The 71,471-nt window shown below is 46.5% G+C and overlaps 2 protein-coding genes, 1 long non-coding RNA gene, 1 other non-coding gene and 1 pseudogene across 4 annotated transcripts; 2 read left to right on the top strand and 3 right to left on the bottom strand.

The window, feature by feature from the left end:
• Positions 1-1,413: 1,413 nt before the first annotated feature.
• LOC132243878 (olfactory receptor 2T27-like) lies at positions 1,414-2,346 on the bottom strand. The gene has a single exon (XM_059714392.1). It carries the CDS (start codon positions 2,266-2,268, stop codon positions 1,414-1,416), a length of 855 nt encoding a protein of 284 aa, XP_059570375.1. The 5' UTR covers positions 2,269-2,346.
• Positions 2,347-14,397: 12,051 nt separating this feature from the next.
• LOC132244059 (olfactory receptor 2Z1-like) lies at positions 14,398-15,414 on the bottom strand. Its single transcript, XM_059714987.1, has one exon. It carries the CDS (start codon positions 15,412-15,414, stop codon positions 14,398-14,400), a length of 1,017 nt encoding a protein of 338 aa, XP_059570970.1.
• A 27,315-nt stretch (positions 15,415-42,729) lies between these two features.
• Positions 42,730-51,454, bottom strand: LOC132244058 (protein SLFN14-like; annotated as a pseudogene).
• An 881-nt stretch (positions 51,455-52,335) lies between these two features.
• LOC132244273 (Z30 small nucleolar RNA) lies at positions 52,336-52,433 on the top strand. The gene has a single exon (XR_009455856.1). It is a non-coding gene; the product is annotated as a Z30 small nucleolar RNA (small nucleolar RNA).
• A 5,168-nt stretch (positions 52,434-57,601) lies between these two features.
• Positions 57,602-66,307, top strand: LOC132244076 (uncharacterized). Its single transcript, XR_009455661.1, has 4 exons — positions 57,602-59,018; positions 59,765-59,822; positions 63,382-63,487; positions 64,848-66,307. It is a non-coding gene; the product is annotated as an uncharacterized LOC132244076 (long non-coding RNA).
• The last annotated feature ends 5,164 nt before the right edge of the window (positions 66,308-71,471 follow it).

The following is a 71,471-nucleotide window of genomic DNA, read 5'->3' as shown; positions in this document are numbered from 1 at the left end:
TGTCCTGGCCCTACCCTGGCTGCTGACAGCCGGAGGGATGACTAGGATCAATTCTTGCCCCATTACCTTCAAGCAGCCTCAAGCAGCAGGTCATTCATCTCTGTGCTCTGAGGCCAGGACTTTTCTCATACAGTTGCTGATCTCGGAGTAGCAGCCATATGCTCACCAGGGAATAGATTCAGACCCCATCTTCCCTCCCCAGGTCATTCCGCGTTCACTTCCAGGCGTGCCCCGTGTGGAAGATGTTGAACTGCTTGCCTTCACCAAACTAAGCTGGAGTCTAAGTGATATGCCCAGATCACTTCCCCAGAGCCCACCAGGCAGCTGGCCCCCAGGGAAAGAACTTCTCTGCAATGTAATACAAGCTGAACATTTCTCTCATTACATGCATAGCTCCAGAGTTTAGATGAAAAAGCCGACATCAGGGGGAACTTACCCAAAGGTTTATGGGCTATGTTGAGTTAAGCTATTGCGTGCTGGTTTAGGTTGCTGATGGCTCCTGAGAGGCAAGTGTGTCTAGGAAATAAAGAGCTACATGAAGCTTAAAGGTTTTTGAGATAAGAAAACCCCCAAATCTGCTACAGGGTCAATTCTAAAAGTGAGAGGGGAATGGAGGATTATAGCCATTCGTGAATTATTTTATTTGAATCAGTACTTGCATTCAGTAAATGTTGTATCCCAGTCTGTTCCAGTTCTTCCAGGTACAGAGAAAGAAACCCTTTCCTTTTCACTGCCTCCATGTTCAAAGTCTCATTATGGATGTAAAGTTAGGAAGCTTCCTATTCTTCTCTCTTTCCTTTTTAGTGATGCAGTGCATTAACCAAGTTCATCTACTTCAGACAAAATATATAAACCTACTTGTCAATAGTGAGTTCCCATTTCTCATGATTAAAGCTACCAAAGAAAGAAAGATGACAATTCAAATGAAGCTCTTCCTCTCACTCTCCCTTCTCCTCCCCCTCCCCCCCTCTCCCCTCCCGTCTCTGGTAAAACCCAAGGATTCGATTGTTGAGCTCTGTGAAGTTTAACAGGTTTAAAACAGATGTGGGTAGGAGAAGCCCAATTCCACCTGGAAAAGTGGCTGCTGGGCATGTGTGTGTTTGAACACTTGACCTATGTCCTGCAAGAGAATTTCATCCTTTTGCAGGACGCGGGCTATGCAGGTTTCCAATCCCACATAGTCTTGCAATAATCTGGTTAAATCTGCTGCAACAGGGGCTGGAAGGCTTTTCTGAAAGGATCAAGTGATAGAGGAGTCTGAATGCCCTTGTTTTGCAGAAGGACACAGACAGTTAAGGCAGAGGCCTCAGAAATTTAAGGTTTCTTTGTTCTGAATCTTCCAGAATATTCTCTTGGCTTTGATCAGACCAGTCACATAACAGGAAACTACAATTATCAATTTTACTAGAGGACTCAGTATTTTCCAACCATCTTCCTAAGGGCTCCTAAAACATCCCTGTTTCTCAGGCTGTATATGACAGGATTCAGAACGGGGGTGACAATGGAGTAAAACACAGGCACAATCTTGTCTTGCCGTGTTGAGTGGTCAGCATTGGGTTTCATGTACGTGAACATCGCTGCCCCGTAGAACAGCCCCACCGCAGTCAGGTGTGAGGAGCAAGTGGCCAGAGCCTTCTGCTGTCCTGTGGTTGACTTCATCTTTAGGACTGTAGAGAGGATGTATGTGTAAGAGGCTACTATGATGGAAAAAGGGATGAAGAGGACAACAATGCTATTTACAAATACCACAGTCTCATAGGTGGAGGTGTCGGAGCAGGACAATTTGAGAAGGGGAGGAACCTCACAGAAGAAGTGGTCAATGGATTTTGAGCCACAGTAGGGCAGACGCATGGCATACATGGTATGAATCAAAGCATTTATGGGTACACAAATCCATATTGCAGCTGTCAGGCCGAGGCAGATTCGTCTGCTCAGGAGGACGGGGTATTGCAAGGGATTGCAAATGGCTACATACCTGTCATAAGACATGACTGCTAGAAGGAGGCATTCTCCCCCTCCAATGGTCAACATGAGGAAAACCTGAGTCCCGCAGCCAGCCACAGAAATGGTGTTGCCTGGGGTCAGAAAGTCCACTGACATTTTGGGGATTATAAACAGGCTGGGGCAGATGTCCATGAAGGCCAGTTGGCTAAGGAAAAAGTACATGGGGGTGTGAAGGGAGGGAGTCACCTGGATTAGAAATATGAGGAGAACATTCCCAGACACAGCGGTAATGAAGGCAAGCAAAATCAGAGCGAGGAAGAACATGTGGACTTTGCTGTGATTCAGCAGTCCCAGCAGAATAAATTCTGTTGCATTTTGTCTCTCCACTTGCACTTCTTTTGGTTGGTCCTGAAGGAAATAAGGAGAGAAAACAGAGAGGATTTGCATGTTTTGTACTGGACAAACCTAGTGATGCCAGATTTGTGGCCCATTTGCAAAAGGGCTGTCTGCTCCAAGCAGGGGAAACAGCAGTGGCAGCAGAAATCAGCCTAGCTTCCCTTTGGGACGGTGCCTTCAGCACCTCGCTGCCTGCTGGTCCCCCTTAGAACAGCTTCAGCAGGAAGGCTTTAGGGCTCCTGCCCAAATGATTCAATGTGCCTGTGTTAGATGGGGGTTGGGAGACTAATTCTGCAAGATTTTTTTTTTTTTTTAAATTAAAAAAACCCTTTTTGCTTCCTTTCTGTTCTTTTCCCTACTGTTGAATTCCTTATACAAATAAGATTTTTTTTTTCTTTAGAATAATATAAGCAATTGTTTGGCTGTGGTCTTCAGTACCTTTTTGGCTGAAGGACTATGCAATTCAGTCCCACTTTCAGCACCGTGACTGAAACAGGCACATCCAGCCCTATTGTGTGTGTTGTAATCCGCCTCTCCTCCAGTGCTGTCCTATCTTTTTTGTTGTCCCCCTAATACATCCCTCTGGTCCTCTCCAGTAGGTCTGGGGAACCAGAGCTCTGTCATCACCTTGCATGTTCTGGCCAAGCAGCTGGGGCTGGGGTGGTGTGGGTGCGGGTGCTAAGGTGCAGGCTTGATAACCCAAGAGGGTCATGAGTTTGTGACCGTAGCAGAAATGCACACAGTCATCTTGTGAGATGCCCACAAAGTCTGCTAAATACCTTGCTACAACAGCTGCAGTTCCTGGAGAGCTGCTCTAATTAAACTGACTGTCACATGTATTACGCCCCTCCACATTTAAAAATGGCAGTGGGATGGTTTATTTAAACCTCATTCAGTGAGGTTTAGATAAAGTGCATCATGGCCATTTTACAACATGTGGGAGCTTAGTCCATGTGATGCTGTGGCAATGCTGGAGCCTCCCAATTAGAATACAGAGCAGACTTAATTAATCAAGCCCACTCCTATGCATTCTAGTTAGAACACCAATGAGCGCATGTGGAGGCAGCCAAAGATTTAACAAAGGAAACAAAGGATCCAGGCAACTCAAAGTGTCTGAAACATGTCCTTTACCAACCCCAGCAGGGTCCATGGGGTAGCTTGTGAAATAAGGGAGACAGTTTAGAGAAGCCATTTGTATTGATCCTGCAAAGCTTGGCGCATGCTCAGCTTCATGGGTGATAGAGGAGCCTCTAGCTCCACTCAATACAATAACAGGGTGCAAAGTCTCACACAGGAAGGAGGCTTCCAGGAACAGAGCCCAAAGGTTAATCTTTGAAATCCAAATCTCTATGTGATTCATTCTTGTGAGGCACATAAAAAAACCAAAGCAAACCTTGCATGCTTTCACTAGGTGATGGATTCAAAAGAACTAGACATGAATATTTGAATGAGATCAGAATAAAAAATCTGTATCTGAGACTTTCAATGAAATGATGGCTCAGTTAATGGTAAGGGCTTCTCTCCATAATGTCCGTACAACCAGGATTTCACCCCTTTCAGCATTCTGTAAACTGCTGCTTCTACTGCCATGGACACGGGTCTGGTTTATGGAGCTTCCCTAACGGGAACATTCTGCTTTAGTTAAAGAGGGACTGTCCAACTAATTCATGAAGTTATCTGTATCCTTTACATATAATGCTCATCACATTTTAAATTTTTCTGCTAAAATTAATACATGTTATTATGGATGCTACTAATTAGGACATGAAGAAGCATTTACTCTGACCTTGATTTAAAAATCATGACTGAAATTAGGTAAAGAAGAGCAAATAGAAGAGCTGTGGTGTTGGTAGAAGGTCATACCTATTTTTGAAAATCTAAACCTCTGTAACTGGCAAACCTTAGGAAACAGAGACTTACCTTCATCAGTCTTATGTAGTTGAGAGAGCAGTTCCAAAAGGAGAGAGTATTGACCTCTTGAGCCAGCAGATTTAGTCTACTGGGTTTTTCTATTCCTAGGACACATTCATTTCCTCATCAATCTAGTAAAGAAACACCTATAACAGAACCATAATTTTGTGATCAATATTTATTGCAATATGGAAAGAAACAAGCAACTCCTGTGAATCTTATCTTTTTGTAAATCAACAAGTGTCAAAGAACATTGCATCATTACAGACACAGATAGTGAGGATTTGAGTTAATATGCCCTGTCCATCCTGTAATATTGCTGAATATTATTTTCTTGCAAAAAGCAATCAGTTCAAAATTGTTTGTGCCTAAGTACCATTTCCTTTCCCAAAATGAAATATTCCATTCCATTTAAAAATATTACATTAAAGGTCCATGCTTGAAGTATGAAAAGATCTTTGTGGTTCTTTCTATAGACTAAAAACTGGATCACTGACAAAGTCATAAAAAGAATCTCGAATTAAGACAGAGTAGTAACACTGAATCTCCAACTCACTTCTACAGCTATCCACATCAAGTGCTTATGGGATTGAAAGCATAAGTAATTCTCCAAGGAATCCAGCCTGTTATATGCTGAATCAACATTGAGAGAATTACATCATCCAAGCAGTGAGCATTTTAAAGCACTAAAGAAAACCATTACATTAATTTTCCCAGGCCCTGGGGACTCTTTTCCCAAGTCTTTAATTAAAGTTCAAAAACAGGTAAGGCCCTGCACTAACTTTCTCTACAGAGATCTAAGAACAACTGTGGCCTTCTGCTTGAGGAGGAGTCTTTTCCTCTGTTTGGCTCAAGATGGGAGAGGCTGCAAAACACAACATTTTGTGAAAGGGGAAAACAATGTTTAATTTCTTCCTAAATTAAGTTCTGTGGTTACATGCAGTGGGAACTGTCCAATATTAATGTTTTTATTTTAGTTCACGAGGGAAAGCATCTCAACATTTAGGAACTTTTGGTGCAAAAGGAATCCAGGCCCTAACTGCTCCTAGATGACATTTATCAATGAGGATCAGCCATTCTTCCAACATGCGTGTGGAACAAATCCCAGATCAAGGGGTCACTTTTGAACATAGCAAGGGGGAAAAAATTAGTGGGTCTACAATGGGTCTCAGTGCTCTACATTAACTGAATAATACTAATTCTGGTAGGGGACCAGGCCCACACACCTCAGCTTTGCGGAGTTTCTATACAGAGAAGCAGGAGGTTTTCTTGAGTAAGAACCATAAATGCAGTTCATTATCTGAGACTGGCTTGCCTGTAGATACACAAGTCTGAAAATGGACTTGCATCTAAGAAACAAGATGGTGATTATTGGGAAAGTTAGGAAAGGCAGGATTGACAGCTAGGTAGATTTAAGTGCTAGATCATTTTTCATTTTATGTCTTTATGGCTGGTGTGGAACCACAGAACTGCAATTATTGCCACTTTTGCACCATTTGGGATTCAATTTCCTTGTAATTGTAGTGACAGAAGCTGTGATTTAGAGACACTCCTTTACTTGGAAGACTACAAATGTTGGGAATTGGGAGCTGGTTGATGAGTTAGAGAGAGAAACTGAGGGACTGCAGAGGGGGTCTACTGCTCCACAATAAAGTCCATTATTTAGTTCATCTGATTCACACATACCTGTGTTAACTAGGCCTGGTAATTACTGCAGTGGTGACATACAACTGCCCAGCAGGCCCATCTGCCCAAAATAAGTCAGCTGTGGAAGGCAGCTTTCACACCTTTCTGCCATATGATCAGGACAATCTTCCAGGTGAAGGAGACCCAGATTCTAGGCACCTTTTGCACAGAAGACTTTGGAACCAGCATTTCCTGTTGCCTAGCACAGGGCAGTAACCACCAAATCACAGCTCAGCCCTTAATCATTTCTCTGTCTAACTCTTCTCTTGGAGCTGGTGTGTTGTACCCTACATTCCCTGGATTCACACCACTGGAAAAGTTTCTATTCAGTAGGATCAGGGGTCCAAGCTAGAAGGCAGGATCTCCTCCCCCCTGAGGCAGCAGCTTGAGCTGCACGCCTCTGTCTTGTTCTCTTCCTCCTGGCTCCACATATCTCCCTTTCTCAGCTTCTCAGTGGGCCAGCTTCAAGAGGAGGATATGTTACTTCCATGCCTTTAAGGCTTTATAAAGTGAAATAGAATTTATAACATTATATTGTAGGCTTTGAGGTTTGGCTGTCTCCAGATCTGGGTTGTGAAAGTCCCCAAAAGCCACTAATGCACAAGTTGGCATTCTGTTCCCGTGCACATATCCCTATGAACCAGGACATATATGCAAGACTACACGGATCAGGGATGTCAAACTTAGGGACTGAAGAACTAGCATGTGGTCCTCAGGGGTAGTGGATGGGTCTGCCATTTGAGATGGGGCCTACCACTGACATCCAGGGCAGAGAGTCCTGTTTAGCAACAGAGGGTGAAGGATGACCACAATAACTCTTGCAACTAGTGCCACTGTTGCTGTGTTCAGATCCAGCCTAGATATTAGATATCCAGGAATGGAGTTAGCTGAAACTCATTACTATGGGACTTAGCTAGAGGATAGGAAAATGTTCTACATGTGAATGTGCCATCTCTCTCTCTCTCTCTCTCTCTCTCTCTCTCTCTCTTTTCTTCCTCTATAGCTGACTGGCTAAGACACTGACCTGAGACAGTGGATGTCCTGAGCTCTATACTAATTTACCTAGGCTGGGCATGAAACTAGAGTAACTTTGATTTTGGTGCACAACACTCGAAGCACCACACTGCTGTTTGGCCATGAGCCAATGAACCAAGTTATCCTCTACCACTTCCTTGGAACCTGTGCTGCTACCATAGTCTTTGAAGAAAGGTTGGCTCATAGTGCAGGAGTGGAAGCTTTTGTTGTACTGGGATCAGAGGGATAGGCTGGGAGCCAGGACCTTTCACTGCCAAGCCAGAAGCTACCTTGCTGAGCAACATGCCACAGATATGTGGGAGCAACAACAGAGCTTTGGAATGGGGGGGGGCAGGAGCTGCTGCAGTCTCAAACTCCTAACAAATCTCTCAAGTAATCAATCCACCAAAAAAGGCAGTGTCCCAACATTTCTCCTAGAGAAAACAATGTAAAAACTCACAACGAAAGCAACACACCAAGATCTGGCCTATATTTCATTGGAAAACCCACAGGATTCCCAGAGTACAGATTAAGGGTCAGAGCCTCCTTCACCCCCTGTTGGCCCTAAATTGGACTCTGAACAGAACTGAACTTGAGGCTGTTTTAGATTTGGGACAGGAAGGAGAGAGCTCTGGTTAACATATATGTACCAGCAGAAACTAAGGGACAGCCTCATGTCCTGTACAGCTACAAGATACATTACCTTGGCCCAAAATTCTCCAGCTCTGTGCCAAGGCCCATAAATGGGTCTCTGTTCAATGAGGACAGTCTAGCTCTGTCATTTTTTGAACTCCCCTTCAGGTAGTTGAAGGCCCATATTAAATCCTCACTCAGTCTCCTCTTTAGACTAAATAAGCCCAGTTCTCTCAATCTTTCCTCATGCATCATGTCCCCCTGCCCCCTCACCATTTTTGTTTCCCTCTGCTGGACCCTATCCAATTTGTCTACATCCTTTCTGTCGGGGGAAGGCGTGTGCAAAACTGAACAAAGTACTCCAGATGTGGCCTCATCAGGGGAATAATCAAACACTTCCCGTGACCTGCTGGTACCAATGCAGCCCAGTATGTCATTAGCCTTTTTTGCAACAAGCACGCACTGTTGGTTCATATTCAGTTTATTGTCCATTGTAACCCCAGGGCATTTTCTGCAGAGCTGCTGCCCAGCCAGTCAGATCCTAGCCTGTACCAGTGAATGGGATTATTCTGTCCTAAGTGCAGGACTTTTCACTTGTCCTTGTTGGGCCTCATAAGATTTCTTTTAACCCAATCCTCCAATATGTCTAGGTCACTCTGAATCCTAGACCTACCCTGCAGCATATCTACAACTACCCCAGCTTGGAGTCATCTGCAAACTTGCTGAGGGTGCACTCTGTGCCATCTTCCAGATCACTGATGAAGACATTGAAGAAAACTGTCCCCAGGACCAACCTCCTGGGGCACTCAGCTTGATACCAGCTGCCAACTAGACACTGAACCATTGATTACTACTCTGTCACCCCAATGAATCAGCCATTTTTCAGGCCACCTTACAGTCCATTTATCCAGCCCATACTTCCTTAGGTTTCTTGCAAGAATGTTGTAGGAGAATTATCAAAAGCCTTGCTCAAATCAAGGTATACCACATCCAGTGGTCTCCCCACACCCACAGAGCTAATCACCATGTCATAAAAGGCGATCAGGCTGAACGTACATGACTTGCCCTTGGTGAATCCATGCTGACTGCTCCTAATCACCTTCTTCTCCTCCAGGTGGACCACAGGTATAGGGAGTTACACCCTGTATAGGAGGGATTGTGTTGGGAAGAAGGGCAGAGGAGTTGCTCTCTTTGTGAAATAAATTACACCTCCCTAGAAGTTAAGATTGGAAAAAAAGAAGGGCAACTTGAGACCCTCTGGGTCAAGATACAGGGAGAGCAATGGGAAGGGGATTGGACTGTAGGAGTTTACTACAGACCTCCAAACCAAGAGGAAGAGCTCAACTAGGAATCTCTAGAGAACTGGCAGAGGCTGTATGCTCTCAGGGCATAGTCATCAGGGTTCACTTCAGCTACCCAAACATCTCATGGGATGAGCACTCAGCAAGATTGGATTGGTCACAAAGCTTCCTCACTTGCATTGAAGAGCTCTATCTAACTCAAGAAGTCTACAGGCTGAGCAGGGGCAAGGTACTCCTTAAATTGGTTCTGGCCAAAGGGGACAATCAATTGAGCAGCCTGAGGATCAACGGGAAACTGGGTGACAGTGACCAAAAGATGATCACTTTCTCTATCACCATAAATCAAGGAAATTGGACAGTAGGTTAGAAATCCTGCATTTTAGAAAAGCTGACTTCCACAAGCTTAGGAGATTGGTTGGTGAGACCTTGCTGAACCATAGTCCAATGAGGAAGGGAATGCAAGGATAGTGGTCATTCCTCAAGGAGGCAATCTTAGGAGCACAAAGGAAGTCCATTTCCTTTCATAAGAAAGGTAACTAGTGTTGGGTGATCCCCTTGACCCAAGAGGTAAGTCATGGACATCCTAAAAAGAGAAGCCTACAAAAGGTGGAAGTCAGAAATAACCACCAAAGAGGAGGACTTAACAATAGCCTACACCTGTAGGGAGCCGATTAGGACAGCATAGGTGCAAACCAAATACAAATTGGCAACTGGAATCAAGGACAACAAAAAGTCCTTGTTTAGATATGTAGGAAGTTGGAGAAAAAATAAGGGAAGCATAGGGCTCTTAATGAATGAAATGGGATGCCTGATAACCGACACTCAGGACAACACTGAACCCCTGAATGAATACTTGACATTGGTATTCCACCAGTACAGCCGTGTTAGCCTGCTTGATAGGATATAGGATGACTACGGTGGGGGTGATCACCCTCCCATAGCTGGTGAAGATCTTGTGGGGGAGCACCTACAAAGGCTAAATATCAAGTCAGCAAAATCAGATGAACGTCACCTGAGTGCTAAAAGAACTGGCTGACATCATTGTGCAACTTATGGCAAAGTTATTTGAAATCTCTTGGCACTCGGGAGAAGTCCCACACCACTGGAAGAAGGCCAATGTGGTGCCTATCTTTAAGAAAGGAAGAAAGGAGGACCTGGGAAATTAACAGGCAATAAGTTTGACCTCACTCCCTGGTAAAATCCTGGAGAAAATGATCAAAAAATCCATTACTGACAGGCCAACGAAAGGCAATAGCCAACATGGCTTCACTATGGGCTGGGCATGCCAGGCCAACCTCATTTCCTTCTATGACCAGACAACTCGCCACCTGGATAGGGGAAATGAGGTAGATGTCATAAACTTGGACTTCAAAAGGGCTCCCATGATGTACTCATGGTAAAATTGGGAACGTATGGCCCCGACTACTTTATGGCCCGGTGGCTAGGTAACTGGCTCCGAGGTAGGACCCAAAGAGTATTGACTGACAGAACTGGGTCAACATGGTGAAAGGTGACCAGTGGTGTCCCCCAGGGTTCAGTACTTGAAGCAGTGCTTTTCAACATGTTCACCAACGATTTGGATTTGGGTATAAAAAGCAAACTGGCAAAATTTGTTGACGACACCAAACTATGGAGGTCTATGGTCACACTCGAGTACAGGCTGGCAATACAGGCTGACCTGGACAGGCTTGCAAGGTAGGTGAAACTCAGCCTGATGAGGTTTAATATGGAGAAATATAAAGTGCTCCATCTGGGGTGAAATAATCTGCAACACACTTACAGACTTGGCAGTGCTACACTTGCCAGCGCCACAACTGAATGAGACCTGGATGTTGTAATAGACCATAAAATGAACATGAGCCACCAGTGTGATGGTGTAGCTGGCAGACCTAATCAAACACTGGCATACATCTACCAAGGCATCTTGAGCAAGGCTAAGAATGTCATCCTTCCACTCAGCTCAGCCTTGGTTAGACCACAGCTGGCATACTGCGTCCAGTTCTGGGTGCCACAGTTCAGGAAGGATGTGGAGAAGCTCAAGAGAGTCCAAAGGAGGGCCAAGCACATAAATAGAGGCCTAGAGAGCAGGTCATATGAGGAGAGGCTGAAAGACTTGGGACTGTTCAGCCTGGAGAAGTCTCAGAGGGGCTTGGTAACAGCTAATAAGTATATTAGGGGTGTAAATCAGGCCTAGGGGAGCAACTGTTCACCAAGGCCCCAAAGGAGAGGGCAAGAAACAATGGGCACATACTGGTTGAATATCACTTCAGATTGGACATAAGAAAAAACTTCTTTACAAGTGAAGTACCAAGGGTTTGGAACAGGCTCCCCAAAAAGGTTGTACAGTCACCCAACCTGGCGATCTTCAAAAAGTGTCTTGATGCCCACCTTGCTGGGCCCTTCCAGCCCTGAACTGAAATTATGAAACTATGAAACTCTAAGTGCTTAGAAATGGATTCCTTGAGGATCTGCTCCATAATATTTTCAGGGACAGAGGTGAGGCTGACTGGTCTGTAGTTTCCTGGATCCTCCTCCTTCCCTTTCTTAAATATGGGCACTATGTTTACCCTTTTCCAATCATCTGGACCTCTCCTGATCGCCATATGTTTTCAAAGATGATGGTCCGTGGCTCTGCAATCACATCAGCCAACTCCCTCAGTGCCCCTGGGTGAATCCCATCTGGTGCCATGGACTTGTACATGTTCAGCTTTTCTAAATAGTCCCTAAACTGTTCTTTCACCACTGTTGACTGCTCACCTCCACACCAAACCTGTTGTCCAGTGCAGTAATCTGGTAGCTGAGCTTACCTGTGAAGAACGAGATGAAGAAGCCATTGGGCACTTCAGCCTTGTTCGCATCTTCTGTCACAAGGTTGTCTCCCCCATTCAGTAAGGGACCCACACTTTCCCTGATTCTCTTCTTGCTATCGACATACTTGTAGAAACCCTTCTTGTTACCCTTCATGTCTCTTGCCAGCTGCAACTCAGTTGTGCTTTGTCCTTCCTGACTTCATCCCTGCATGCCCGAGCAATGCTCTTATAGTCCTCCCTATTTATTTATCCAAGTTTCACTTCTTATAAGCTTCCTTTTTGAGACCTAGTTTGCTGATGAGTTCCCTGCTAACCCAAGCTGGTTTTTTGCCATACTTGCTAGTTTTGGCCCCCCAGAAGTTGTCTAACAGGGGTGAAGACTTCAGGTTGTTCCCACTTGGTGGCAGACTTGACACCACTGGCTGGAGTTTTTTAGACCCTCAAGAAATTCAAGCTAGTAAACAGTTAGTAGCAACCTGTGTTCTGTGCTCTGTAGACCCAGGAGCCCTACTAAGGAGGCTGGTCTTCAAGAACAGCAGCCTCATGTAGTATTCATGGGGCACTAGCACGTGTCTCCTGATACCCCGAGTCACAGTTTCCATGGGGAGAAGGTGGTCCCATTCCCTATACAAGAGTCCCTTGCCCCAAAGCTGTGTCCCCTTGCATTCCTCATTAAGTGGATCGAGCCCCTAGTCCTCTCCTAGGAGGTTCACTCTGTAGCTCTTTTCTGAGCTCAGAGGTTGAGGCATGGAGTCTTCATTTCCCTCCTTCCCTGCCTAATTTTTCTTGTTCCCTTTTACAATTACATATGCAGTACTATGCATCTAACCTTAGTTTCACCAATTTAACATTATAGTTTTATCCATTTAGCTCAGACCTAGGGCATCCACTTCCAAGTTTTAGAATACTTGGGTAATTGCCTGACGTCATTGCAGAATCACCAGCTTTTTTTTTTTTTTTCTTCCTGAGAAGTCATGGAGGTGTCATGAGGTCCCAGAAGATTGGAAAAGAGCACATACTATACCCAAGTTTTCATGGACAGATGGTGTGGTGCATTTGTCACATATAACACAACACACTTTTCTCCAGGTAAGGATAAATTTGGTGGGATCCTAAGGCTATATTATTCAATTAAAGATTGAGGCAAAAACACATGCAACTTTACTGGAATGTGCATTCATTATCCATATGATATTTTCAGTATCAAAACACAACAAATGAGGCAAATAATAATAAAAAAAGATGTTGTTTCATTATTCCTGTAAGTATTGAAATGAAATTTATGTTTTATTCAGATTCATAAAATAAAATCTAACCTTGTGTGTCTTGACAATGCATCTAGTATTTCACTGACAGTTAGCCCCAGTAGGTCATGAGTGTATTACACACAATCTTACCATGCTGCTAAGTTGAGTTGGGCCAATGGTGTTTGGACATGGTGCCACACACACCTGGGAAACCTATACCACTTGGGTAGACAGGCATAATAGCCATGTCAGCCACCCGCTCCACACCTGAGGCCAGCCCTGCTGTGCCAATACATTGGAGATATAGAAATGAACTCCTTCAACCCTGGCCATGGCTGAGGAGCTGGCTATGTGCTCCCTCTCCTTTGATAGCTTCATCACACAATTTACTACACAAGTCTGCAATGCACAGACCTGTCCTAGGGCTGCTCTGGCCCCCAGGGGGGCTGCTTGGGCCATTTGAGCCAGCAGAGCCCTGAGTGCCACGGGAATGATCATACTGTTCAACGATCTCCTTTCCCTGGTATGAAATGGGGGTCGTTCTTCTCCCCAAACCCCATACCTGTTTCCCCCTTCTGGGAAATTTCAGAACCAGCCCTACTATCAACAGGTTCATCAGCCACTTTGCCCGAGGACTTTGTGGAGCCCTCCTACCTGTGCCACAGACTCAGCTCGGGAGGTGGGCAGGGGGAACAAGACACGCATCTTGTACTAATAATACAGTGCTCACAGCAGTGGAAGGCTTTAGAAATCAAAACTGATAGGAATTTCCTCCCAAACACATGAATCCATCCCATGGATCTGTGCATTTTGTTGAGGTGATGTTGGGAACAGTCTCCTTTTCAATTTTTGTTGCATATTTCCAAGATATACAGCTTGGCAGCTTCCTGTTTCCTCCTTCCTACCTTTTTTCCATGATGTAATACATAAACCAAATTAATATATTTTATGCAAATTTTATGGACCTAGTTGGTTAACAGTCACTTACACTTTTTTCATGTTTGGGGCTGCTAAAGATAGAAGACAAGGATTTAATCAGAGCTTTTTTTTTTCTCCTTTAACACCAAGGGCTCCACTGCTGAACTCAGTGGAATATAATGGGTATAAAACTGATGCAGGTGGAAGGAGAGTCAATACAAAAGTCCTGCTTTGACAAGTGGGCGTTTGAAATGTCCAAATCTAAACATATGACCTATTTCCTCCAGGATTATGGCTATACAGGATGTCAATCCCACTTGAGGTGCTAGCTACATTCAAGAATCATGTTCAATCTCCCATAATATAAAGTGTGTGTGGCAGAGGGGGAGGGGATGAGACAGGAAGAAGCTTTTTGACACCTTTTCTGAAGTGATTCAATGGTAAAGGAGGCAAAATGCCCTTGATTCTAGAAAACCCCATCAGTGGGCTTCTGGGCTTCGTTCAGTCCTAGCACAGATCAGGCAAGTAGACCTCACATCAGTTTTGGTGGAGGACTCTGCATTTTCCAGCCAGCTTTATTAAGGCTCGTAGGACATCCCTGTTTCTCAGGCTGTATATGACGGGATTCAGAACTGGGGTGACAACAGTGTAAAACACAGCAACCATCTTGTCTTGCTCTGGAGAGTGGTAAGTGTTGGGTCTGATGTACATGAAGATAGTTGCCCCATAGTACAGCCCCACCACAGTCAGGTGTGAGGAACAAGTGGCCAGGGCTTTCTGCTGTCCTCTGGCTGACTTCATCCTCAGGACTGTAGAGAGGATACAAGTGTAAGAGGCTAGTATGATGGAAAAAGGGATGAGGAGCAGGACAATGCTACTCATGAACACCAGAGTCTCGTATATGGAGGTGTCAGAGCAGGACAGTTTCAGCAGGGCGGGGACCTCACAGAAGAAGTGATCAATGTCTTTTGAACCACAGTAGGGCAGGTGCATAGTATAAGCTGTATGGATTGAGGCGTTCACCGTTGCACAAACCCAGACAGCAGCTGCCAGGCTCATGCACATTTTCCTGTTCATGAGAATGGGGTATTGAAAAGGATTGCAAATTGCAACATATCTGTCATAAGACATGACAGCCAGAAGGAGACCCTCTGCTCCACCCATCATTAGCAGAAGGAAAATCTGAGTCCCACAAAGTGCCAGAGAAATAGTGTTGCCCAGGATCAGAAAGTCCATTGACATTTTGGGGATAACAATTAGGCTTGGACCCATGTCCATGAAGGCCAATTGCCTGAGGAAAAAGTACATGGGAGTGTGAAGGGAGGAATCCATTAGGATTAGAAACATGAGGAGAGCATTTCCAGAGAAGGCAGTAATGGAGGCCAGTAAAATCATGGCCAGGAAGATGGTGTGGACTTTGGTGTGCTTCAGGAGTCCCAGTAGGACAAATTCTGTTGCTGAAGTTGCATTGCACCTTCGCTCCTTCTCTTCACTGGGCTGGGCCTGAAGGAAATGAGGAAAGACCAGAAGAAAAAGCTCATAGAGTGGGCACATGTTTCTTGTTGTGTAAACCCTTTGGTGCCAGATTCAGAACCACTTCCCCTCTTCTGTGAAATGGCTGTCTGCTCAAAATTGAAGAAACAGCCCTGGCCAAAGAAAACAAACTTGCCTGCCCTGAGGATATTGCCTTCATCAACTGACTGTCTAGCCAGAATCCCTTCTGCTTGCTGGTCCCACACATCCTGCTCCCCTTGTTCCCATCTGGCCCATCTTCAGCAGAAATATTGTAGGGGGTCCCACCCAGCTGATTCTATGGGCCTGTGATAGGGAAAGTTGGGAAAATATGTTTCCTGAAACATTTCTTGTGTTGAAAAATGATTTTCCCTTCATTTTCTTATATCTACATACTTTAGACACAGAAGCATTTTTCTCTAGATCAGTGTTTTTCAAACGTTCTGAAGTCATGAAAATTTTTATTGTCACTTCTTTTGCCATACAGCCCCTACCCCTATTTTAAAGACTAATGCAGAACCAGGTGACACGGCCTGGCATTCATCTTTCATTTGACAGGGGTCTGTCCTGGGCCTGCTGTTGTTCAAAGTGTTTATTAATGTTTTGGATGCTGGCATAGAAAGCTTCTTGAGCTTCTTGAGCAGGAAACTGGGAAAGATGGTGAACACAGAGGATCTTGACATATTGGCAAGCTGGGCTAGAGCAAACAGGATGAAGTTCAATGTGGACAAATGCAAGAACTTAGGAGCATGGACGGTGGTGTCACCTTAGTCAGGGGCCACCCCCCAAGCAACCAGTCAGTGACTGGGACCAATCTCAGCGATGGCGGGGGAGAGGGGTGCCATGGCTGATCACGAAGTGGCCGCAGTGCTCCCAGAAGTCATAGAATCATAGAGTAATAGAAGTAGGGTCAAAAGGGACCTTGTAGATCTTCAAATCCGACCCCCTGCCTGGGCAGGAAGAAAACTGGGCTCAAATGACCCCAGCCAGGTAGGCATCAAGCCTCTTCTTAAAGACCCCCAGGGTAGAAGCCAGCACCACTTCCCTTGGAGGTTGGTTCCAGATCCTAGCCGCCCTGACTGTGAAGTAGTTCTTATGGAGGTCAAGTGGTTGCAGCACTCCCGGAAGTGGCTGTAGCTCTCCCACTCCCTGGCTGAAACTTGCAGGAGGGGCACCGGCGCTCCCGCTTGCACCCTCTGCCCATCGCCTAAGCAGGGAGCACGGCCTGTCAGGGGGTACAACAGCACTCTCAGGGGGTGCATGTGCCTCTCTACACGGCACTGTTTAGGCCTCCCCTAGAGTACTCTGAGCAGTTCTATCCACACAACTGAAATGTTCGACACATGTGTTTTTTTAATATGTCTGGCAGGTATGTGACATAGTTAATGAAATCAGGTAGGCAGTTGAGTGCAGTCATCTATACTGTGGCCTTGACCCTGCAAAGGGTCAGGTGCACATATGACTTTCTGGATGATAGCTGAGCTTGCTTCCCTGAGGACAGATACAGGATGTAAAGGCAGGAGTGAGAGAAAGTACAGCTACACACAACTGTCAGGCTTTTCAGGAGCAAAGAAACCAAAGCTTGTTGGTACTTGCTACTGAATGGGTCAAAAGGACAAATCATGGACATTTAAATGAGATTAGCTGCAAGGTATTTCCCTAGATGGGAGATTTTAAATGAAATCCTGACCCTGTTAAAGTTACTTCATGTGGTTTCTCTGTGATGTCCACATACCCCTTTAACCAAGTTCTGTACACCACTGTTTCTGCTTTCCTGATAGGAACGCTGTGCTCTAACTGAAGATAGAATACAAAATCATTCCTGAAGTTATCCACATTTCTATGGAATCCTTATCATGTTTTAGTATCTTTCAGCTAAAAACTTAAAATAGTAGCAAAACAAATGTTATTATTTATACTATCAATGGCAATAAGAATGAATGAAATCGCATTAGCCCAACTCAAATAAAAGGAAAATTATTTTAAGCAAGCTTTCAGGTATAAATACATTTCATCAAGCTCTAAGCTTGCAAAGAAGAATTTTTTTTCCAACTATTTGAGATGGTCTAATAAAAGATATAAGATTTACCCAAAGAACCCTCTCTGCCTATGTCCCTAGACCAACACGGCTACAACCTACACCCCTGAAATTGCATTTACTTTTATCTTTAGTAAAAAGTCAGAATTGAGATTATGTAACACAAGAATGGTGGTACTCTTATAAAAGATAAATATTTCCATAAATCGAAACAGCTATAATCAGGAGACGTATGGCAGCAGTAGTCACTTACCTTCATCTGTCTGATCTAGTCCTGAGAGCAGTCCAAGAAGGAGAGGATTTTGAACTCCTGAGCCAGCAAATCTTTCAATTCTAGTCTACTGTGTTTGAATCTAGTCCTAGAATATAGTCGTTTTTACCTAAACTCTGGTATATACACAATCACAACAGATCCATAATTATGAGATCAAAATGTACTGTAATAGGAAAAGACCTATGCCCCTCCTGTAGCACTCATTTTTATCACTGATACATTTGTGGTTCCAGGAGTACCAAAAGCACAATGTCTCACTGCATACCCAGAATAGGACCACTTTAGGAAATGTGTCTGTCTCATAGCATGGGGCAGTACTATTTTCCTAAGGAAAGGAATTGGTTCAAAATATTTCTTGTATGAATTCCATTCACTTTCCCAAAATAATACACTATGATAAAGTTCCATGCCTGAAGTCAGACGAGATCTTTGTGGCCCTTTTTATTGATTAAAAATGGCATGAACAGCAGTGGCCTAAGATATCCCAAAATCAATACCAAAAAGACCTCTGGACCCTTCACACTAATCAAAGGGATGTAACAAAACTGAATCTCCAACTGTCTTCTACAGCTACCCATGTCAACGGCTTACTGAATTGAAAGCACAAGTTATTGTCAGCAGGAAGGCGAGTCTTTTATAATCCAAGTCAACACTGGGAAAATTACATCATTCGAGCAGAGATAATTTTCAGAATCTAAACAAAGAAAATTAGGTGAAGTTTCCCAAGCTCTGGGGATTTTGGTCCCAAGTCATTGTATTTAGGAGCAGATGAGGCTCTATAATAACTCTCTATATGAAGATGTGTGCAAAAACTGCAGCTTCTGTGCAGGGAGATTGCTTTGCATCCTTTGTCTAGAGGTGAGGTCTAGGACAAGACATTTTACAAAGGACAAAAGAAAATATATGAGAGGCAGGAGTTTTGTGTGGGTGCTATCTGTTATTGGACCAACTGTATGCTTGGGATGAAGATAGACAAGCTTTCAAGCACAAAGCATTCTTCATCATGTCTGAGAGACACCATGCATTCAAAAGCTTTTCTAACTTAACAAGACCTTTAGGAGCAGGAGGTGCTGGAGATCTTCAGGACCAGCTGATTTAAATATGTCCAGTCCCACCAGAAGTTCTCTAACTAGATCCTCACTGACCCTGGACCTGGGTGCGCCTCCCTGGGTCCTTTGGGGGTCCCGGTGGGGGGGTGACCCGGTCCCTGCTCAGAAAAATGGAGGCAAAGAAATTGTGAAATAGGAGGAGAGGCTGAGGGAATTGGGCTTATTTAGTCTGAAGAAGAGAAGACTATGTGGGGATTTAATAGCTGCCTCAACTGCCTGAAGGGTGGTTACAAAGAGGATGGGGCTAGACTTTTCTCAGTGATGGTAGATAACATAACAAGGAGCAGTGGTCTCAAGTTGCAGCAAGGGAAGTTTAGATTAAATATTAGGAAAAACCTCCTCACAAGAAGGGAAGTAAAACACTGGAACAGGTTACCTAGAGAGGTTGTGGACTGTCCATCCTTGGAGGTTTTTAAGACCTGGCTAGCCAAAGCATTGGCTGGGATGATCTAGTGGGGATGGTCCTGCCTTGAGCAGGGGTTGGACTACATGACCTCCTGAGGTCCCTTTCAGCCCTCATTTTCTATGATTCTATAAAGGGAACTGACTGCGAATCAGACACATCAGGGTCAAAGGTGAACATAGCTGAGAGGATGATGTCATTTCACTCTGCTTTCCCAACATCTTTCTCAGCCTGTTCACTTAATAAATGCTCCTTTAATGTTGCCAAGTACTTGATAGGCATTTTAATTAATTCGGTTTAATGCTTCTTAGATAACCACTTACAAATGTCACATTTTATTCCACCTCCTTTTTCTTCCCTGCAATTGAAAGTCTTCATACAGGACTAGATCCAGAAAGCTTTGGCTTTCTTCTGGCTCTGTAGTGGTCTAAATCAGTGATTGAAAATGTATTTCCCACCAAGTTACAAAAGGCAGGCTTGTTAGTAAGTTCATATTTCACATGAATTAAGCACCTAGAGAGAAGTCAGACAGAAAAATGAACCGTAGACTTATTTATTTATTTACATAATGAAGTAAAAATTAATTCTATTGACATTTATGTACATAATGAATAACCTGTGCATCGACAGAACTGGTGGCTAAGGTAAATTCCAAGGCTAATTTGGTTGTCAGGTACGTATGTGAAGCTTTATCCATTATGTAACAGAAACTCTCCATGTAGGCGGGGGGGGGGGGGGGGGCGCATCAAAAACAAAAGGTTTCACAGAAATATCACTGGGTTTAAGTACAGTGGGGTGAGACAGATAAAAAGTGAACAAAATTTTGGCCTGTAATACCCATGCTATTTGCAATGATTCATACATTCATAGATTCATAGATGTTAGGGTCAGAAGGAACCTCAATAGATCATTGATTCCGACCCCCTGCATAGGCAGGAAAGAGTGCTGGGTCTAGATGACCCCAGCTAGATGCATATCCAATCTCCTCTTGAAGACCCCCAGGGTAGGGGAGAGCACCACCTCCCTTGGGAGCCCGTTCCAGACGTTGGCCACTCTAACTGTGAAGAAGTTCTTCCTAATGTCCAATCTAAATCTGCTCTCTGCTAGCTTGTGGCCATTGTTTCTTGTAACCCCCGGGGGCGCCTTGGTGAATAAATACTCACCAATACCCTTCTGTGCCACTGTGATGAACTTATAGGCAGCCACAAGGTCGCCTCTCAACCTTCTCTTGTGGAAGCTGAAAAGGTCCAGGTGCCCCAGTCTCTCCTCATAGGGCTTGGTCTGCAGGCCCTTAACCATACGAGCGGCCCTTCTCTGGACCCGCTCCAGGTTATCCGCATCCCTCTTGAAGTGCGGTGCCCAGAATTGCACGCACTACTCCAACTGCGGTCTGACCAGCGCCCGATAGAGGGGAAGTATCACCTCTTTGGATCTATTCGTCATGCATCTGCTGATGCACGATAAAGTGCCATTATCTTTTCTGATGACTTCGTCACACTGACGACTCATGTTCATCTTGGAGTCCGCGAGGACTCCAAGATCCCTTTCCACTTCCGTGCCACCCAGCAGGTCATTTCCTAGGCAGTAGGTATGCTGGACACTTTTCCTCCCTAGGTGCAGCACTTTGCATTTCTCCTTGTTGAACTGCATTCTGTTGTTTTCTGCCCACTTGTCCAACCTGTCCAGGTCTGCTTGCAGCTGTTTGCCCTCTGGCTTGTCCACTTCTCCCCACAGTTTTGTGTCATCCGTAAACTTGGACAGAGTACACTTCACTCCCTCATCCAAGTCGCTGATGAAGATATTAAAGAGTATCGGTCCAAGGACCGAGCCCTGCGGGACCCCACTGCCCACACCCTTCCAGGTTGAAACCGACCGATCCACCACGACTCTCTGGGTGCGACCCTCTAGCCAATTCGCCACCCACCAGACTGTGTAGTCATCCAAGTCACAGCTTCTTAACTTGTTCACCAGTATGGGGTGGGATATCGTATCGAAGGCCTTCCTGAAGTCTAAATATATGACATCCACCCCTACTCCTGTGTCCAGGCGTTTTGTAACCTGGTCATAGAAAGAGACTAGATCAGTCAGGCATGATCTGCCTGCTATGAACCCATGCTGGTTTCCCCTCGGCATAATTTGTCCTGCCGGGTTCTCGCAAATGTGAGCCTTGATAATTTTTTCAAAGACTTTGCCAAGGATGGAGGTGAGACTGACTGGCCTATAGTTGCCCGTTTCCTCCTTCCTCCCCTTCTTGAAAATGACCACATTGGCCCTTTTCCAGTCCTCCGGGACTTGGCCCGTGCGCCACAAGCGTTCAAATATTCCCGCCAGTGGCTGTGCAATGACGTCAGCCAGTGCCTTCAGTACCCTCGGATGGAGCTCATCCGGGCCTGCCAACTGAAAGGCATCCAGTTCCTCCAAGTGACTCTGCACCATCTCAGGGTCTACACATGGTAGTCTGGCGCCCTGCTGCTGCCTCTTTACAACCCCATGTGCAACATGATGTGCAACAGGGAAAGGAAAAATCAGGAATACTGTCAATAGAGGTGTCACAACCCAAAGTTGTGAGTTTTTGTTTGTGTGTGCTTCGGCATCGCTAAATTATGTTCCTGCTAAATTGCAGCTTCCTTGCACGGTGGAGTTCTCTGCTACAGAAGAGAACTCGGGTGCAACGGAGAATTTCCCGCCAATTTGAAGCTTTCTTTGCATGGTGCATTTCTTTTGCATCTAAGAAATGCTCGGTGCAAGGAGTTCCCGTCATTTGTATGAGAGTTTGTGCCACATTATTGGCCGATTCTAATATATGCACACGTAACGGCTAGCGATTGGCTTGCTAGCCGTATAAAGAGCTTGGGTGGCTTCCGCCCAAGTTGGAGAGAAATCACTTAGAGAGTGTGAAGATCTCTAAGCTCTGCGGATCCTCATGGACCCAACGCATTTCTTAAGCAGGCAACAGAGGTCTAAACAGCCTCTGGCCTCTCCCCGTCACCGAGCGCAATCCTAGACGTATCCCTTTCCTATATACTCAAGATTCGAACCCACGGAGCTTTAACAACTCCGGGGCCTGAGAACCGAACAGAGCCCAAGGAGCTTCGACAACTCTGTGGGAAAGAAATTGCCGAACCCGCGGAGCCTTAACAACTCCAGGGCCAAAGAACCGAATTTGTTGTAGTCGTCCAATGAGGATTTAAGTGGAGCTGCACCTGGAAACTGTCCAGCCTACACTGCGACCATCTTGGCTGTAAGTAAATAATCTTTAAATCAACCATTACGCCTCTGTGACTAATTCTAGCCTGTGTGTGCCTTGCCGCCACACGGTCCTCTCTGGCCCCGCGTGCCCGGGCTGCTGGCCACAGCCCGCGTGCGCAAAGACGGACCCGGCTTGCCCCCGGCCCGCACAACAGGAAACTGAATTAAATATCCCAGTGCATTAGAGGATAAAGCATTAAATATTGCTCAAGAAAAGAAAGATTGCATTTTTCCCATTTTAAAATAAAAAATGTGTATTGAATTTAAATGCTCTTTTACAGCACCTGTTTCTAATGGACAGCTTGTTCACTGGTGGGTGAGAGAATTCAGCCATTCATCATGCCTGCCCAGGCTGCTGGGTACATAATTTAATCTGTTCTGAAATACCTCCTTGATTGAGAAGCACTATGTCCATGTTACAGCTCTAATCTGCTCTGAGTGAAAGGGCGAAGTGATGCATCCTTCCAGCATGTGGCACAGTGTAAATCTGGATTCAATGCTGTAAAGTCATTTAGTGCAGCAATAGAGTTGAATTCAGGCATGACTCAGAATCATAAAAAGTGGGGTTGGAAGGGACTTGGGAGATCATTTAGTTCAAAACCCTGTGTGCGGGCCGGGTCTGACCCCGGGCCCTTTTCGTCGCTCTGCACGCGGGCTGTGGCCAGCAGCCCGGGCAGGCCGGGTTGGAGAGGGCGGGCGCCGAGCTAGAATTAGGCACAGACACGTAACGGATGATTTTAAGATTGTTTTACTTACACCAAGATGGTCGTGGTGTAGGCTGAGAACTTGCTTGAGTTGCGGTTACAACAGAAAACACGAACACACGTGGAGGTTGCAAGGCTCCATGCAGACAGAACACGAACAATCATGTGGAGTTTGCTAGGCTCCACGCAGACAAACTCCGGATGTCCAGGACAAGCGCGCAAAAAACTCGTCGTTACGTCTTATAGTAGGCTCCGTTCGAAGACGGGAAGAGGTGGGCGGTGGATCAGGCCGCCAAACTCCTCTGAGCGACACACAGGGTTTCTATTACCCTGCCGCGCACACCCAGAGTCCCCATGAGATGGATGCGGAGTCCTCTTCAGCTTGGGCGGAAACTGCTCAAGCCTCTTATACGGCTAGCAGGCCAATCGCTAGCCACCACGTGTGAATAATTTAGCACTAGCCAATTGCGGGGCACAAACTTGCATACGACAAGCGGGAAATCTTTGCACCGTGCATTTCTGTGTTGCAAAGGGAAATGCACCCTGCAAAGATCGCTGCAAAGTGGCAGGAACACTCCTTTGCACGCGGGTTCTCTGCGCAGCAGAACTCCTCCGTGCAATGAAGTTGCAAACCCACGGGAATAATTCTTAGTGCCGAAGCACACACAAAAAAATCAGACTTTTGGGTCATGACACCCTGCTCAAAGTAGGACCATCCCCAACTAAATCATCCCAGCCAAGGCCTTGTCTACCCATGTCTTAAAAACTCAGCTCAGGGCAGGATATGGCTCTTTGACTGAGAATGCCAAAATGACTAGTGAGTGTGACTGTCGCAATGTTTGGATGCCTGGACAGTGAGACAAGCCAGTCTTCTGTGTTTGCAAGCGCATATTTGTCCAAAAGTGTGCACAGCAATTTCCACTCTAGCCCCTCTCACACACTGTACCTAACTGGACTTGTCAAAAGTAACATCATGTTAATGTCCTCAGTAACTGTATAAGGAGGCTTTCAAGGGAGTGAGAGAAAGCTTAGTGTGTTTTCTCTTTTGGGTGACAAATGATTCTTGCACAACTAGTTAGACCAGTTATTCTCAACCAGGGTGCTGAGGCAATACTAGCCTCAGGAATCCTTTCAAAGGTGCCATAGCACCTGTGCAATATTAGCACACTTAGGTGTGCAAGCACCTGCATGATATATGAGATAAATTCAAGATATTTCAAATGGAAATCCATAGTGTAAAACATGTTGACCTGTTATGGTCTTTCTGAGTTTTTTGCACCCAAATTGCTCTATTATTTTTCCATAGTCAAGAAACAAGTGAAACTTAAGAGCTGGCATTTTCCAAGGGATGACGTAATGTCTAACTCTATGTCCTAAGAAGTATAGAGTTAAACATATTGCTTAGCCTTCCAATGTCATGCTCCTTGCCATGGAAACCGCAACCACAGAAGATCTTGACTTCTGTATAGTATGTTCATCCCTAGATCTGTAGCTAGGTGTAGAAGTAAAAAGAGACCGTGTGCAAAGGAGGACAAAGAGACTGAAGACCTGCTTCAGCAGGCACTTCTCTTGGGACAGCTTCAGTCAGTGTAATGCCATTTCCGGGTTGTAGAGAGAACTGCTGGCTGATGGGACAGGCTGTGCTGCAGATAGGGATGTTTAATGGTGGCTGATGAATATCAGGCTAACAAAAGTATTTTCTGGAGATCTGCAGAAGCAGCACAGCAACGGGAGACCTCCTTTCCTGTCCAGAAACGTATTGCTATCAGGATCTGGAAACTTGCAATCCCCCACCATTATCAGTCAGTTCTTAATTAATTTGGAGTCAGCAGTTCATTGTTGAGGTTCCTGTGGTGGTGGTTTGTGTTGCTATTTAAAGGGTAGGTTCACTGCACATTAGAGTGTCTTGTGTCTGAAATGAATGGTGTCTCCTAAAATCCAGTAAAGGCAAATGCAAGCTTGTAGCAATGAACAAGGATCATCTTACTAAGAATAATGTACACCTAAATATCTACACGTATCCCTGTAACCTGCAAATCCCCACCAGATTTCATACACAATATGCAAAATCTTGTGACGGGCTAGCTGGCAGTGACTTAGCCCAGGTGTTTTGCCAGGGTAAAAGATGATTGGAGGACTTGGGGTTCCCTTTCCTCATCAATCTGGTGATGATTTTGCCCAGGGGTTTTGAAGGGGCAAAAGATGATTGGAGGACTTGAGATTCCCTTTCCTCACCAATCAGGCCCCAGAGACTCACCCTCCATGTCCCCTGATTGGCCCCTTGAGTCACCTGGAGGAGGATAAAAGGGGCAGCACAGCTGACTCAGGAGAGACCAGTGAGGGACCACAAGGAAAGAGTTCAAAGAGCTGGGCCAGCGGGGTGGGAGCAGTGGAAAGGGTCCATTGTGTTTTCTCCCCCTCCAGGTACCTAGGCCCTATATTTCTTGTCATTTTGTATTTTGTACCTTTTATATTTCACCAACCAGCATTGTTTGTTTTGCTGTTTGTGTTTTATATTTTGTTAACCCTGTCTTTTGTCAACTGGATGAATATGTCTAAGATTGTAAGTGTCTAACCTTTGTTGAATCCTGCCCCCTCGGGGCATTGTAGTGTCCCCTATACCCCCTGGTTTATACTGGTTATGGTCCCAGTACTGTTCTCTCATTAAAAGATATATGGTTAAGTCCCCATTGGTGGTCTGGCTCTGCTCTATAGGGGGAGGAGAGTCCCTACACCTCCCACAGCGCTTGTGCACCTGCTCTGATCCCCTCAGTTGGAGAGGGTGTACCTCTTGGAGTACCACCCAGGATACAATTTCATGGTTTTTCTCTGAAAACTGGGGATAATAAAGTGATTAACTTCACAAAGTACTTTTCAGTGTGAAGGTGACAAGCTTTTATTTATTAATTTACCAGGGAACAGAGCAGCCCTGGCAGGTGAAACATCTGCCCTCTATAAATAGGATATACAAGCTTTAATGAGCATGACTCCATTCTTTACATGCAGCCAGACCCTAAGGGCATCCTGGGCAGACTTCTAAACAACTCTTCATTATTAGTCTTGATATATATTCTCACTGTTCATTCATTCATTTGTTCAGTTTATATGTCACCCCTCGGGCCCAGATTATAGCAGGGGCAGGCAATTATTTTGGGTGAAGGACCACTTACTGAGTTCTGGCAAGCCATCAAGGGCAGCATGACAGGCAGCCAGGGAAAATTAATATATTAATTTTCTAAATTTGGGGGGCAGGCCCTGCGGGCTGGATAGAATGGCCTGGCAGGTCACATCTGGCCCGTGGGCTGCATTTTGCTCACCCCTGGATTATAGCTGTGAGGACAGCCACAAAAGGGCAGAATGTTTTTAACACTATGGATTCCTATTGGGAATCTCTGGGTTTATTGTGTGAATCATGTTTGCACACCCAACAGTGCTAACATTGCATTGCTCCCTGTGGCACCCTTGAAAGAATCACTGATTTAAGATCTTACAGATCCAAACCAACACCGTGGGTGGTACCTCAAAAGTTATTGGGAGCCAGTGTCCTGGGTATCACCCAGCTGTGACCAAAGCAGAACTGTACCCTACACCTTTGCTTCCAGGAGGGGGAGTGGAGGGTGGACCAGGAATGGCTGCAGCTTCATCCTGATATGCCCTGCAGGTCCTCCTTGGACACAGTAGAGGTGCTGTGGCACCCGTTGAGAACCACTGATATAGTCATTGCACTAAATCATTAAGGAGTGATTTCAGGAAGCTTTTTGATTTGATGGGACAATTTCTCTTTGTTTATAGTGTTGGCCCCCAGAGGTGTTCCAGGAGTAACTACTCCCCCTGGGTTGTAAAGAGTTAAGCAGAGGGGTGGGGCCACTCCAAACCCAGGAAAGCCAGACCTAGATAGCTACAAGGCTACTTTGAGGGCTAGCAGGAAGGGAAAAGGGAGAGGAGCTGCAAATTAAAGGCCATTTTGCCTGGAGCCCTATGAAAGAATTTGGACAGCAGCGTTGCTCCCTGATACACTCCATGCACCCTTGAAAGAGGCCCGGGGAGACTGTGACCAACTACTGCTAAAGAGTGAGTGACATTTAAAAGGCGGCAGAAGGTAGTGAGGGAGGTCAGGGTGACTGTGAAAGTCCTTGAGGCGTCTGGGACGGCTTGTACTATGCACAAGGTGAAGACTCTCACCCTAAAGGGTCTTTGCAAATGTTGGAGTTTTAAGTTGCACTGATGACAAAATTACCCCTTTCAAAAGGTTTCCATGCTGGGCTTCATGCGTTATATTACAGTTTTTGTGCTAATGCCTATGGGTATAAATAAGTCTGACTTGTTTGTATGCTCTTATTAAACTGAGGTATTGTTGTGGACCCTAGGCCACCGCAGCTACACACCCCCTTGCAAGAAGGATTTTCTAAGTCGTAGGGACTAAGGAAGATTCAAAACGTCTGTCCCAGTAAAACCAAACACTCCAAGAGACACAGTGAAGGATCTTTTAATATGATTTTAGCACTGAATAAGTAATGACAATACAGGTAATGATTAAAAATAATATAATGCTCATTATCAAAATAATTACTCATATCTAAAGTAGAAAGATATTAATCTTAAATATATTGAGTCCTAAAGTGTTAAAAAATCTCTAGGTGAGCAGCCTGACAAGGAAAAGGAACTTCTTCCTAGATTTCAAAGACTAAGTTTGAAAAAATCCCTAACCTTAGTTCATCTGCAAATGAGCAGTTCAGTAAAAATCCCTGGGTGGATCTGAGCTCTATGCTTGATTACTTTGCCAGACTGTAAAAACTTATGAAATAAAAATATCTCAAATAAGGTTAGTAGATGTTTGGATATACCTAATATGTTATCTATTCAATAATATGAAGCTGCATTATTCTAATATGGGAATCAAACACACCTTTTTGTTGTCAAGTAGAGATCTCTTTGCAACCACTTACATAAACCTAGTTTTATTGTAGATGAAGTTTACCTGGCATAAAATCATTAAAGTAGCTTTAAGTGACCCAAAATTGATGTACTTTAACCTAGGTTCCTCTCTAAAATCTTCTGAACTATAGCATTCCCCCCCGCTTCACCATTCTCTTAGCTTAGCTCTAGTCAAGCAAATGCTATTTTAGTCTAAATTATCACTATTTAGCAGTCAACTAAGGTCTATACAGGGTAGAGAGGGAGGAGATGGCAAGGAGGTTTAAGGTAGAGGTTTTCAAGGGGAGTGATAGCTGGAGTCCATGTTGCAGTAGATTACCAGATCAGTTGGGCAGTGTGTGGCTACGTTCTGAAGGTCCTGATGCAAACTTGAAGTGAGGAGCCCACAGAGGTGCCAAGGAGGAGCTCCATCTAGTCGAAACAACAAACCAAGAAAATAATTTTAGTAACAACATTCTGGATAGACTTGATGGGTGCAAAGCTTCCAGAGATGAAACCAGAAAAGAGGAGACTACTGCAGTGACAACATGAACTCATGAGTTTTTGGACCAGTTTTGGCTGTACAGACAGGGACAAAAGACCAGATACTATTCACATGAAAGAAAAAATAGTATTAACAGTGGGTCCCAGGAAAGGGTCAAGTCAAAGATGACACAGGCCAGAGGCTGGAGTGACAAGGAAAGTGTAAGTGGTGTCTGTAGTGAAAAAGAAGAGTCTGGGAGGGGAGATTGAGAGGTCAGTTTTGGCCAGTGTAAGATCAAGATAACCCGTTAAGGGGACCTGAAGTTTGGGCAGAGGCTGACATCCCATGAATCAGGGAACACCAAAGGGCGGAGGTGGATGCCTGTACCATTGGTAGCTCACACTTAAGAAATCGAGTGTCATTAAGGGCCAGAACATCAGCCCCAGCGAATAACATTGCGAAGAACCAGGGGAGACGGGATTAAACATCTTCCTCCCACTTAAGAACTAATCATCATCAAAGATGTGGCAGGCGAGACCCCTGGGGAGCTGACCCAAGGCTGCTCTCAGTAGCCTGGTCATGCAACCCAGGTGGCGGTGGTGAGGGTTGAAGGAGACCCAGGCGTGTGACGCTCGGGGAGGGAGGCACAGGAAGCTACAATGGGTAATCATAGCAACACAGGACTGTGTAATAACAAGTTGTGGTTATACCAACTGCAATATATCCTGGCTCTGGTTCCTACCAGCCAAGACTTCTACAGAGCACCCTGCAAAAACCCATAACTAAAAGGGGGTAACTGGGTCATCATCCCTGGGCACTGACTGGGGGGCAGGGGTACAAAAATAGGAGCTTCTAGCCCTGCTGCTGCCAGGGCACAAAACTGCCCAGTTATGTCTCTACAGAAACCAAGGCTGAACAAGTATATAACCAAATCTAAGCATAGGAGTAGGTCCATTAGGATGAGCAAAAGTTTAACAGTATGCATAGATCTGTGCCAGGGTTGGAAATCGCATAAATATGTTTATATTATTCATGGTGAAAGGGGCTGCATGTTAAACTAAACTGGAGAACATATAAACCTGACAGTGAGTGGTCATAGCAATACAGGGCCATGTAACTGCAAGCCATAGATGCATCAACCCCATCACATGATGGCTATAGTCAGGGATTCCTTACTATAGTCAGGCGTTCCTTGGGGAACTAAGGCTGAACCTCCTGATTTAGCCCCTAGGCAAGAGGCTACTAGTTTGAAGTTTGTTTGTCCTCCACAGAGGCAAGTCTCCTACATGGGGCAAAGGGGATAGTTGATTTACAGCAGAATAATTGACACAACCCTGGAAGAGTGGGAGGGTGAATCTGGCCCCAAATATTTCAAGACACCTGGTTAAGAAAAGCTTTCTAAAGTGTCTATACTGGCCTAAAAGATGAAAACTACCCTCCCAGCTGTGACATCTTCTCAAGTGTTGATTCTGCTCTCCTGGAGATAGCAGGAGTACAAACTAGAAATGTGGATGAGGACCAGAGGTTTTTAACACCATCTCATCTCCCCCTCATTAGTATGGAACTACATTGCTGCTGAACTATGAGCCTGCCAGCTCATACTGGAAAGAAGGTGTCAGAGAAGTAAAGGCTTCCTACAAGTTTGGGAAAGATTTCTGGCTATCAAGTTCTCCCCAGTCTTAATCCCTTTCATGTGTATTACTGTATTTTCCCTGAATCCAAGATGACCTTGAATTGAAGATCATGCCCCAATCATTAGGTTCTATACATGGAAAGCTGTGACAAGCAAGCTGTGTGGAGAGATTAAACAGTTTGCCCCTTCTTGTGCCTGCCCCCTTGCCACTTCTCCCTCTGCCTGTCCCCCTCTCCTCTCCCTACCAAGCTTTGCCCACCCACCTCCCTCCCCGTCAGCCTTTGCTCTCCTCCTGCCTCTGCCTGGCAGTTCCCTCTTCCCCCCAGCCTTTGTTTCCCACCCATCTCCTTACCCTTGCTTTGAGCTGGCAGAGTCCATGCCTATTCTAGCCTGGGATATTGAGCACAGCCACAGTCTAGCCCTGATAGCAGCTGTATGGGCTGCATGCCAGTACTACATGGCTGGTCTGTAGCCATGTTCAATGCCCCAGGTGGAAGTATGGAAGGAGCTTGCCAGTAAGGAGCAAGGGTAAGGGGAGGGGGATGTGTATGGAAGCAGAAATTAAATGCAGGATGGAAATGTGGGGGAAGAGGCTGCAGGGGGCAGATAGCAGGGTACAGAGACAGATGTGGTGGGGCAGGAAGCAGCTGCAGCTGCACCTATAGACCTGACCCTGAGTAGGAGCTGCAGCTGGTGCTGGAGCTGCAGCAGTCACTTGGCCCCCCACAACCCTCATACTTGCTTCCAAGACAAGGGGCTTTTTTGTCACACTAAATGGAGAATAAAAACTCAGAATTGAGGATATAAAGTATCTAAATAAGTTTGGAGGGACATCTGTAATGCTTACATCACCAATTCTCTAAGGGGCTGATTCTCACAAATGTAGAGAATTTCCTCCATTTCTCACAGAAACACATTCCTTAACTTCTCAATAATCTTCAGGGTCACAATTGTTTTCCCTTTTCCTGGCAGGTAATACATAAACAGCTTCCTGGGTTTGCAGGGGTCCATGGTCACTAACTCGTATTGTTTAAGAGTCAGAAGGTTGAAAAACTCACAGGAAAGGTGGTCACTTAAAAAGGACCTAAAACTCAGCAAGCCAATCACAAGTGTATCCAGTAATTTTTCGATGACTTCATGGGATATGGTACAACTATTGCGATACATTATTTGCAAAGTAACGTATCCACTATCACTAGTATCAAGCGCATCAGGGCAGTTGGCACGATTCTGTCAGAGGCGCTGCTAGGGGGGATGTCTCTTAGCAGGGTTTTTCAAACACTTGAGATTGAACCTTTGCTTTGGTTACTTCTTTTGTTGACATCATGGAAGTAATGGAACGGATCAAACGAGAATCTATCCAGCAGCCTTTGGGGCTAGTCTTCTCCACATCTTCTTAATGTGTCCCACCTGAGAGAGTTGACGATAGGGATTCAGCAGAGTCTGAGAATTATTCCAATATGACCGGGCTATGACGGGAGTTGGAGTCCTGCACTGCCCTGCTCGTGCAGCATCCTCACCCCTCTGTACTTCTCTGCTAGGATACCATGGTGTCATGGAAACACACGCAGCATACTTTTGGGACAGGTCAGCAGAAGCTTTTATTCAAAAGAAACTACAGCTGTAGGGGGGATACCAAAGTGACATGGATTTCCCAAGCACTTGCAAGGGGTCCCCCCGCAAGAGCAAAATCAGGAGGCTTATATACTTTTTAACAGTCGCTTACAACTCACGTGATCATATAGTGAAATTAGCATGAAAAGCGGCTATGACATTATTTCATTACTTCTTTGCTGTAATCAGGATGGGAACTTATGGGGGAGGCGAGGTTAGTTAACAAACCTCCTTCTTGCACCTGGAAATCAGAGTTGTACATACTTTTTGCAATCTTCAAGGCAGAGGTGAGCGAAGCAGTTGCAGAGGAGTTACAAAGAACAAACACTTTCCCTTATCTGTTCTACTGTACAGAGCCAGCAATTCTCCAAAAAGCAGTTGTGTCATCTTATAACTCAAATGATCAAAGTTTAAGGCATTTATTTTTTTCTGATTCCACTCCCCACTTTGAAACTATTTAGTCTCACTTTAGCCTTAAACTTCCATTCTCATGAGCCCCTCTATTTCATCATGCAGCCTTTCATGTTTTCTTTCAATTTGCTCACACTTTTGTAACGCCATTATTCTAGACTCTGCCGTGGGTTTTCTTGCCTTGCTAAAGCTTTTCCTGCTGCCTTTCACGCAGCAGAGCATCAGTTGCACTAAGACATAAAACATTGTCAGAACTATCAAGACAAACAATATTCCATACAGGATTTTCTTGCCAAGGGTCCCGAAATCTGGGAGCCAGGAGGTTATCCAAGACCACATTACTTCTAGACCCCAGTCAGTATTTTTTGAGGCCACTTGACGTAGGACCCTTAACTGATTTCGAATTTTACGAATGTCGGTCTCTATTCTCATGTCCTGATTGACATAGACACAACAGGTGGAGTTTACTAAGGCACACACTCCTCCCTGGGATACTACTAGGTAACCTAGTGCTATGCAGTGTTGTATAGTTACTTGTGAGATCTGGGAGATCTCTTCTTGCAGAGCCTGAATTGCATCCGCAGTGGCATTTCCCATAGCTTCCATTGTGGCTGAAATGTTAATTATGGCTAGTTCCAATTCTCTTCCTCCAAGCCACGGTATGAAGGTTCTCACAAATTGATGGAACCCTGTGTTTCTGGTAGCTAAGGGGTTAACCGCCCTTTTCATGTGATGGTTGAAATTTTTTACTTGTTCCAGATATATTGCACTATGCATTTCAAAACCAGGGATAACACGTCCAAGAGTGCATGCCCCCACCCAATTCCAGGGCAAGACTTTATGAGCCCTGTTTCCGCAGAGCCAGTAAAGGCCCGGGGCAGAAAGGGTACTCAAATCTGGAGAGGTGTTGTGCCATATCCGGCACTTTCGATTGATATGTATCGTATAGGACGGACCACGTTCGGCTGCTATCCTGCTGGATCGAGATATATTACAAGAAGTAAAATTGGAGTGAATGTAAAATTCCGATCTGTTTGCAATGAGAGCAACATGAGGTTCCTTAGAAAAGTTGTAGACCATGAATCCTGTACAATTGAGACAGGGTACGTTACCCAACAGGATTCCACTGGTGCTACTAGGGCTATAATCTAGAGTAGTTAGGCAATGAGGGTAGTGCCCTACAGGTGTGGCTTTATTATAAGCTTCGGTGTTGTTGGATCTGTAACAGAAAGGCGCCTCTACTCTTGGGGAGATTATCCAGTTAGCAGGGGCGGCCCTCCATTCCTTATGAGCGGACCGAATGGGCAGCTAATGAGTAGTATCTAACGAAGCCGCCGTTTATTTTTCCCCATTGCTGGAGGGATATTGGTACTCCGATCATTGGGATTCCTTGGTGTAGGTGCGCTGGGCTGTGAGAGCATATCCAGCAGTCACTTTTATTTCCAGCTTGAGCCACCGTAAGGGAAATCTGCAAGTACAAATTTTTCTCCTAACCCCCTTTGGCTGATACTAAGATACCCAAGTGTGATGTATAAGGATATCAGTGCCATGTTTAGAGACAGGAGGGACAAAGAATTTCAACAACAAACATAACCAGCACCAGTAAGAAAAAGAACACTGCCAGCCAAACCCAGGATGGCAGCCAAAGTCTTTCTTCGTCCCCTGGGCTCAGGTTACCTAAGGGACTGAGAACGTCTGCGCTTGGTCTTGATCGAGGTGGTGATCTTCCGAGTGGGAGCATTTACTTTCTTCGAGGCCGGAGATGATACCTTTGTTCTTCAACTGATGAATCCGGCTGGGCTGAGGTGTTGGGTTCAGGGGAGAGGTTACTAGCACTTGCACCCTGATGCTCCTCACTTGCCTGAGTGAGGTCCTGAGGGTCTTTGTCCTTGGCCTCAGGGAAAGGTCCCGACCTTGGTTGGAATACAGCTGCTTCGGCATCCAATGGAGGTGATACCTTCTTGCAGTGCGAGGCGTGAGTCCAAGTTTGGTGACCTTGGCAACGAACAGCAGAATTAGTGTTCAGAAGTACCTGGAAAGGTCCCTTCCATCTGGGTTGAAGTGCGTTTTTCTGTTGATAGACCTTTATGTAGACCCAATCTCCTGGTTTGAGGTTGTGACAGGGAACATCCGGTGGTTGAGGTAAGGCATTTTGGACCTGGGCTGCAGCCTGATGTTGAACCGGTTGTTGCTGATGTGGGAGTCTCAGGAGAGCAGGGTTCGAACAAAGGTCAAGGATATCCTCTGCTGGCTCCGACGGTGGGGGCGCCCCAGGCAATGCTGGACACATCGGGGCGGTGGCCGGCGTGTAATTTGGGGGAGCAGCCAATTTCCCCCGAACAGCTTTTAACTGCTGTTTTTTCTTGAGAGTCTTTTAGACTTCTAGTTTGAGATTCTGTCCGCCTTTTGGACATTTCATCATACCAATAAAAGTACGTGTCCCACTGGTATTGTGGTGTTTTGGATCCACGGGACTCTAAAGACCCTCTTAAGTGCACTATTTTATCCTGATCCAATGTTCCTTCCTGTGGAAAATGCTTCAAGGGATCATCCCTAGTATCCCAGTTTCACTTATCCAGGTACTTGCAAGCCTCGGGAGAATAGTGTGTGTACATGAACTACGCCGGAGTCCCCTTAGCGGGGACGGGAACTTGTTTAGACTGACTTGTTCCCATTTTCAGTCACACAGGGAGACGTAGGAGAGGCTTATTTAGGATGTCCGGGCCGCTCAGTGCCTTGCCCCGCAGTTTTTCACCGCCCAGACAAAAGGCTTCTGACCCGACACCGGCTCATAAATTGGAAATGGGGAGGGAAACACAAGAGGGATCCTTTCACTCCTGCTCTCGGCAGAAGCTACTGGGACAAGAGGTTTGGAAAAGACAAAATCATTCAGACGCCCTGTCCACTGGGTCACGAGGTTCCAGCTGGGCCCCTTGCTTTCGATGCTACCTTTTTAGGCAGAATCGGGGCGGCTAGACCCAGCCTTAGTCCCAGACCTGGTCAGTGGCTCATTTTTCTAAATACACACACACACATTCATTCAATAGGCAGATAGAAAAAGACCAAATCAGTCGGAAGCCCTGTCCACTGGGTCACGAGGTTCCAGTTGGGCCCCTTGCTTTCCAAACTGCCCTGTCAGGCAGAATTGGGGCGGCTGAACCCAACCGTAGTCTCAGACCTGGTCAGTGGCTCATATTTCTAAATACACACTCATGCGCATTCATTCAGTCAGCCAGACCTCCTCCCCCACACCGCCTTAGCTAATTAACTACAAGCCCGATGTGCTGTTGGATGAAGGTGCTTCAAACAGCTTCTCCCTGAATAAAATGTATGTTACCAGACACAAAATTGGATCCTTTACCAGACAGAAAAGTTTAGCCGGCAGTAAGGTTCAGACTGACCTGGGTCTTGTCATTACCCCTGGTGACACGTCGGCATGACGATCTTGTCTTTTCTTCTCTCTTCGGTGTCTGGTGAGAATTGAGACCCCAAGCATTCTGCTTCTGCCTTTTATGTTCAACTTCACAGCTCAACAGGTAATGGAAGTTAAATGGCTCATCCTGGCCAGCCAAGTAAGGCAACGATGCTGCAGAAGCAACATGGGTGTGAACTGCTTCCCTGGCCATGCTGGCCTTGGGGAAAACCACCAGATCCCTCCTGGCTGAGAGGAGAGCATTGAACAAGTTGACAGTGTCCCAGTAGAAGCTTTCGGGGGTGCCTCCTTCTGCAAGCCCACTTTTCATCCGTTGCAGCCAAGCCCTTGGCCAATGGGCGAGGCTCCACTGTTCGCCGTGACACTGGATGCTTGAATGTCGCCGGGCCACCTGAGTGGCAGTGGCGAGGTGAGTCGGGCGGGGGCCTGTGACAAGGTTACACGAGAGTGAGTTGGCAATCTCAACATAAGGACTACCAAGCCCCTCTGTTGGAGTGCGCGGGCCCAAGGCAAGGACACAAGAGAAGAGGCTGCAGAAAACTACAAGGAGTGAGAGGCCACTTACATGCTCAGACAGGCAGAGGCACCAATGCTGTCATCCCATGGGCCCATCCCGGCAATTCGGGCAGGGGAGGATGAAGGGAGGGAAGGACAGGGGTGGGCAGGGAGGGAGGAGTGCAGGGTGAAGCAGCACGGGAGCAGCCAGGAGAGCTGGAACCTGCGGGAGAAGGGCAGAGTCAGGGCACACTCAGTGTGGGGTCCCTCCGCTCACCCCTGGGAACAACCACGGGGTAAAGGAGCATCTCCCCAGCAGGGAGCAGGACGTGGCTGTCACACATGGCTCAGTGGGGCTTTGTGTCCCAGCGGGCCTGGCCTGGGCCAGAAGCTCTGATTCCCGGGATGAACCCCTGGCAACAGGGTTCTGAGGCCCAGAGGTGGGCAATGAGGGGCCAACCCAGGAGATAGCTGGTCCATGCTGGGCACTAGGGCCCTGGCAGAGAGATGGGACGGGTCATCCTGAGAGTCCTGGAGGCGGGGGGCACCCGATCATCATGTGGGCTGGTGGAGGGGCAGCCCCTCAGGCCTGGGTCTGGTTGGGGTGCAGGGGGGAAACTCACCTCCTTGCTGCCCCCGACCTTCTCCTCCTCCCCTCTGCCACAGTGTCAGCCCTGCAGGTGGGAGGCAGAGACACTGGTCACCTCCCATTCACCCCAAGCCCCCAGGCTCCGGCCACTGCCACCGCCCCATGCCCGGGCCTCCCCTCTCTCCATCACTGCCTTTGTACCAGGGACCGACCCTGGCTGTCCTGCCAGACCCACCTCCCTTCCTCCCACTGTGCTGCCTCTGCCTAGGTCTGGTTCCTGGCTGCCGTCTGGACATACACAACAGGGACGGCTCCCAGCACAGAGAGCCCAGGCCTGCAGCGCCCCTATCCCAGCCCTGCCCCACCTAGACACTCAGGGCGCTGGAGGGACTTGCGGGCAAGGCACTTACTGAAGACACATTAGTCATACCCCTTCACTCACCTCTTCCCTTCCTGGGCTCCTGGCCCCCACCCCGTCCTTCTCCCAACCTGCGAGACCCTTCCCAGGACCAGGAATGGGCTCCTGGCTCCAGCCCTCCGTCAGCTCCCCTCACTCATCCCACGCTCAAAACCTAACGCTAGTGAAAGCATCATGTTTGCCGGCTGTAGGGCCACTTATGGTTCTGCACTGACTCACGGAGCTGGCTGATTTGTTTTGGAGCATGAAACATTTCTTTAGAACCCCCCCACCCCCCAAGAAAACTAGGAACATCATCATACCTTTCCCCCTGTCTTCTTGTCTTTGGACCCTGGAAGGCTTTGGTCCACAGGGGCAGGGGGTCACAGCCCATGTCTACCAGGCAGAGGGCCCTTGTCTGTGTGGAGGCGTCCTGATTTTGGGGGCCCTCTGCCTGGGTGCTGGCTTCCACAGTGCGGGGAACACTGGTCTGCGTCCCGGCCTCAACCCCCTGGGAGGGGCGTTTCCTTCTGATTGCACAAGAAGCAACTGGTCGGAGATGCATCCTGGACTAAATTCCAGCCCAACAGGCCCTTTGACATAAGAACTCCCTGACCTGCAAACACCCCTGCTCCCAGCCCGCCAGCCTGCCCTGCTGTGGGAACGCAGCTCGTGACACCCCCAGCACCCCCACACACTAGCAGTATAAAAAGCATCAAACCTCTCCCTGTGCCCCAGAGTTTTTGGACATCAGCGAGCCTCTGTTGGTGTGCTCACCGCTGTCCTGGCCAGGGGTTCCCCCTGGCAGCCCGCATCGGCCAGGCAGAGGGCCCTGGTCTGGTACCGGCGTGCTCGTGGCGGGTGCCCTCTGCCTGGGTGCTGGCCTCCACAGTAATGGGCGGGCACTCCTCCGCGACCCCCTCCACAGGAGGCTCTTGCAAATGAAAAAACAGTGGCAGTGAGGACAAAATGCAAGCCCCTGGCACAGTGCTGGCAACCTAGCAGAGTATGGGGGAGGGGACAGCCAGCCACGAAGCAGGGGAGGTGGGTGCAGCACAGACCCACACCTGTCACCCCACCGGTCCCACAGTGTGACACCCACAAGGCTCACATAGTGCCCAGCACAGCACACACATGCCCTCCACCCATAGAGCCGGGGCAGCACCCAGCCCCTCGACTGCAGGGCCTGGCACAGCAGGGCACAGCCTTGCCCTGGGCACACACAGGTGCTCACACACTCCCCATCTCCCTGGGCAGGGGCATGCAGAGCAACTCACCTCTGTGGGACTGTCCTCCAGAGCCTGGCCCTGCTCCCTGTGTGCCTGGAGGGCCAGCACCAGGGCGCAATTCTCCTGTTGCAGCTCCTCCTCTTGAGTCTGCACCACAATCACCCCAGCCCGTCAGACCATGCCCATGGCTGCAACGAGCATATCGGGCACCCAACAGCGCCACCTCCCGAGGCAACCCTCAGGCCCCACCTGTCCCCACATGCAAGGTGCCAGGACTCTGTTTCCCGCTTTCATGTCCTCTGCGATATACCCACCTGGCCAAGCTCGGCCTCAGCCTGCTCCCTCCCCTGCCCCACACCGCTGCTGGCCTTGCCCCCCGCCCCCCACCAACTCACCAGGAGCTGCTCTTCCCTTTGCCGAGCACTGTGGGGACAAAGCACATTTGTGGGCTCAGGGAGACTGACGGCGTCATCCCACAAAACAGCCCTTCCTCAAGGAGAGACTCGCACAGAAGCAGGGACGGGCCCTGGGCTTTAGCCCTGAGCCCTGTGCCGCACCCCAGGAACAGCCCGGTGCCCCCCAGCCCACAACTACCGGGACAGGAGGACTGCTGCATCCTGCTCCTGGTGAGCCAGGCGGGCCCTGAGTGCCTTCAGCTCCAGCTGCAGGAAACAAAAGTGTGTGGGATAGAGAGGCCTCACGCCACTGCCCGTCTGTCTGCGCATGGAGCCACCTCTTGCCCCATCTATCCCTCTGGCCCTGCCTTTGCCCTCCATCCTGCAGCCCAGCCCCAGGCTTGTCCCTCTGGTCCACACCTCCGTGCAGCCATCAGCCAGCGCACTTGATCTCCTCACAGCCCCCAGCCCCGCTCAGACCCGTTCACCTGCTGCTGGCGGTACCCGCCGTGGGGTTTGTCCTCATGGAGAAAGAAAGAGCGTCTGGGGCGATGGGCTCCCTTGGGCAGCAAGGTCCCATCTCCCTGTGATGCAGGGTTGGCGGCCCCCCGAGCCCCGGGGCCATGCAGGGCTCCCCCCTGGGGATCCCAGGGGTTGGTTGTTACCCCTGTCCCAGGTGAGTCCCCACCTCCCAGCTCCAGGTCCCCCCAGACACTCGGATTCGGGAAGGACTGTCCCTGCGATTGGGGGATGAGTCCACGACCCTCCCTTAGTCTTGGAGGGACCCTGGAGTTGGTGGGAGACAGAGACTTTCCGACAGGGTCCCAGGTGCTGCATGGGGCTGGGAGGGGCATGAGGCACCTGGCAAGAGACCCCCACCCTCACAGCTGCCCGTCCCACTCGCTGGGCAGGGGAAAGACTCACGGCAGTGGGGGAGTGCGGCCATGTGTGGCCCCTCACCTCGTTTGCCCCCCGCATGGCTCCCAGCCCTGTGGGGAGACAAGGGGCCATGCGTCAGCTGGGCCCACACTGCTGCAGGGCACAGGGCGACCAGCCCCTCTGGGCCTCAACGCGTGGGGGCACCTGCCAGGAGTCCTGCGTGCCACATGGGCAGGGCCTTCCTCCACTGGGGTCGGGTGGGAGTCCGTCCGGGGAGCAGGACCTTGTCCCCTCCCCATGCAACCATGTAAGTCCTTCCACCGCTCACGCCAGTCCCAAACTCACTGGGTGCATGGTCCCTCTTCTCCTGCACTTCTCCAATGGAGGGGACAGATGGGGACCCCTTAATGGGGGGCAGTTTTCTTTTGGCCCACCCTTCTGCGCCCAGGCTAGCATCTGGTGCTGAGAGGACATGAGGGCTGAGCATCAGGCTGGGTGGCACTGAGCACCACTTTTAGGATGAGGATCCCAGAGCCCGTATGATCGCCACCTTGCAAGGGAGCAGAGGGCAGCAGGGCCATTGCCAGGAGTAAGGCTCCGAGGGCTGGGGCATGGGCAGGGGCTGCAGGGCCAGGACCTGGCCAAGCGTGAGGAGCCCATGGGGGCCAGTCCTGTTCCCTTTCCCCAGGGAACTTGCTGGTGAAGAGCAGGGGGTGACAGCTGGAGAGGGCGGTGGAACAGGGCGGGGGCTGTCCAGATTGCACCTTGGACAGTGTGGGCTTGGCCTGCCAGCCAAACCCTGCCGGGACGGGAGGCCACACAGCCCTGTGGACTCTCGTGCTGCCTAGCCCTTCTTGCTCCCATGGTGGGGCACGTGCCTAGGTCTCACCCAGGTTGCTGGAGCGCAGGCGCACGGGGGGGCAGCTTCTCCTGCCGGAGCATCTGCAAGAGAAACACAGCCCTGAGCTGAAGGAGGGAAAGAGGAGCCGGACTGCCGAGAGCAGGGACAAGGCACGGGGCCGAGTGCTGTGTCCCTGCCCAACCGGAGGCCTGCTCACTGCTTGTCACATCTCCCAAAAGTCCCCAGGACGGACCCATGCCGTGTCCCCAGGGCCACCCCCACGGCTGAGTGAGAAAGGGCACTCACGTCTGCAACTGGTGCTCGCCTGTGATGCCCGGATAGGAGGATGGACTAAACCTAACTACCTAACTAGTGCCTAAGGAACTACTAATCTAACTAAGAAACAAACAACTAACTAATGAACTAATGAAATAACTAACTAACTATTGAACTATCTAATGGACTAACAAACTATCAAACTAGGAACTAACTACCTAAATAACTAAGAAACTGACTGGCTAACAAACTAACAATCTAACTAGCTAAGGAACTAAGAAACTACCTAAAGAACTAACAAACTTCCCAACAAACTGCTAAACTAACTAACCAACAGAGATAAGGCACGAGGACGCAGAAGGGCAAGTGGCGCGGGCGAAGGGCGGGAGAGCACTGGGAGGAGCTAGTACCTGAGAGTGAGGCTGGGCATTGTGATGTCACTGGGCACAACAGCTCTTTTGCCATGGCAACCAGGGGTCTGCCTCGTACCCGGGCAAGGTGCTGAGTGCGGGGGCTGTGGGCGCCTTTAGATTGGCCTGGCCTGGGGGTCCTCCCGTCACAAGACGACCTGACACCCTGAGCAATTTGGGCGCATTGTCTGTCCTTGTCTGTGTGTCCTAAGCAGTGACCGTCCTGGCTGGAGGGTCATAGCAGTGCCCGCCCTGGTGCAATGGGTCCTGGTTAAACAATAGCCCCCTCTGATCACTGCCCAGTGGGGTCAGGGCACATCAGGGCAGTGACTGTGGCAGGGAACAGAGACCAGCTGTACCTTAGCCCCTTTCTGTGCAGGGCGGGATGACAGGATCCCGGGAAGAACAAGCTGGCTGGAGCAAGGCTCAGCATGCACCTACTTCCAATGCGGCCTCCCCTACCCGGCGGTGCTGGGCCTGGTCCCGGTGCAGCACGTAGACAGTGCCCTGTGCTACACATAGCTGTAACACATATGGAGGTATACATGCATGCACACTGCCCCGGCCCCCCAGTGACACTCGCGTGCACACACACGGAGCAGTGACACCCTTGTGCACATACAAACAGATGTGCCCTGCCCCATCTGCAAATCCAGAGTTGCAAAGGCCTCTGAACCCTTCACCCCTGCTTCTATCGGAGAGAAATATTTCCCATTTCTTAGACTCTTACAGGAGCACCCCGACATGATTCCTCGTGGGGGTTTCCTCTTGCCCCTGCTCATATACAGCTCAGCTCCCCAGCACAGTGCAGTCACTAGGAGTGGACTTTCTTGATGGTGCTCTTGCCCCTGTCCCCACCCCCGCCCCCAGGAAGGGGATGTGGCAAACACGCGCAGCTCAGGGGGACACTCCCTGGGCCCTGTCACTCCACATGGGGAAGGGGGAGCAGGGACGGGCATGCTCATAGATTTGGCACAACCGAATGACCAACTCAGGACGCTTGTGGGGTCCTCACATGAGCCCAAGTGTCAGGGATGGGCCCAACGATAGTGCTTGCTGTATGGCATTGGGTCCCAGGGATGGAGCACTCACTCAGACCTCCATGCCTTTGGGGTCTGTCCACGAGTCACCATTCAGCTAAGACCGGCGGGGTGGCAAAGATCTTGATCTTTATTAGGAAGAGGATTCAGCAACTCACAAGCTCACAGCTTGCAGGGAGAACTACAACTACCTACCAGCACAAACTGCACCTACACGGCATCACGGGGAGAGACTGGGTCATCCCACTGCTGACCCCTTGAAGGGACCTCCCATATACCACATCCCCATCCTTTACTCAGGAAGCTCCCTCTTAACTACTTGGAAGTTCATCAGGTGCTACTTTAACTGGGAATGTTTCAGGATCATGAAGCCAGAGGTTCAGCTCTAGCAGTGGGCTCTAGCCTTTACTGCTATCCCATTATGGTCCATGTCTTTACAGAGCAGAAAAATCCCCCCCAAAATGGCAAGAAGCCTTTAGTGTGAGACAAGCCATTACAGCGCTGTCTAGCTCTGGCAAAAAGCCATGAAAATGAAACCGCTTTAGCATTCTTTGAGGCACATTTTATTTCTTAAAGACATTTTTCATGTTCTAAGCCAAATCAGCCCAGTGAAGTCCAAATCAGTGAGTCAGTTCAGACCCATAAGTGGCCCTACAACCAGCAGGCCCAAGCCCAGAGGTTTGGGGTTCAGATGCCCCCAAGATTCTCCTGCCCTCAGCCTTATGGCCGCAGAAGCAAGCGAGGGAGGAGCCTCCCATATCCATAAAGTGGGCTTTAAGCCCCAACTCCTTGGCGGGTACTAAACCACGCCAGAAAAACAGTTATCCCCAGGAACGCTTAAGGAAAACTGCCTGCATGGACCCAGATCCATGGTGTTTCCCCTGCCAGGAGCAGCCTCTCTGCAGTCTGCTGGAGCACCCCATGTGCTCCCACTTCCTGGGATCTCTGCCGGTATCAGGCCGGGGAGCTGCACCTCAGAGGGCAAAGCTCCCACATGGACAGTACCTGCATAGAAAGAGGAATGGGATCTGCCATCTGAAACCTGAGCCTGTTCCAGGCTCAGGAAGGGCTCAGCCTCCTCTGGCAAGTAGAGGGATAAAAACCCTCAGGGAAAATGGAAAGCAAAGACTGGGTAAATGGGCAGAAGGATGTGCTATACCAAACCCAAGCAGCTTCTTTACAGTGAAACCCTTAGGTGAGTCCATAGCAATGAGATGCTGCGGCTAGTAAAGCGACCAAAATGCTGGCTTGCATCCATAGATGCTTCTCAAGCAAATCCCGGGACGTCATTCTCCCCTTGTACTCAGCCTTGGTGAGCCTGCAGCTGGAGTACTGCGTCCAGTTTTGGGCTCCACAATTCAAAAAGGATGTGGAGAAGCTTGATAGAGTCCAGGGAAGAGCCACGCACATGATCAGAGGTCAGGGAAGCAGACCCTACGATGACAGGCTGAGAGCCCTGGGGCTCTTTAGCCTGGAAAAGCGCAGGCTCAGGGGTGATCTGATGGCCACCTATAAGTTTATCAGGGGTGACCACCAGTATTTGGGGGAACGTTTGTTCACCAGAGCACCCTTAGGGATGACGACCAGGTCGAAGGGTCATAAACTACTACAAGACTGTTTCAGGCTGGACATAAGGAAGAATTTCTTTACTGCCCGAGCCCCCAAGGTCTGAAACAGCCTGCCACCGGAGGTGGTTCAAGCGCCTACATTGAACACCTTCAAGAGCAAACTGGATGCTTATCTTGCTGGGATCCTATGACCCCAGCTGACTTCCTGCTCTTTGGGCAGGGGGCTGGACTCGATGATCTTCCGAGGTCCCTTCCAGCCCTGATGTCTATGAAATCTATGAAATTTCAGAAGGATTTGCAGTACTAATAAATTCTCCTGTCTTTTTATTACGTTACACACTGACTCAATGGTGGCTTTAGCTAACACACACATGGGGGACATGAATTCTTCCCCTACGTGTGCAAAACTGTCCATGTGGCAGGGTCCATCAAGTGACTGTTCTGTACTGAAGGTCACAAATGTGGGCACTTCTATTTGGAGCTGATGTCACTGTGTGCTCTCTCCATTTGGAAGGCATGCATTTCCCAATCATTCTCACTGAACCAGTCCTGAGGTTTCTTTGTGAGGAAGCCTTGACATTTTTGGCACGCCTCACGGATGCCTTTCTTGAAGCTCTTGCTTTTCCTCGAGTGATCAAACCTGAGTCTGCAACCTGAAACCTGACATTTTCTTCTTATCCATTGGTTTGAAGCTTGAGGAGTTGTGGAATCACACATACCTTCTCCGTGTATCCCCCAATATTTACCAGTGTTTGCTTTAATGTCTGAGCAGAGTTTCTTGCATAATCAGGCATGGCTGCGGGATGGCTCTTCTCAGTGACTGTGTACAGCGTAGGGTGTTTGCCTGTGGCTATTAAGAGGGCATTGTAGACAACATTCTGGTTCTCTGACAATCCAACATCAACAGCTCAGCTTCTGGAAAATATCAGTAGTCTCTGGGAAGCCTCCAGAGCTTTCCTTTGCTCTTTTATTAAATCCTCCACGTCCTGATATTCTGAGAACAGTTCTTGGCTGAGTTTTTCTGGACGGTATGTTATCCCACTAGAATTCACTAGGGTTTCAGGAGAGAGAGGGAGAGAAAGAGACAGTGGAAAACAATAATAAAATAACATTAGCACCTTTCCAAGAAAGATGTATGTAGGACTGGAAAAGCCACCGCGGTCATAAGCCCAGGCATCTGTAATCAAGGGCAATTAAGATATTACATCCAAGATCTACACTGTTATCCTCCCCACAGATAGGAAACACCATGCGACAGAATATGACAAACTAAGGGTCTTTAGTGTTAAACAATAAATGCCTCAAAACTGGCAATGTGTCAGAAAAGGAGAGCAGAAATGACAAGGCTCTTACCAATGCCTTGGGCCTGTGCAATGGCAAGGAATTTTTGGGGCCAATATGTCCATACTACGGATGTGAATGTTTAAATGTTTACCCATTCACATATTGATAATCGGTAACACCTTACTGTTTATCGTTTGCCATGGGGTAGGGAGCAATCTGGCAGGGAAGGGGCAGAGGAAGAGGAGCATAGTGCCCTGAAGGTGGCAGGGCAAACAGGAGGGAGGGAAAAGCATGGAGGAGGGGAGAGGGGACTAGTACCTAGTATAGCCGGGAAGTGGCGGGAAAGCTGCAAAACAGCAAGGGAGGAGCCACCACTGCAGGGGCTGTCAGAAAGTGAAGTCGAGCTGCTGCACCTCTCCAGCCCTTCTGCAAGCTTGGGGGGCGGTGTGACTGGCCACACATGCCACAGCCGGGGCTGCCCCCTACAGCTGGGCTGGGCAGGGCTGAGGGATCCACTGTGGGCCAGATAAAATTCCTTGGTGGGCTGAATCTGGCCCATGGGCCATATTTTGCCCACCCCTGATTTACAGCCTCAGGGTTAAAGCCAACAGTTTGTGATTGGAATATATAGTAGTAGTCTCTTCTCCCCTTCCTTTCCCTTCCCTTCCCAATCATCCAGCCTCTCTTAATTTCAAAAAACTTTTGAAACATGCTCACTCCACTGTACCTGCAAAAAGACGCTTTTGCAGATCTTCCAAACAGCCGAGGCCTTGCTTTAAATAGATTGGTTTGGCCAGCGGAGGTGCACCTGACACACTTAGCTGACTCATGAAGTCTGCAGCCAATTTGGAAAGATCTAGGAAAAACAATTAAAATTCATGTTAACACCCACTTTTCATTGCCTCAATCCAATCACCACTGGAAGGTCAAATGCCCAAATACCTAGTCCTGAATATCTCAGATAAGAATCCTGTCTCTGGCAATAGGAGCTATATAAGCCAAGGGTTATTCCTCCCAAGGGAGTACTGTAACCACTAGGCTACACAGGCAGGCTTCCTTTTGCTTGTTTTTCTGGCCCCATGACTCTTGGCTGTCTATTGGTCCAGTGTGGTTGGATGCCACATCTATCCTTCATCTATCCCAGGGGTTCTCAACCTTTTTTGTATCAGGACCCATTTGTAAACATTGATGGCCTGTCCTGACCCAGTGCCCCTCCTCCTAACCCACTGCCCTCTGCTGTCAGTCCACAGTGTGTGGGGCAAGGGAGGCCCCAAACAGCCCCTCTTAGGCTGGAACTCTGCCAACTTGCAAGGGAAAAGCCACAGTTTCCCACATTTTTCTCCTTGAAAGGAGAATCCATTTTTAAAGGTTGTTGATCCATTTTTAAAGTTTGTTCGCGACCCTTTCATATATTTTTTGTGATCCAGGTTGAGAAACAGTGATCTTTCCTATTCTGTAGTCTAGTGGTGAGGGCATTCTCTAGGGAACTGGATTCAAATCCTCTAGGGGTAAAGAAGGCCTAGAACTCAGGTCCCTACTTCTTGGGTAAATACTGTAAATACTAGGGTATTGGGCACCACCTGTACCCTGGTAGTTAGAAGGCAGTGAGGTTGATTTTAGATCTGAACTGAATACCTTGTAGTTGATTTTAGATGTAGGTTTTTAATAACTCTGCCTAACTTCTGGGTCCTCTCTGAGGCTGCAGGCAGAGTTCATGCACCTCCTGCAAGTGCTGGAAAAATCTTAAGTGGAAGTTAGGCTTGCAAGTGGCTGCTTCAGGTCAGATCTCAGCAGGCTCACTGGCCTGAGTAAAGACGCTTTGGGAACTTTGCCCTCCAAAATGGAAACGTATAAGGCATATGAACTCATAATGAGTGTTGTGCATGCCAGCACAAAGTGACTTTGAATCACTGCTTGGGATGTAGGTGGGCAAAGTATCCCTTATGTGCATAATGAGACATTCTGAATCCAGCCTTAGATGTAGTCCTCTTCACTTGACTGTAAATACATCTCAAGGCCTTTGTGTGCCTCCTCTCTTAGGGCTCCTATACATGTGCAGAGAGCCTGCTGCAGTGCATTGGAGCAGACTTGATTAATAATCGAGAAGTTAATTCCATGCTCTGGCAGACTCAAATTAATGAGCTCCAGCAGACGCTAGCATCATGTGCATCAGCATCTCTGTGCTGAAAAATGGCAGTGGGGTACTCTGAACTAAAGCTCATTCAATGAGCTTTAGTTCAAAGCGCCCTGCCACCATTTTTTAGTGTGGAAATGCTGATACACGTGATGCTTGGGCACTTTTAATTAGCACAGCTCGCTAATTAAAGCACCCTCCCATGCCTTCCAGAGCACGTGTAAAAATGCCCTTAGTGCCTGAACTAAAATCAGTAGGAAGATTCCCATTGATTCCAATGGCATCTGGATCATAGATTACTTGAAAATGTCCCACAGGTTGGGTTGTGGAAAGAAAATCCTACTACTTGGAAAGACATAAAGTCGAACTCACATGCCTGGAAGATGTTTGCCTTCCTGTTTACTTGTACCTAAGTTGAAATACTGTGGGGCCCATACCACTGTATTCTCCTAAATCCACAAACCAGGTCCCTAGTGCTTCTCATACAGCTTGGCCTTTTTATGTGGCTACTCCTTTTTTTTTTTATTTAATTCAGTTTCTTAATCAGCCCTCACCCACAATGTTTGTCAGTGCTTCATACATGTAAAGCCCTGCACATGTCCTTGGCAGGATAAAGGCAGAGTTTTTTAGAGCCCTTTATATTATCGTTTCAACGAGACATCTGAGAGGTGGATCACCACCCTAGAAGCACGAAAGCCAAAGATCAGGAGGAATTAGCTATGAGACTTTTCTTCTTTCATAAGACCCGGGTCAGCAGCCACCATCATGTCTGTCCATTCCGTGACTGTCAGTCTTTTGGCAAGCCGGGCCTTCACAATCCATGAATCAGGGTTGCATGAAAACACAACACAACAAAACAGCTCAATTTTCACAGCACAAACATAACCATATTTTTTTTTAGATGCATCATATACGTCCAAGATTTTGATTTCATATTTTGCTTTTCCCCCTGCTTTGCAGAAATGATAGATAGCCAAATTCCCGATGCCATGAATTACTTCCATTCGTAACCTGTCAACATTCACATCCTCTTGACATCCAACCACACTGTCCTCTTATCATCCACTCCAATACTTAAATAGCCTTATGTGTTTGCAAATGCAGATACATAATTTGGAAGAGTGCTTTTAACATATTTCAAGACATTCTTTGTTGCAAAGCCTTTAAGTTCAACATGCGTAGACTCAGTGAATGGCAGCAGTTCATCTCTTTCAAAACATTTCACAGTAGCTTCAAGTATGTCATTTTTCTCCTGCACATTAGGTTCCAATGTTGCTTGAGTGTTGATCTATCGGGCTCTCTTGGCTGTTGGACCTGTCTCTTCTTCATATCTTTGCCTAGAATTAGCTTTCCTCTCCTCAAGAAATTCAAAAGCTTCATCTGGTTTCAGGCTAACAACAGAGGCGAGAGATTTTTGACACAATCCAGAATTTAGGGAGCAAATATGTGGCTTCAAGAGAGCTGGGGCTGATGACAACTTCTCACTGCTCCAAGATTTAATAAAAATCAGAAATTTGCTGTTTTGCTGCATATAGTTAAAATATTTTGTCAAACCTGGAGATTTAATAACAGTTCCTAAAGGAGGTGTCTATATCCAGTCCAATGCCATAATTTTTGTAGTTGTAATCCTCATTTTCAATCTCTAGTGTTATCACACCACCTCCAGAATTTAATAGTGCACACGCTGCTGGGATAAGGACACTGTTTTGTGTCCTTATATGATCACCTGCCATTTTTTTCCTCTTCTCACCCAGAGTTACTTTTCCTACATCTACAACCACATCAGGATAGTCTGTATCATAAATATGCAATGGTTTCTCCTTCTGGGTCATCCTGCTTCTTTAACAGCCAGAACTTTCAGAAACCTTTGGAAACACATGGTTATAATCAATACCACATCTTCACACTAGATACAGTAATATGGACTCTAAGACTCTGGGAGGAATTTTCAAAGTAACATCAGAGTCTTATGGGATGGACATACACACAACTTTGAGGTAGGAGGGAGCAGGGCTTTAGTGCACATAAGCTGTTCTGCAATAATGGCACATGTAAACAGCCTTACCCCGTGGTAAATGGAATTTAAATGTGGTAGCTTAGCCCTCAGTGAAGGAGGGCTAAGTAATCCAGTGGTATCTCCTATCTCAGGGGTTCCCAACACCGTGGGCTGTGGGCCGGTGCCGGACTGTTAAGGGTTGGCTACTGGTCTGCAGGAGGGTTGGTTGCCAGACCAGAAGTGACCACGGACTGGCAAACTGTGGACTGGGAATGACCAGCATACTGCAGACAGGCAGCCAACCCTTTTTTATACTGAGCCATTTCTGGTCCACTGTTTGCCGGACCTTAGCATAAAAGGTTGGGAATCCCTGTCCTCTCTCTCCAGAACATAGACTCTGATTTTTGAAAATAAAATAATACCAATTTAAAGTACATGCCAACACAACTGTAACTGCACTTTGGGGTGGGCAATGTGCCCTGGAAATTATCTGCATGCACTCCAGCAGTATTCAGTGTGTTAATTGTAACTGCCTTGGGAGTGCTGTAATTATAATGTGGAGTGTGATGGGAAAACTGTCTTCTGGGTTGGGAAGGGGGTGAGACCTTCTCCCCTTAATCTCTGTGTGTGATCAAAGGAAAGGGGTATATGTATACAATGAGTGATCCAACATGCCTCCTTTCACCGCTCCATTGTATGGTTAGGGTGGCCAATTTGTGATAGGCGTGTCCTGTGTGGCATGGACAGCCTCTATGCAGAGCACGCAGCAGATCAGGGAGGGGACAAGGGCAGGAAGCAGAAGGCAGCGCTGCGGAGAGAACTGTTAGGGTGACACTATTTGGATCTTTGGGAGTGCTGGATTTGCAGCTGAATAAAGGCTTCTTTCTGCCTCAGCAAAGCTGCAGACCGCAAGGCAGAATGATATATTAAAAGTAACACTGCAGATGCTTAGGCAAGCAGTTTTCTAGCAATGTCATAGCGCTGTAAGTTCATGGTGTAAGGAAATAAGATGCAGCCCACCAGCTATTGTCAGGAGATAAAGCCGAAGCAAGACCTTGGAGATGAAGCAGAAGTCTGCAAGAAACAGCAATTGACCGAGAGAAGCTGAGTTCACGGTCTTACGCATGCCCCCATAGCAAAAAGGTATGTAAATAAATGAAATGCATAGGCAATCTTATGCTAATGAAGTAAACCATAAACAGAGACAGAGCTTGAGATAGGAGGATATGGGTGGAACAAATGAGGGGCAAAGGTGGAGTAAATGTTAATGAGTATAAACCAAGGTATATAAATGTGAAAAGAACTAATGTTTACTGCAGCTCCCCGGTATTTTTTGGGAGCTCCCCCGAAGCTGTCTCCCTTCTGAATAAAGTTGCTGTCGTGCAACACGTGCTGGTGTTTGCTCCCTGCTTGCTCTCCGAGCAACTGGATCTTCCCTGTCTCCCTAGTCATTGGGCACCGCATGGAGTCGGGGTCTCAGTAGCAGGGAGCACAGGGCAGGAAGCAGGAGGCAGAGCAGCGGATCAGGCACAGTAGGGGATTGGAGCAGCACTAGGGGAGCATGCGGGGCTAATTTGTGGCATACCTGCCAAAGATGTTGCCCCCTGTGGTATGGAGCAGTGGCTGGCTACTGTCAGCAATGACATGGGAGAAGGGTGTGATATGTGGGTTTAACCAAGGGTATGTGAAAACCTAGGGCCAGGTGGTATCTTGCACCCGAGTGAAGCAATGGTGCAGTTTAGCAGTTACTGGTAGTTGCAGAGTGCAGACAGGTCCTATTCAACATGGCTCAAAGCCATGCAAGGATGGGGGGCCTTGGGCCCTTCCCGTCACCTGAAAAGCGAGGGGCCGGCAGCCGCCCACCCCGGCTGTCCTCGCGTGTGCTGCGCTGCGCTGCGGGGAGGACCGTGCTCTGCGCGGCTCGGTTTTCTCCAGTGATCTTGGAGTTTCCTTCCCAGGGCAGCAGAGCGAAGAGCAGGCGAGGCCGGGGCTGCTCGACACGACTCCGCTCCCCGGGGGCTGTCCAGCCCGGCGCCCTCCAGGGAAGCTCGAGACGCGCGGGCGGATGCCAGGGCGGAGCGCCCCAAGGCAGGAGCCCGGAGCCCCCGTTGGGCCGAGCCGAGCTGAGGAGCCCTTGCGGGTTGCCGCGCTGCGTTTGGGCCTGTGGCGTGGCGGGAGGCGCTGGCATGGCGGGAGGCCCTGGCCGCAGCGAGCCCGAGCCCGAGCCGTGCTCCGCCCAGATGCGGGCACGGCCGCAGACGCCCTTCCGCGGCGCCCCGAGTTTTAAGCGGGGCCTGTGGCTCCCCCGAGCACGCTCCCCGCCGCGGCCGCCCGGACACGCCGGGAAGCAGTAAAACCACGAGCGGAAACGTGCTTGCAGGGGGCGGGGCGGGGCGGGGCCGCGTGGAGCCGGGACACCGCAGCTTGTGAGCTCGCTACAGCGGGTGGTCCGTAGCCGCCAGGGACTGGAGCCATCCCCCTTGGAAACTGCCAGCTCTTAGTAGCACTCACTTGTGTTTTGACTACAGACAAGCAATGGAGTTGTTCTTCTGTTGCAAAGACCTGAGAAAAGCGGGACCAGGTCAGAATCTTTTTAAGGCGGTGGATTCGTTTTTGACATCTCCTGGTTTGTCTTGAGAGTCACGTTTGCGCACCTAGCAGTGCTCACGTCGCGTGGCCCCGCAGTGCCCTGGACAGGATCTCGAGGTGCCGTTAAATTGCTGCACAACCCATTGGCAACCGCCGCTGCAGGGGAAAGAGCCCCCTTTAATAACGAAGTGCCGCACAGACCACAGGTCTGTGGTGTAGGTGTAGAAAGATGCACCAAGGCACAGGCAGACTTTGCCAGTATTTCTTTCTTTAATGTTTGTAAATCTGGTCATTCCTGCCTTGCTTGTCCAGGGAAAGCATCAACAGGTTGGTAAAAGAAATGTTTTGGGCACTCTTGTAAACAAAATTATTACTGTGGGGAAAGTATATAGGTCCCCAAATGAATTATAGTTTCATAGTTGTTAGGGACTGGAAGGGAAAAAGTCCTGGGAAGTGGCTTCTCAGGGGATAGGAATAGGATTATTCCAGTCATAGAGTTAAGAGTCCTTTCAGATGATGGTATTTTTTTGCCTGTAGAAGTAGTTTATCTATTGGATGCAAATAAGATGTGGCTAAAGCAATGATGAGTGAAGTATAGTTTGACCTGGTATTACCAAGATGTTGTGTCTTGATTCTGACCAGGGTATGATCACATAATCTTGTCTCTGAGCTCGTTTCGGCTATAGTCTCGTCTGCTTCTAAATGATTTTTATGCATCCCTTTAATCTCTCTGACCAATGTATCTAAACAGACATCGAGCAATATGGTGGAAAAAATAGGAAGAATTCTGTTTTAAGTTCTTGTATAAACATTTATTCAAAAGCTATATTGGTACTGTCAATAATGTTGGGGCCACTGTGTCTTCACTTAACAATCCATTCTTTCTGAGGCTACAAGAGGTTCCTAGTTGCTCTTTTTGTTATAGAGGGCGAGGTATTAAACTTTAACTATTCTGCCGTTCCATTTAATCTATTTGTAAGAAACCCATTTGTAGTGGAAATAGAGCAATTGTTTGATAGTCCTTGGAGGTCTCTAAACTACTTTCTTATCCGGTTCTTTTTTTTTTTTTTTTTTTCAGGCTTGGCTGACAGCTTCACATCCACTTATCTCTCTTTGTACTTTATGGAAGATCATGGAATAATTGAAGGCTGAAAAATATATAACATAGGAAAAAACACAGGAGTTTTATTACCTTTACATTGGTATTATTGGTGTGTTTCTGAGGAACAGTGGTTGGTATTTCTCATCAGTGCAATAAATTAAGACATGCCGTGAAGTATAAGAGGAAGCATTACTAGGAAACAGTGTGGATTTGTATATGCTCTGTACTCTTTCTGCTGACACGCTATTCACTTTGCACAGTAGTGAGGTGCTCAAAAAAACTGTACTGGGGGAGGCGGGGGGGGGGGGTGTTCTCTTTTGTTTTGCTTTGTGAGCATGAGTGAAGATGGCAAAGCATGTATCAAAGAAGAGGAAAATTAAGGAAGAAAATAATAGATTTCCAGAACATTGGGAAGTGGATTATACTGAACAGGTATCAAGTGCTGCAGCTTCTTATGCAGTAACTTTGCAGTTAGCCAAAGCAAAGAAACCATACAGTGATGGAGATCTAGTGAAAAAAATGTGCAATTGAAAAGGCCAGGGCATTTGGGGATGAGAACATGGTGAAAAACTTTGAAACAGTTTCACTCTCTCATCAGACAGTAGCCCAAAGAATTGAAGATAAGAGCAATCAGGTATGCGAAAAGTTATTATACAATGTCAAAAAGTGTCGCTATTTTTCCTTATCGTTAGCAGAGATCACTGACCAAACTGATACAAGTCAGCTTCTCATATGTATCAGAACTGTGGAGGAAGATGTCTCAGTCAAGGAGGAGTTGCTGTCTCTTGTCTCATTACATGACACTACAAAGGGAACAGATATATTTGAAGCTCTTCAGAAGAGTGTGAGTGAATACGGTGGTTTTGAGCAATGTACCTGTATTGCCACAGATGGTGGTAGGGCTGTTATCGGTTCTGAATTTGGATTATCAGATCTTCTGAAGAAGTCTGGTGTTACATGCCCCATGATTCACTGTGTGATTCACCAAGAATCTTTGTGTGGGAAATGGGTGAAACAAGCTGAAGCTATGAAAGTTGTTGTGAAGGTTACCAGTCTTATTTGTGGTGGAAATAAATCTTTGTTAAACAGTAAATTCCACTTGTTTTTGGAAGAAATGCAGTCGGTGTATGGAGATTTACCTCTGGATTCCGAAATTCATTGGCTAAGTGCTGGTAAGGTTCTCATAAAGTTCTTTGCTCTCAGAAAAGAAATTCCAGTGTTCCTAAAAGAACAAGTGAAAACTGACACCACAGAGCTTGAAGAAAGATTTTTGTCTTCCCCAGTTCCTGGCCGAATTAGCCTTCTTGACAGATACTACCACTCACTTAAATGAATTAAATTTAAAGTTGCAAAGTAAGAATAATACAATATCAGACCTCTTTGGATGTGTGAATGGGTTTCGTAGAAAGCTAAAACTGTTCAAGGTTGGTCTTGAAAAGGGTGATCTTATACATTTCCCATCTTGCAGGGAACTGGAGAAAGAAATGGAAAATTCTGAAGGTGTAAACTTTTTGGAACTCTCATCCAATGTAGATGCCATGGTGAAAGAATTTGACAATCGCTTTACTGAATTGGAGTTACTGAAAAATGCACTGATGCTTTTCAACAACCCACTTAGATCTGTGCTTGAAAATCAGTCTTCCAACATACAGCTTGAGCTGTGCGATTTACAAGCTGACCTATTCTTAGCTGGTAGACGAGAAATAGGCCAGGGATTTTTTAAACTTATACCAGAGAATCGCTTTCCACATTTAAGGGACCTTGGTTTAAAGATTGTATCAACGTTCGGCAGTACGTACGTACGCGAAAGTGCCTTTTCTACAATGAAGTCTATAAAATCTCAGTATCTATGTTCACTTACAGATGAGGCCCTCACTTGCTCACTTTGACTGGCCTTAACTGAGGAGTCAGTTGATATAGGTCCTCTTGTGCAGAAGATGGAGGGTCCGCAGTTTTCACATTGAAAAGTTAACTTACTATTTTTTTTATTTTTTTTTTTACTATGTTACTTGTAGGCAAATGTATCAGTGTTGTTTAAATATGTAGATGTTTTGCTTATGTCCTTCCGTGCCACCCAGCAGGTCATGCCCTAGGCTGTAGGTGTGCTGGCCATTTTTCCTCCCTAGGTGCAGCACTTTGCATTTCTCCTTGTTGAACTGCATTCTGTAATTCTGCATTCCATACTTATAAAAGCAGAGAGAGCAAACAAGTTGCCTAGGGAAGCTGTACAATCTCCTTCACTGGAAGTTTCAAGAAAAAGCAACTGGGATGGTTCAGCAAGAGTGAATCCTGCAACTGGACAAGGGTTGGACTGGATGACCCTTGAGGTCCCTTCCAACCCTCTGCAATTGTGTTTAACTTTTAAAAAATTCGCTGTTACACATGTATGACATGTTTACAAAGCTATTTAGGATCAGCCAGATTCTTAATGCAAATAAGTCTAGGAAGGTATTACTTGGCCTGCCTGAGAAATATAGCAATTCTTAACACTTTGAAAATTTTAGATCTAGGTTTACTGCATTTCTGAGGTAGAAGAGCTTAGGACAAGAGACAACAGAACCTTTCGCCCAGGGATCTGTGTTTCAGAAGGCTCAGGTTAGCAGTACCCAAAATTCATTGCTGTCTGAATAAGGCAAGTTGCTCATCTGAACAGATAATTGATGCCATCAATCTCCCTTGGTACCAGCCTCAGAAATGACATGGAGTGCTGAACAGGTCAGAGACCAACTATCCTTACATGTTTCCAGCCATGCAGCTCTGCAATTAACTTCAACAAGAAGTCTACAAGACTCACTATGTCATTTATTTTTAAAGTGCATTATGACCTTCCCTGTTTTCCTGCTCTTAACCTCTAACACTGATGGTTTCATTTCACAGAACCATCTGTGAAGAGAGAGAACCTGGAACATTGCCACAAAGCATTGCAAAAGCTCTATGTTGAATGTGTTAGATCAGGGGTGTTCAACCTCCAGCACACAGGTCAAATGTGGCCATGGAGCCATGGCATCTGGCCCGTGGGGGCTCCCTATGGGTTGGCAAATTTGGTGGTGAGGGAGCAGTGGCAAATGATACTGTCACCCCTCCCCTGCTGCCAAATTCCCAAGCCCTGTGGACCAAATTGGGGTTGGCCATGCTCCCCCTGCAGGGCCAGACTGGGGCTGAGCCACACCTATGGGCTCAGATCAAGGCTGGGCTATTCCCTAACCCCCTTCTCCCCACCACACACAGCTGGACCAAGCCCTGCCTTGCCTGTCCCTCACACTAGATTGGGCCCATTCACTGGAGCACTGTCTGTCTGGCCTGCAGGGCAAAAAGGCTGGGTACCACTGTGTAAGATTAGTCTATAACTTAACTGTGGCTTGCAGTAGCTGCAACCAGTTTCTTCTCCAAGGCCTGGATATCATCCACTGTCAATCTTACCAGGCGTACACCAGCCAGCTTTAGCAGCGGTGAATAGTATTGAGCCTTACCAAGGATGTAACAGAGCTGCTGGATGAGAAACCAGGAGGCTCTGGGCCCGGTTTGTGGCCTCCCGCTGATGCAGGGCGGGGCCGGGCCTGCCCCCTGCGTGTCGGCCCTTGCTGAGGAGAGCACCTCTCTTCCTAGCCTTAAAAACATTCGCCTCTTCACGAAGTTTTGCCTCTTGCAGAAGAAAGCCGGATTTCCCTTGCAGTGCTCGGGAAGAGCTGCCTCTTGTGAGTCCCAGCTCCTGTCTCCGGGCTGGCTGGGCCTCACCTGAGCTTCCCTGTACTCTTATTTGGTTGGGAAACCAAATGATATGAAATACCTAGGGAAATTGCCTTTGACAGCGTGTGTGGGGCAAGCTCCAGGCCAGAAGGCAGCAAAATGTCTGTTCACCCCAGGGACGGGCAGCCTTAGACCAGGTTGCACTTGGATGGTGGAAGCTGTGCTGGTAACTAAAATAACAGTCAAATCTTGTTTGGATCTGCTAACGCTGTTGTGAAGGCACACGCTGTGATTACATTTAAATAAGGGCAAGCTAATTTAATGACTGCTAATGACACTTGTAGGTATGTGAGCAAAAATAATAAGGGACTGAAGTGTTCATCTTCAAGGCATAAAGGTCTCCTTGGATGTTTAGCAAGGAATTTTCCTCTGGCATTGCAGATTCAGGTGGGTGCGTCTTGGGTGTCTGGCCTTTCTCTGAAGTACCAGGGGTTGGCTGCTGTTCATTGCCAGACTACATCAGCCAGCATTTCTGGCCCACACTGCCAAATCCTGCGTGTAATATAATGAAACTGAAGCATGGGAAGAAATTTACATTACATTTCTTTTGGATGGTGTTAGGCCTTGTGGCCTTGTATATAGCAAAACATCTGAGTCTTCTTTCAACTGGGTTAAAATCCTGAGCAATGTGTCAGCAAGAAGATTGCAGTGGAAAGTAGGCTGGGCTTGTTTGATAATTAAAAAGACTGTGGCAGCTTCCTCTCTTGGAACACTTACAGTTTTGCTTGAAGGGATTGTTGCCAAGATTGGTAAGCTTGAGGGGTTTACATTTGATTTGATCTGGGCAATGCTATATTTCCATGTTTTTTTCTAGGTGTTTCCAAGCTTCATGAATCAAAATACTCTGTCCTGCAGTAGACTTGCACTTGGCGTTGTGTTTGGCTCAGCCGAAACAGACCTGGAGTGAAAGTAAATTGCCCTGATCACTATCATCCTGTCCTAACTGTTAGGTTAAGGACAGGTAACACAAAAGGTACAGTACAAGCACAATCTTTAGGGGGCACAGGGAGATAGAGACTAACATTTGCCTTTCCCACACTTAGGCATTTGGACATCAGTCGTGCCCAGAGTGCTCCCTCGAGAGCAGACTGAAACTAACCAAGACTTGCTTACTGCTTCTCAGCTGCTGCTTCTGTTAACTTTACGGCTGAACCAAGAGCAGCAGCTTTAGTCTAATCTTAAGGGTGGAAGAAAAGAAACAATCTTTGAGAGGAAGAGATGCACTAACATGCAGGGTGTGTCTAGGGCAGTGGTACTCAACCTTTTTAGATTCAGGGCACCCCTTGTTAAATTTGGGGCACCCGCCTACCCTTACCTTCACTTGTTTCTTGATGGGAAAAGTAGCAGAGCAATTTTTTGCAATAGAAGAACTCGGAAGACCACAACAGGTCAGAATGGTTTTTATTTTATGGGTTCCTATTTGAAATCTTGTAAATTTTACAGGTGTGTTTACACCTAATAGTGCAGCGTGCCATGCAATATCCTAAAAAGAATCTAATGGCACCCCAGGGTGCCACGGTACCCTGTTTGAGAATCACCAGTCTGATTTGGAAGATGAGGTCCACAAATGATATATGGGGCTGTGTTGCTGTTCCACGCCAAATGTGTTCCCATGATTTCTGGGGCTGCAGTGTCTGTGTGCTCCATGGAAGCAAAGCAACCAGACCTTAGGAGAAAGAGATCTTATTTGTTTACTAGCCAATACTTTAAGCCAATAGAAAAAGGAAATAGGCTCAATATCTTACTGTAGGTTCTTAATTTGTTCCTCTTTAGCTAGGCAGAGTCATTGAGAAAGCAGGGATATCCCAGGAGTTGTCTTTAACCCAGAAAAAAAGGAAGAAGAGTGAAATTGGGGTCAAGTAGGGCATATTGCTCTAATATAGCAAGAGAGAAACAAAGGGAGGAGAGGTGTGCAGAAAGTGAGAAAGAAGACCAGGCAAAAATTGAAAGGAAAAAAGTGATTATGGCATTGTGGGGATAGATCGGATTTCAGGTTTTTGGTTGTTACCCTGATGTAATAAAATAATCAAAAGCAATAAGATCTCTTCCTCCAGTGGTCATTTCTTTCTCAGCCCATGGTTGCAAGTTTGAGAGAGAGTCAGTTTCCTCATCCAGCTGGCAGCAGTCCCATTTAAGAAAAGTTCAAAATGGGTCTGCATTCATGGGTAGTTGGGGCAGCCCATCTGATCTCTATATTTTGTTGTTAATTGACTTAGCTTGGTGGAAGAAAAAAAAAAGTGAACATCAAAGTCATTCTGAAATTCCTACAGCAGTAAATGAATGTGTGTTCCTACAGTCTAGTCTACATGATCAGCCTATCCACAGTAGCTGCTGAATGTGAGAGAATAGCACTACAGCAGAGGTTCCCAATCTGTGGTGCGGGTACCACTAGTGATACACAAACAACCCGTAAGTAGTACACGTTAACAGATTTATTATAAGTAATTTATATGACAAAAATTTACTGGTGGTACTTCAGGTTGAACTGAAAAAAATTGGTGGTGGTAAGGCTGTATCATTTTAAATTGGTGGTGCTCAATCTATCAGAGTTCGGGAACTGCTGTACTACAGTAATTGGTCAAGGTGTCTGTGATAATGAGGGTGGAAAATGGTGGTGTAGACAGTGATGGAGAGATTTCAAGCTTCCATAAGGTTACTATAGAGCAATTTATTTTTCTTAATGTTGGGGGATTGCCAGTGTCATCGTGATTCAGGAAACAAAGTGATCAAACAGCCTTGTGGTGTGTATAGAAACAGTGTTTTTACAGTCCTTTCTGTGGTGCTGCAACTCCTGAATATACCTGTAGGGGGAGTCCTACATTTTTTTCTGTAGATTCTGCCATTGTTTGAGAAGTCGTGAAACCTGGATTTCTTGCTTTTAGGAATCAAAGCCTTCTTTGATACTGTCTTTTTTTCGATACAGAATATATATATATTCTGGAGAGAGAGAGAGAGATGGATGTATCTATATAAAAATACTCTGTGATGTCATTTGTTGGTATAGTGTAAAGATTGTGAAACTTCTGGGGAATACGTCTGCAGAGCAGCCATCTTCTGTTATGTACTCTGGCTAAATTATGGTTCTTTTAATGCATGGCTCACATATTGGGGAACAGTGGCTACAATGTTTGTCCAAATGTTCCTTGTTCTTGCAGGTGTTCTAAGGAATTGGAACCATGACAGACTCCAAGTATTTCACAACTAATAAAAAAGGTGAGCTTTAAACTATTCTAGTGTATTGGAGGCTCCTGGGGACAGTGAGTGCCTATTTTAAAATGATGTTTTTAACTCCATACAACAGAGTTTGTGCTTTCTTATGTGCTGTGTCCCCATTTCTCTTCTTAGTCATCTAGAAGCTGTTCAAAAGTAGGCCATAAAACAGTTCCCAAACACCCAGCCCCCTCCCACACGATGTCAAAAGACAGGATTGATGAATTGAACATGCTTGCAGTATGCAAACAAGGCAGCCCCAATTACCTTTTCTGGCTCTATTACTTTCTGCAAGGTCAAAAACAGAACTTTGGGATTTGAAACATACAGCAGCTGTTTATAGAGATTTATATACAGGGCAAAGTGGTCGGGACTGCAGGCAGTGCATTTAAAAGTGGACCTAACTAGAAACGTGCTTGGGTTAGCTGGAAGGAAAAAGCAGAGTTTAAGGATGCAGACTTGTTGTCTGTGTAGTTGTAGCCATTGGGAGTGTGGGGAAAGTTGGGCCACAAGTCTCAGATAGTATGTATGTGTTTTTAAAATATTACGGGTCTCTTCTTGCTGCCCCTTGCCAGTCCTGGTGAAATCTACCAAAGGAGGAAGACCCATGCACTTTTCTCACCTTTGTCCTTCACATGACTTCCTCTTGGGTTTATAGTAACTATGATGGCTGCCTAGTGATATACTATAAAATGTGTTGAAAAGAGAGGTTTTTTTTCTGAGTAACTTGATTCATGGGCATAAAAAAGGCATAATGCACACATCAGGGTAGCTGTGGACTTCCTCCATCATTGTGAAGTCGTTTTTTCTTAGTTTAACTTCTGGCATAAAGGACTAATGGAAATTATGAAACATTCATGCCAAACCCACTGAACTTGGCCTTTTCTAGTCACAGTGGGCCTGTCGAACTCATCCTACATTGGATGCTGCCAAGATCAAAGTCCTGATTGAGGGGAGAACGTTGGTTTGATTATGTCGTCCATAGCCCCTCTACAGTGACAGAGTAGCTAGATGTTTCTGTTGACCAGTTACTAGTAACTGTGTGATGACATTAATGTCATTATGCTTCAGAGTCAACACACCCTTGGATCTAATGGAGTTCACATCTTTCTGAGAAACAACAGCACTCTCAACTTACTTCCCTTTGACTGAATCTGCAGGTTCTCACTGAGATGATTATACGAGGCCTCAAAACTGCACATCCTTACTCAGCGCAAAGGGAAAATGCTGGTGGTGCATACCGACCGGTTCAGTCAGGCTCCTGGGCAGGATCTCAACCTGTTTATGATCTGGATGTCTTTTTCAGGTAGCTGGCAATATAAACAGACACCCCAGCATTCCTCAGAACAATAATTTCATTCCTTTTCAGGAGCCCTGCTAGTGAATGGTACCAAGGAAGAGAATGTACCTCACTGTAAAATACTGTGTTCATGTATAGCCCTGTAGAAGTAATTCATAACAACTCGGCAATCTTCTAGCAGCTAGTTTTGTTGCTGCTGTTTGCTATGGAAACAGTGGCTTGCTATTACCTGGGCCAATCAGCCGATGAAGCAAGAGGGCCAGCATCTCTGCAGCACTTTCCTTTTTGATTTCCTGGCCTTGCCTAATTTAAAACTCTTGGCACCCAGTACATTCGTGACTCAGATGGAACAAATGGCTGGGCCTGAGAACCTGAGGCAATGCTTAATGAGAAGAACAGGATTTATGCACCTCTCTTCTCTCTTAGCAACTCTGGCTGCTGCACCCTGTTTCTAAACATGCTAGCCCACTAGGCTTCCTTAAAATTGCCGTTTGGATTAGAACATTTTTAAGGATATTTATTGCATCCTTAATTTAAAGGAGCTGGCAAAAAATCCCAAGCAGGCTCCTTTATCCAGTCTGTAGTTTCATTGGCCCGTTTCATTGCTGGCTCATAAACTTGATCTACAGTAGTCCCTGACACTAACAAATCCAGTTCCTCGTGTATTCTTTATTGTTTTCAACTCCCTTTTCCTGTTTTGTTTGCCTTTAGAGAATTGTGCTCACTTCCTTCACCTGTAGTTTGGCATGGTGGAATCAACAATAACACATCGTACCCCCAGGGGACTGTTGTCATATGCTGATTTATCTGTTCCTTTTCCTGTTTGAACGGTTATCAGGAAAAGCTGGAAAACTAGGGTGGGAAATGCTTCTTTGGTTTCAGAGCTGCCCACTCGGATCCAGGAGTCTCATCCACATACCTACTAGAGGCCCAAAGAATATCTTCTCTGTTGGCTGGTTCTGTATCTCTGCTAATCGTTAAGGGAATTGGTACCTGTCACATTATTTAGCCCTCATACTGCACTTGTAGGTTCTGTAGAAGACTCCTATGATAGATGGGACCATACCGTATCAGTGGTATATGGGAAACAATGGTTCAGACCTTGCAATGTAGCCTTGAAAGAGGTGTTTTCTCCCCAAAAGCTCATCTCTGCAGTTAGCCTGGACTTCTGCCATTCTGTGTGTCCTTATCGGATAGCTTGTATCCAGTGGTGATGCTGCCTTCTCTGTTCCTGCAAACCATCTCCAGTTGCAGGGAAAGTTATTTCCCTTCCCAGGCCAGCTGGATTCTATAGATAAATACTGTCCAAGCAGGTTCAGGAATCTGGTGTGGATTGAGGTTTACTTTATGGCTGCAGGGATCCGTCCTCAACTGATTTCTCTACACGGTAACAGCCGGAAGAGTTAATCTCACAGAAGGTCCCTTCAGTCACTTTATGGATGGCATCAGGAATCCAGGCCTTGCACTTCCCCGGGTTTCTGTGCTTGTTAGCAATAGTTCTCCCTTTTTTAACCTTGCATGTATTTTTCTGTTGGAGTAAAATTGATGCAGCTGTTCCTGCAATGTCTGTATTGCACTGTGACCTGTGTCATCTGCTGTTTCCTCATTTGTGCTTTGAGGAAGCAAATGATGATAACTAAAGGTAGGACAGTCCAGGGAAAATAATTAGCTGAACTGAGCCACTGTTTCTTACATTTTCTGTTCCAGGATGGCCTCTCTCTTCCCCCAGGTTTTTGTTTGATCCTTGATATGCTTCAGTGGCTAATTTAGTGATGCTGATCTAACGTTCCTTGAAAGTGGCAAGTTTTGATCGTACTTCATTACTTTTATTAAACATTTTGAAGCCACATCCTCCATATTATTATTACTGCAGCTCTGAAGATTGCCTTATCACTGTATCATAACCTCCATACATTTTGCAGGCCCCATGTGCTACTGCACCAATTCTCTGACTGTAGCGAACTGAAAAGAATGTCCTTAGGATACCATCAGCACTGCTCTTTAACTCAACAGGTTAGCTCAGTTAATCTTTCCTTCTTCTTGTCACAGGCTGGCTCAGCTTGGATTGGAAAAGTCCAATAATCAAATTGGCACACACATGGTGGTTTTCTGGTTTCCCAGTAGCCAATGAATCACTTGCACTAGCCTAGAGGCAATGGCATTTACTTTTCACCTGTAGTGGTGGCACAAATCATTCTTCAGGGAGCCCTAAAGCTAGCCTTTCTCTTCATCTGAGCTTCAGGCTGTTGTGTCTCTTTACAGGAGAGATCTTCGAGCTCAAGGCTGAGCTCAACAACGAAAAGAAAGAGCAGAGGAAAGAAGCTGTGAAGAAGGTTATTGCTGCCATGACTGTAGGGAAGGATGTAAGGTAAATGCTGCTTTTGCTCTTCCTGGTGGTCTAACTTCAGCAGGTCCAGTCCTCCCCTATCCTACTCGGGGATCTTTCTCTTCTGAAGCTCCTGAATTGGGGTAAAATGAACAGCTTAATCTTGGAGGGGCTGGCAGAACCAAGGGGCTTTGCAGGTTTGGGGTCTGGGTTCTTTATTAGATCAATGGGAGCTAGTGGCAATATGGGGGAAATTTTATCTGGCAGCCCTTTTGCTTGGTTCAAACCAGTTCTCACTTGGTGATTTTATGAACAGTGATTTAATCACAGAATGAAAAAGTAACCAGTCCCAGATAAGCCAAAAGCTGTGTAGTTGTTTAAAACCTGTTTGTAACTCAGCTATTTTAGATGTCCTATCTGAGCTGACATTTTCAAATCAAGTTGTTAATCCAGAATTTTTTTTAAAGTTTTAAAAAGACATTGTTTTTCAGATACCTCTTAGCTTGTGATAAAGTCATTAAACTGGGCCTTTAACACTTAATCGCGCTTGCTAAAGGGAAACCTTTAAATCAAAGGCAAATGACTGCCAATATTTTTCTTTTGTAGCAGCTGAAATGACTTGAGTCAAGGCTTTCTCCTGTCAGCTTCTCCTGGATCCTGCAGTAAAGTCATAATAGTCCTGGATTCATGGTGACATGGTCTGTTGCCAGGAAAATAAATGTAAGGTTGCAGGTTTAGCAGCATGACTTCGTTGCAGGATGAAGGAGCAAATGAAGCGTTGGAGGGAAGCATCTTTCAGTTAGCCAAAGACCTTAACCTTTAGATTCTCATAATGGACCTGAGATATGGGGATCCAGTATAACCTCTGAGTTTCCTCTGCAATGCTACTTGCTAGTTGCCATTTGGTATTTATGTAAGACTCTGGTTATTGCAGTTTTAATTTCTTAATCATTTTAGATTTTACCAGCCTGAAATTTGCTATATAGGTTCCTCTAAACAAGGCTCCCTTCTCAGGCAAAAAAATCTGAGGATTTATTTGTTTCCTGCTGTTGCCAGTTAACCCCCAAAGCTGGGCACATTAACATTATCGTCTTGTTCTGTCAACTTCCTAATTGGATCCAATTTTGTATGAGCACTTTATTTTACCTGCTTCAGGCACCGGTTTAATCCAGGAGGAGATTAAATAATTAAACAGTTACAAAGTCCCCTGCAAACTGCTTTTGAAGAGGAGACTGACCTCTAATTTGAATATAGAGCAGTTATAACAGAATATATGGGATATGTTCCAGCGTTCCCCTGGCCTCAGTCAATAATGTTACCATGTAGTCAGGAAGCTCCCTTTCCCTTTGCTTATGGTAAATGTAACTTTTCTCTCCCTTTGCCCCACTCTCATTTTATCCAGCTCTCTCTTTCCTGATGTGGTGAATTGCATGCAGACTGACAACCTGGAGCTGAAGAAGCTGGTGTATCTGTATCTAATGAACTATGCCAAAAGTCAGCCAGATATGGCTATTATGGCTGTGAACAGCTTTGTGAAGGTAACATGGAGCAAGGCTCATTAGAAGGCTCCCTCCTATGGTTCTTGTGGTTGTGCCTGCTTTGGTGTGTACTGTTTATCACATGTAGTCTGTGGCTTCGTGCTCAAAAGTTGCTGGACTGAATTGGGATTGTATCTAAGGAAGCAAAATTATCAGAGTGGACCAGACCAATGGGCCCATCTGAAATTGTTCCCTGTCTCCATCAGTAGGCAACACCAGGTGCTTTAAAGCAGGGGCAAGAAAAGTCCAGTCCAGCTGGCAGTGGACTCCATTTCCTAACAGTTCCTGCCTGCATGGCTGGGGCTGATTTCCATGGAGACTAGAGCAGCAGTCACACTGATAGCAGACGGCCAGGGTTTTCATGGAGACCAGCCCCAGCAATGCTGGCAGAGTATGTGGCAGGGCAGGGAGCTGCTCTGGGGCTGGGCTGGGATCTTGCAGCAGTGACAACGTGGTCTGGAGCCGGAGCAGAGCCATGATCTGCAGCCTGCATGCTCTGGGCTGGGGAGTGTAGGCAGTGGATTGTGACTCTACCTCGGCTCACAGATTTTCCCTTTTAAAGGAGACAATCACGGGAAACCATGGGTTTCCCCTTGCAGGCAGGCAGAGTTCCAGCCTACAAGGCTGCTTAGGCCTCAGGGGAGTGGGAGAAGGGTGATTGGGGTCAGGGGACCATGTTCATGTGCACGCACAAACATGCACATGGATCAGAATGCAGACAGGCAGCATGGTAAAAAGCAGCTCCCTGGAAGTAAGTTTATGGGGTGGGGGGCATAGGCGATGTATGGGAGAACATGTGCCTCCCCCTTTCAGGTTTCTGCACCCACAGTGGGGCTTGGGGCTGCCGCCTGGCCAGACCAGCACTGAGCAGGTGCTGCCTCTGCAGTGCAGTGGGCAGGACCTGGCACAGGAGGGTGGAGTGGGACAGGGAGGCTCAGTGCTGCTGCCGCTGCTGCCACTAGGAGTGCTACACCACCATGGCCACCAAGGTGTGAGGTGTCCCCTGCCCACCAGGCAGCAGTGGGGGGCACAACTCCATGGTACTGCCACTGCAGCACCTCACTTTGGTGGCCATGGGGCATATCAGGGCTGCTCAGTGCCCCAGAGCATCAGGGGGGGACAGTTGCAGCTGGACCCGTGTCTTGGTGAGTGAAGGAAGCAGGGGGAGCTCTAATTTGCTATGATAATAAAAACCAACATCAAATGCCAAAATATGTAGGTATTTAGAATTTATCTTATTATAATGATTGAGGTACTGGTAGGCTTCCAAATTGCTTTAAAACTGTAAATATATAAATAAAACATTGTGTTCAGCTGATCCCTATACATATGGTTGCGTTTCATTTTATTGCGGAAAAATGTGGATTTGGGGTTTTTTAATTAGAGACTTTGTGATTTTTTTGCTTACTGTCAGGCACAGCTGTGGCTCCATCCCCTCCCAGGACATGGAGCACATGGAAGCTCTGGCTCCTGCCTGACCACACAGCAATATCCTGGGGCCAGAGCTTCTGCTGCCACTGCTGCATGAGCAGGCAGGGACTAGAGCTTCCATCTACTCCATACCCAGGAGGGAATAAAGCTGAATCTGAACCTGACAGTAAGTGGTGGGGGGGGAGGGAAGGCTGTAGAGGATGAAGGCTGTGGGGAACGGGCGGGGGCGCAAAGGTAGAGGCTGTGGGGAGTGGGAGGTAAAGGACAGTCAGTGGTAGGTAGACGGGGCAGGCAGGGGAGCAAGGGGCACAGGCATGATGGAGGGGGCAGGCTGCAGGGGAGAGAAGTGGTCGGAGGCAAGGGGTGGCTTGATCCCCACCATCTGTCTCCCCTCTACCCCTTGTTGCTGCTTTCCATGCTGCAGCAGTGAGGGGGATGAATTTAAGGCAACCCTTTGATAATTAGACTCTATACATGGTGAATTATAACAGATTTATACATTTTCCATATATATAGAATATAATTTTTGGAATGGGTCACCTTAAATTAAGTTGTCTTTGTTTCAGATAAATCTGGTAAATTAGAACATGTCTGAGCTTCTAGCATGGCAGTAGGGGGGTGCCCTTCCTAGTTACAGGGAGGAAATCCAGTTCAGAATGGACTTTTGCTTTCCTGGCTAATTAAATTTTAGATGAGACTCAGCAGACTTTTAGGGCAGTGCACTCTTACCCATTACACCTTAAGCCCTTGCTTCCTTTATGACAAATTAGTGAGTAGATCTAATACTTTGACCACCTTTTTCTTTGGAAGGAAATGTTTTATCTCTGACTTCCCCTTTAATGTGCTACAAGGAACAAGGGTTGGTCAAATGAAAGTGTGTTTGAGATAATTTATGCTAAGTCAGCATTTCAGCTACAACTTGTCATCTCCGGGGTCTAAGAAAATAGTCTCTGTACATTTTAAGCTCAACCCCTTGTCATATTGAATGAAATAGTTTGAATGTTTGTAAAGGTTGCCCATTAGCCAGTTTCAGGAAGAAGATAAGATTTATCTCCTTATCTAGTTCATTGTTTTGGGGACTACGTGCAAAAGGTCCTGACTTCGCTTAAAGTCTTAATTTAAATTTCAACTTTTAGAAGTCTTTTACAAAGAGAGCAAATATCCTGAATTCCAAGAGGTCAAACCCTAAGGCCTTTTGACCAGATTGGTAAGAAAAGGGCATTTGCAGTGATATGGAAGTTTCCCAAAGGTAATTTAAAATGCTCAACAAAGGTAAAAGAATCTGTTGAGTAAGATCCGAGCCCAAATTTGGGAGCAGTGACATACTGAGTAGGAGGAGCCCGCTGACGGCAGCTCGCTCAATAAAAACTGTAACTTACTTTCCCAATTTGGAGGTGACTATACTTGTAGAACAACGAAGGAAAAATCGCAAGTATAGCCCGGGTCCAGACTGATCACCTGAACCACCCTCTCCGTGAACACGAATCTCTTAGTTCACGCTGAAGCCGCGGAGCACCTGAAAGGGACTGAAGGAAGGGGACTTAGTCCTATCACTGCTGAGGCCAGCCTATTGAATTGTATTGCTGAGCCCATTTCATTGAACCGTACTACTGAGGCCAACCCATTAAATTGTACTACTGAGGAATGAAACCATATTTTGGTATTTGGCTTCTTGGAATTCTAGGATTGTAAGTATAATATGAAAAATAATAGTATTGATTCAAATTGAACTTTTAGTTGTAATTGTTGTTTTTGTAACACTAATTCGTATAGTATTGTTTGGGAAGGAAGTGCATTCGGAGCATTGTTTCTGATGTATGTAATTATTGTGTTTTTAATGTTTGTGGTGTTTCTTAAGGCTAAGCAGTGTTATATACGTAGCAAAGAGTTTTAAAATAAAATTGTGTTGTATAAATTAAGTGTGTAATCATTGTGAAATCATGCAATCAGTTAACTACTCCCCCAGCCAGTGCATCAAAACGAATCAGTAAATTGTGTGGGGTTTTCTCTATTCCATAACCCACTAGAGACATGGCGTCACGAACAGGATGCGCTGGTTGCCCATTTCAAAATGGGATGAATGTGTTGCAGCATTGCACATTCCACAATGATAATGAGGGAACTTGGAAGGTAAATATAAGGGATCTTAATAATGAGGATGAAACAATCACGTATAGTTTTATGTTTACACAAGAAAGTTTAAGATGCTGTCTGGGAGGAATTCAGAAATCATATGGTCCACTAGATTGGAGTTTAGAAAATAAAGAAGTAAAGCCAGAAGTAAAGGTGTGCAGGAAGAAAGAAAGTAGAAAAGAAGAGGGAGGTTTTCGAGAGATAATGTGAAAGGTGTTAGGGAAAGGAGTTTACGATCAGTTAAAATTGCCACTAGCAAGGGAGATAACGTGTTTAAAAGCAGGAGAGATACTAAGAGAGTTAGAAGTAAGTTGCAAACAAGCAGCAGGAGGTCCTTTGAAAAAACCTAATTACCCGTCCCTCTTAGGAGAGGCAGCTCGGGGAATCATTCACTTATTGCATGAGGTAGAAAATTTAGCAGCCGAGAATAATGTTTTAAAATTGGTTATGAACCAGAGTAAAGTGAATGAAACAGAGGAGCATGGAGAGAAACCAAGTAAAATATCTGTGCAACCTACTGCACCCTCTCCAATTACTCCATCCACTCCACCACCATATGCAGAAGTTACAGTAGAATTGAAAGAATTAAAAGCTGACTATGAGATAGGAGAAGTAGCTAAAGGTAGAGCAGAGCCAATACTGGAGGCATGTCCTATAGTAACTACTAGTTGGAAACAACAAGGCACAAATCCTGCGATTAGGCAGAATATAGAGAAAGGAACAGGGAGGAAATAGAGGATTTGGCTAGGAGAACAACACAACGTACTAATGAAAATTGCTATGTGTGGCTAGGAAGGATTATAGAGGGAGAAACTGGAATAGGGACCCTATTAAGTTCAGAGGAGGCCCTTCCACTAATAAGAAATTCGGGATGGAGTAATGGGGCAATTCTCACAAATACCACGAATATAATTCCGGGAGGCATGTATCCCATAACTTTAGCTGGATTAATTGCCACCGGGGTGAAAAATCATTTGGGAGCTCTAAGCTTTCCCCAAAATTTAGAAGGGGACATGAATAACATCAGGTACATAATATGGGGAATTAGTTTTGCCCATTGGACAGCACCCCCAAACACCCTATCGGCAGTACAACAGAGATTAAGGAATGATTGTTTGTTTATCACCACTCCTGAACAAATAACTTGCAACAGGATGTCATTAGAGGTAGCATCAAATGTTCTGAAAACTCCAGGAGTAAAAGCCTGGCTACTGCCGCTGTTGGGACAGACACCCTGGGAAGTAGCTGATCAAATAGGAACCATAGTGCAGGAGGAAGAAATGAAGAAAAAGCCCAAATTAACAATATAGAACACCATGTGCACACTCTTTATCATCCACAATCTAATGGGGTTGTGGAGAGACACACTGGTATTTTGAAGACACAATTGAAAACAAATTTAAAATCAATTTCTTTTAAAAACTGGGATGCAGTATTGCATGTAACCTTAATTCAGTGCAATAATGATAAGACCATGTGGTTGAAACACGAAAAGAAAGAGTTTCCAGTGTGGACATATAAGTATAAAAAAGGTGATAAAGTGTGGATACACCTACCCAAAGAAGAAAAAGTAACAGAAGGTGTAATTGATCAATTGGGGAAACATCCCAACACTTTTTTTTGTTTAACTGAGGAAAATCAAACAATATTAGTACACCAAAGTTGGCTAACCTCACGAAGCTAGGCCTCACAAGGACCTAAGCAATCATTTAATTTTGTTACAGGTGTCAAGGATTGAAGTGGCAACAGTGGGAGATCAAGGATGAGAATGATCCCAGAGATGAAAACTGGATGTGGCTAACCAATGCAACATTATGCAGACCAGTACATAGACCACCCAACGTGATTCTGGGATATAATGCTGATGTATGGAATCTCACAATACCAGGTTATTCCCTTAAATGTAATATTCCTTGGGAAGGACCACGGAACCCCTCCAAATTATTAAATCCTTGTGATATAATTAATGGACCATATCCAAATGGCATTAAATTAACAGAAGCAGGGATAAATGAAACTGAGTACTATCCAACACCATGGGGTTTTGTGAGAACACACCCAGAAAAAGGTGTATTTGCGGTAAAATTAACTATTATACCAGTAGGGTTATTTGAAAATGCTACAGTAGACCCCTATGGTATCATCCAGTGTAAGTGGAATAAACTTTTCTGGAAACCTAACACTGTCCAGAACAGTGGCCGGCTTACCACTAGCACTTGGTGTCGGACTATAGTACATACTAGAAAAGGGATGTTACCTTATCTCTTAATTATAAGGGATCCACCGCATCAAGAACAAAGCACAATAGCCTGGCATTTAAAATCTCCTGAATATTCCCGCGCTGCCATGCGCATTACATATAACATTAACTGCACGCAACCACAAAGAAAGCGCAGGTCAGTCTGGACAGACTGGGCACAGCAAAATCAAGATAAAGAATGGGAAGAAACAGTAAAACCTGAATTCACGTCACTTTTGGGATTTGCCACTACACATGTAACCATTACAAAAAAACATTACACAAAGAATGCAAAATTTCATAACATTAACTGAACAAAATGAAAATATCACTAATTCTAATATGAGGAAAATCCAAGCTAGATTACAGTTCATCACCTGTACACAATTTCATGAATCCAGCACCTTTGAACAACTTATTGTAACAAATTTAAAGAAAAAATTCACAGATGCTGGACATATACCTCATGTAGAATGTCATAGTCAAATAATTATGCTATTTAGTCACGAAAATCAGGGAAGTGTACAATGGCTTTGTTCAGTGAACCCACTAATGGGTTGGACAGTACATACCCGCAATGGAGGAAAACATACAGGTACATTACCCACCATGCGGTGTACCAAGCATAATTGCACACAAGTAAACACCAACCAAGTAAAATTAAATGATAAATGTTCTGAATTGG

The sequence above is a fragment of the Alligator mississippiensis genome, chromosome 11 (genome assembly GCF_030867095.1).
Source record: "Alligator mississippiensis isolate rAllMis1 chromosome 11, rAllMis1, whole genome shotgun sequence".
NCBI lineage: Eukaryota > Metazoa > Chordata > Crocodylia > Alligatoridae > Alligator > Alligator mississippiensis.
This window is presented reverse-complemented; position numbering and strand designations above follow the sequence as displayed.

Bases quoted from the DNA above. Each gene is read 5' to 3' on its own strand.
- LOC132244059 (XM_059714987.1), bottom strand. From the start codon at position 15,414: ATGTGCCCACTCTATGAGCTTTTTCTTCTGGTCTTTCCTCATTTCCTT.
- LOC132243878 (XM_059714392.1), bottom strand. From the start codon at position 2,268: ATGTTCTTCCTCGCTCTGATTTTGCTTGCCTTCATTACCGCTGTGTCT.